The sequence below is a fragment of the Ambystoma mexicanum genome, chromosome 5q, assembly GCF_040938575.1.
Source record: "Ambystoma mexicanum isolate Mex_15411 chromosome 5q, UKY_AmexF1_1, whole genome shotgun sequence".
NCBI lineage: Eukaryota > Metazoa > Chordata > Amphibia > Caudata > Ambystomatidae > Ambystoma > Ambystoma mexicanum.
Window position 1 is genome coordinate 1,398,213,016 of NC_090933.1, and position 72,089 is coordinate 1,398,285,104.

A 72,089-nucleotide genomic window follows, 5' to 3' on the forward strand; every position below is an offset into this window, starting at 1 on the left:
TTGGACCGAAGACTGTCAGAGGGCCTTTGATGGCTTGAAAGAAAGTCTGTGTAGGGCACCTGTGTTGTGTGTGCCTGACTACAGCCGACCCTTTATCGTCCAGACGGATGCCTGCGACAGCGGAATTGGAGCTGTCTTGTCCCAGTTAGATGACAAAGGGAGAGAACATCCTATCATATTCATCAGTAGACAACTCCAGGGTAGAGAACTTAGATGGGCTACTGTTGAAAAGGAGTGTTTTAGCATAGTTTGGAGCCTTAGGCGTTTTAGGCCCTACCTTACGGGGTCTACCTTCAAGGTCCAAACAGATCATAAGCCCCTGAAGTGGCTTATGCAGATGAAGGGTGAGAATCCGAAATTGCTCAGGTGGTCCATTAGCCTGCAAGGGCTAGACTTCACCATAGAGCACAGACCAGGGAAGAGTCACGATAATGCAGATGGCCTTTCCAGAAGGTATGTTGACCGTCTGGATGAGGGTGTCTATCCCGTGGGAGATTAGACACCCTCCATCTCAGTCTGGGGGGGGCGACTGTGATGCTGTAAATGCATCAGAGGGACAGGGCCTCTGAATCCTTGTCCTTTACTGTTTTTTATCGTGTGTTCTGTTGTGTTTTCTGTCTAGGAGTCCATGTGGGACTCCTGGCAGTGCAGCTCTCTCTTTTGGTTTGGTGAACAGACCCATGGGATACCCTTATGGCACCCATGGGTAGGGGTACAACCCTGTGCCCCTAGTGTATGTTTTTGGGCACCTGTGGGTTGCCCACAGAGCAGGGTATGGGCTGGTGGCAGCTCCATGCTGAATTTGACAGGTGCTCTGGGTGTCCTCCATTTTGGGATACCCAGGCCCTGCCATTGGGATCAGTTGATTCCTGATAGGAAACAAGATGGCCCCTGTGGCCTCTTGCTTTCTATTACCTGTTACCTTGTTTTCCCAAAGTCCTGGGAAGCCCTGACTCTGTCCCTTCCCCCTGACTGGCTGTTGGGTGGAAGTTCCATATATGGTGTTGTTGTGAAGGCCCAGCTAGACTGACTGGAGCCTTCCCAGTTACTCTATGTTGTGGGTACCTACTGTGGGTGGGACCTGGGTGAATGGAGTGTGTGACCAATATACACTCCTTGTTGTGGTTGTCTGGTTTCTGGCATGAGAGACAAAGACTGAGACAGCCCTGCCCGAAACTGGCCTGAATACAGTGTGTAGTGTTGAATGGCTGGGTACTTGTCCCAATCCACATTCCTGGTTGTGAGTGTCTGAAAGGGAGGAGTGTGGCCTGAATGCACTGTGTGCCTGATTGGCTGATTGACTGCATGAATGCCCTTCTGTGTGATTGGCTGCTGAGTGTGTGCCAGCAGTGTGGATGAGAGACAGAATAGTATATCTGGGGACCTCTCACCACTGGAAATTGTTCAGAAGCGTTCAGAAGCTGAGTCTCCACTCTAAGAGTAACTGGAACTGCTGATCCTCGACGCCCAGCTGGAAGAAGAAGACTTGCTGTTGCACTTGCTTCGACCGATCTGAAAGCTGCCAAATTCGTCGAGGACTGACCCGAGAGAGGACCTGGTAAGGCGCCCTCTTCCCGTGCTCCGAGGGATCATCGAGCACCGCTACATCTTCGCCGAAGCGCCCTGGAAGTCAGACCCTCGAAAGGCTGCCGAACCGAGACGAACCGCCGAGGAGATCGAAGTGAAGCACCCGGACATCGCCGCCGTCGAAGTCCATTGCCGTCGACCAGGGTTCGCAGGTCTGTGTAACCGCTGGAGGCCCGTCGAAGTTGTGTTGCCCACCCGTGGGAACCACTTGACGCCGTGCCGCCGACGACCGGAGCCGTCCGCTCCTTGCCTAAGAACATTTGAATCGAAGGACTCCCTCGTCCGCACCGTCGACCGCTTTATCCTGCCGGAGAAAGTCGAGGACGGCCAACGTGCCGAGGAGAAACCTGCCGGTGGGTTTCCCGCCACCCGACGACCACAAAGACTCGAACAACTCGACGCCCTTGCTGGGCCCCCGTCTTCACAATCTTTGCGGTCCAGAACAATTGTCATCGAGGTGCCCCGCACGCCTCTGCCTTGCAGGACGCCAACGCTCCGTCGTCGACGAGCACCGCTTGAATCGAAGCTACCGCCTCATCGAAGCCGTTCTACCCTGTTTGTTGTCGGACGTTCGACGCCCCGTGTCTCCCGCTTGAAAGGGAAGGCATTCAAGAAGGGCCGTCGATTCCCCGACGCCGAACGCCGAGTTCCTCGACGCTTCTCGACGCCTCTCGACGATCCGTGACTCCCGCTTGAAAGGGGGTCGCTCAAGCAGGATCTGTCGACGCCTCTTCGAAGAACTCGACTCCACCAGGTACATTGGGGGGGTAAAAACATTATAGGAGGGAATAAGACTTGCAGAACAATACATGGACTGGGCTTGTGCTATCTCTTTATTTTACAGGTTGCCCAGGTGGGGGGATCTCCACACAGAACTGTGTCTAGTGGTAGGGGCCAGTGTTCTGCCTATTGTTCAACCATCTTATTTTCTCACCTCTCTCTATTGCTGGTTTCACTCTATTGATCTGTGTGACATGATTACAGTATTGTTGATGCACTTTTCATGAGATCTAATACAAAGGGTGGTACCACTTTAGAATTGTATATATTTGTGATTGTTGATTTTCCTAAATACAAAGTGAGTTATTATGATAAGTGTACAAAACCTTGAATATTGATTATATAAAGACTGTGTTCTAACCAATACAGTGTGTGGACATTCCTTTGTGGGGGCTTGGGGACTACACTGTACTTAAGAACCAGCCTGCATCACCTCCTGAGAAGCTAGGCCTTGATTGCTCGTCCATTGCTACCGTAATAGAGAATCTTGGCTGGGGTCTTCTGTGCCTCTCTTCTACCATATAGGGAGCAGAAGTACAGACACCCCCTACCAGTCTTTACACTCTGGTAAACACAACTTGCCCAAAGTGAACCCCGGCACATGGAGATACAAATGTGGGGTTAGGGAGCAGAAAGAAGCTGGATAACCACTTCTTGGATAAACACAATTTACCCTGGCATGGAGTGATACAGATGTGGGGTTAGGGATCAGAAAGAAGCTGGATAATCACAACTTGCCCAAAGTTAACCCCGGCATGGAGAGATACAGATGCCGGGTTAGGGAGCAGAAATAAAATGGGTAAACACAACTTGCCCAAGGTGACCCCCGGCATGGAGAGATAGAGATGTGGGGTTAGGGAGCAGAAAAAAGTTGTATAACCACAATTTGCCCAAAGTGAACCCCGGCATGGAGAGATACAGATGTGGGGTTAGGGATCAGAAAGAAGCTGGATAAACACAACTTGCCCAAAGTGAACCCTGGCATGGAGGGATACAGCTGTGGGGTTAGGGAGCAGAAAGACACTGGAAAAACCCAACTTGCCCAAAGTGAACCCGTCATGGAGCGATACAGATGTGGGGTTAGGGAGCAGAAAGAAGCTGGATAAACAAAACTTCCCAGAGTTAACCCCGGCACGGAGAGATACAGATGTGGGGTTAGGGAGCAGAAAGACGCCGGATAAACCCAACTTGCCCAAAATGTATCCCGGCATAGAGAGATACATATGTGGGGTTAGGGATCAGAAAGAAGCTGCATAACCACAACTTGCCCAAAGTTAACCCCGGCATGGAGAGACACAGATGTGGGGTTAGTGAACAGTAAGAAACTGGGTAAACACAACTTGCCTAAAGTGACCCCCGGCATGGAGAGATAGAGATGTGGGTTTAGGGAGCAGAAATTAATTGTATAACCACAATTTGCCCAAAGTGAACCCCGGCATGGAGAGATACAGATGTGGGGTTAGGGATCAGAAAGAAGCTGGATAAACACAACTTGGCCAAAGTGAACCCTGACATGGAGGGATACAGATGTGGGGTTAAGGAGCAGAAAGACCGTGGAAAAACCCAACTTGCCCAAAGTGAACCCTGACATGGAGGGATACAGATGTGGGGTTAAGGAGCAGAAAGACCGTGGAAAAACCCAACTTGCCCAAAGTGAACCCCAGCATCGAGAGATACAGATGTGGGGTTAGGGAGCAGAAAGACGCTGGATAAACAAAACTTGCCCAAAGTGAACCCTGACACGGAGCGATACAGATGTGGGGTTAGGGAGTAGAATGAAGTTGGATAAACACAACTTGCCTAAAGTGAACCCTGGCATGGAGTGATACAGATGTGGGTTTCTGAAGCAGAAAGACTCTGGATAAACACAACTTACCCAAAGTGAACCCCGGCACGTGGAGATACAAATGTGGGGTTAGGGAGCAGAAAGAAGCTAGACAGATGTGGGGTTAGGGAGCAGGAATGAAGCTGGATAACCACTTCCTGGATAAACACAATTTACCCTGGCATGGAGCAATACAGATGTGGGGTTAGGAAGCAGAAAGAAGCTGGATAACCACAACTTGCCGAATGTGAACGCTGGCATGGAGAGATACAGGTGTGGGGTTAGGGAGGAGAAAGAAGCTGGATAACCACAACTTTCCCAAAATGAACCCCGTCATGGAGAGATACAGATGTGGGGTTAGGGAGCAGAAAGACGCTGGATAAACCCAACTTGCTCAAAGTGAACCCTGGCATGGAGAGATACAGATGTGGGTTTAGGGAGCAGATATACACTGGACAAACCCAACTTCCCCAAAGAGAACCCCGGCATGGAGGGATACAGATGTGGGGGTAGGGAGCAGAAAGACGCTGGATATACACAACTTGCCCAAAGTGAACCCTGGCATGGAGAGATACAGATGTGGGGTTAGGCAGCAGAAAGACGCTGGATATACACAACTTGCCCAAAGTGAACCCTGGCATGGAGAGATACAGATGTGGGGTTAGGCAGCAGAAAGAAGCTGGATAACGACAACTTGCCCAAAGTTAAACCCAGCATGGAGAGATACAGATGTGGGATTAGGGAGCAGAAAGCCGATGGATAAATCCAACTTACCCAAGGTGAACCCCTGCACGGAGAGATACAGATGTGGGTTAGGGAGCAGAAAGAAGTTGGATAAACACAACTTGCCCAAAGTGAACCCCGGCATGGAGAGATACAGATGTGGGGTTAGGGAGCAGAACGAAGCTGGATAAACACAACTTTCCCAAAATGAACCCCGGCATGGAGGGATACAGATGTGGGGGTAGGGAGCAGAAAGACGCTGGATATACACAACTTGCCCAAAGTGAACCCTGGCATGGAGAGATACAGATGTGGGGTTAGGCAGCAGAAAGAAGCTGGATAACGACAACTTGTCCAAAGTGAACCCGGCATGGACAGATACAGATGTGGGGTTAGGGAGCAGAAAGAAACTGGGTAAGCACAACTTGCCCAAAGTGACCCCCGGCATGGAGCTATAGAGATGTGGGGTTAGGGAGATGAAAGACACTGGATAAACACAACTTGCCCAAAGTGAACCCCGGCATGGACAGATACAGAAGTGGGGTTAGGGAGCAGAAAGTCACTGGATAACCAAAACCTGCCCAAAGTGGACCCCGGCACGGAGAGATACAGATGTGGGGGTAGGGAGCACACAACCTGCCCAAAATGAACCCTGACACAGAGAGATACAGATGTGGGGTTAGGGAGTAGAATGAAGTTGGATAAACACAACTTGCCTAAAGTGAACCCCCGCATGGAGTGATACAGATGTGGGGTTCGGGAGCAGAAAGACTCTGGATAAACACAACTTACCCAAAGTGAACCCCGGCACGTGTAGATACAAATGTGGGGTTAGGGAGCACAAAGAAGCTGGACAGATGTGGGGTTAGGGAGCAGAAAAGAAGCTGGATAACCACTTCCTGGATAAACACAATTTACCATGGCATGGAGCAATACAGATGTGGGGATAGGGAGCAGAAAGATGCTGGATAACCACAACTTCCCCAAAGGGAACCCTAGCATGGAGAGATACAGATGTGGGGTTAGGCAGCAGAAAGAAGCTGGATAATGACAACTTGCCCCAAGTGAACCCCGGCATGGAGAGATACAGATGTGGGGTTAGGGAGCAGAAAGAAGCTGGATAACCACAACTTGCCCAAAGTTAAACCCAGCATTTAGAGATACAGATGTGGGGTTAGGGAGCAGAAAGCCGATGGATAAACCCAACTTGCCCAAGGTGAACCCCTGCATGGAGAGATACAGATGTGGGTTAGGGAGCAGAAAGAAGTTGGATAAACACAACTTGCCCAAAGTGAACCCCGGCATGGAGAGATACAGATGTGGGGTTAGGGAGCAGATATACGCTGGACAAACCCAACTTCCCCAAAGAGAACCCCGGCATGGAGAGATACAGATGTGGGGTTAGGCAGCAGAAAGAAGCTGGATAACGACAACTCGTCCAAAGTGAACCCGTCATGGAGAGATACAGATGTGGGGTTAGGGAGCAGAAAGAAACTGGGTAAGCACAACTTGCCCAAAGTGACCCCCGGCATGGAGCTATAGAGATGTGGGGTTAGGGAGCAGAAAGAAACTGGATAACCACAACTTGCCCAAAGTGAACCCCGGCATGGAGGGATACAGATGTCGGGTTAGGGAGCAGAAATACACTGGAAAAACCCAACTTGCCCAAAGTGAACCCCAGCATAGAGAGATATAGATGTGGGTTTAGGGAGATGAAAGACACTGGATAAACACAACTTGCCCAAAGTGAACCCCGGCATGGACAGATACAGAAGTGGGGTTAGGGAGCAGAAAGTCACTGGATAACTCAAACCTGCCCAAAGTGGACCCCGGCAGGGAGAGATACAGATGTGGGGGTAGGGAGCGCACAACCTGCCCAAAATGAACCCTGACACAGAGAGATACAGATGTGGAGTTAGGGAGTAGAATGAAGTTGGATAAACACAACTTGCCTAAAGTGACCCCGGCATGGAGTGATACAGATGTGGGGTTTGGGAGCAGAAAGACTCTGGAGAAACACAACTTGCCCAAAGTGAACCCCAGCACGTGGAGATACAAATGTGGGGTTAGGGAGCAGAAAGAAGCTCGACAGATGTGGGGTTAGGGAGCAGAAAAGAAGCTGGATAACCACTTCCTGGTTAAACACAATTTACCCTGGCATGGAGCAATACAGATTAGGGGATAGGGAGCAGAAAGAAGCTGGATAACCACAACTTGCCCAAAGTGAACCCTGGCATGGAGAGATACATATGTGGGGTTAGGCAGCAGAAAGAAGCTGGTTAATGACAACTTGCCCAAAGTGAACCCCGACATGAAGAGATACAGATGTGGGGTTAGGGAGCAGAAAGAAGCTGGATAACCACAACTTGCCCAAAGTTAAACCCAGCATGGAGAGATACAGATGTGGGGTTAGGGAGCAGAAAGACGATGGATAAACCCAACTTGCCCAAGGTGAACCCCAGCATGGAGAGATACAGATGTGGGTTAGGGAGCAGAAAGATGCTGGATAAACCCAACTTGCCCAAAGTGAACCCCGGCATGGAGAGATACAGATGTGGGGTTAGGGAGCAGAAAGACGCTGGATAAACACAACTTGCCTAAAGTGAACCCCGGCATGGAGAGATACAGATGTGGGGTTTGGGAGCAGAAAGACTCTGGTAAACACAACTTGCCCAAAGTGAACCCCGGCACGTAGAGATACAAATGTGGGGTTAGGTAGCAGAAAGGCAGATGGGGAGCAGGTGCAAGTGGATCTAGGTCACCTGGCCTTAGCCCCGCCCACCTGGTGCCTTCCTGCCTGCCTCTCTTTTTCACCACTTAGCAAGCCCCGCCCACCTGGTGCCTTCCTGAATCATGCTGTTCCCATCTTCATCTTGTATTCTGGCTTTCAACATTATGTGTTACTACTGACTTCTGCAATTGTATTCGCTCCCCACTCTTGCTTCTCCACTCTATTTGACTGCTTACTCTCTGTTCTCTCCTCCTTTCCCTTCTCCCTTTTCCTATCTCCTCCCCTTACTTTCTTCTATGCACTATCTCTATCAGAATTGTCCCTGGACATAGTATGATAGCAACCTCGTCTGTTTCCTCCACCTTCCCATTACTGTTATTTTCCTCCTCAGGACCCCTCCAGCACTATCTGAAATGTCGTCAGGCCTAGTATCATAGTCGCTTGTTTTGTTCCTCCCCTCCCTTTCTGCACCCCTCTCCCTCACCTTTTGTTTTTCTCCGGCTCTACCAGAAATGTCGTCAGGCCTAGAACGGTAGTCGCCTGTCTGTTTCCATTTCCTTCCCACTCTCTCCCTCCCTTCCCTATTTATGTCTTAGCTCTTGCACTATCTCAAATGTCGTCAGGCCGAGTATGATAGTTAATTTCACATCCTTACTGTATAAAGCTTGTAAGAATGTCATTGTATTTTCCCTTGTTCCCTCACTTGCCTTGAAGCGCTTTGAAACACATTGTGTATAGGCGCTATATAAAGAGCTATCATATATCATATCATAAAGAAGCTGGACATATGTGGGGTTAGGGAGCAGAAAGAAGATGGATAACCACAACCCACCCAAAGTGAACCCCAGCATGAAGAGATACAGATGTGGGGATAAGGAGCAGAAAGAAGCTGGATAATGACATCTTGCCCAAAGGGAACCCCAGCATGAAGAGATACAGATGTGGGGTTAGGCAGCAGAAAGAAGCTGGATAACGACAACTTGTCCAAAGTGAACCCGGCATGGAGAGATACAGATGTGGGGTTAGGGAGCAGAAGGAAACTGGGTAAGCACAACTTGCCCAAAGTGAACCCCGGCATGGAGATATACAGATGTGGGGTTAGGGAGCAGAAATATGCTGGAAAAACCCAACTTGCCCAAAGTGAACCCCAGCATAGAGAGATACAGATGTGGGGTTAGGGAGATGAAAGACACTGGATAAACACAACTTGCCCAAACTGAACCCGGGCATGGACAGATACAGAAGTGGGGTTAGGGAGCAGAAAGTCACTGGATAACCAAAACCTGCCCAAAGTTGACCCCGGCACGGAGAGATACAGATGTGGGGGTAGGGAGCACACAACCTGCCCAAAATGAACCCTGACACAGAGAGATACAGATGTGGGGTTAGGGAGTAGAATGAAGCTGGATAAACACAATTTGCCTAAAGTGAACCCCCGCATGGAATGATACAGATGTGGGGTTCGGGAGCAATAAGACTCTGGATAAACACAACTTACCCAAAGTGAACCCCGGCACGTGTAGATACAAATGTGGGGTTAGGGAGCACAAAGAAGCTGGACAGATGTGGGGTTAGGGAGCAGAAAAGAAGCTGGATAACCACTTCCTGGATAAACACAATTTACCCTGGCATGGAGCAATACAGATGTGGGGATAGGGAGCAGAAAGAAGCTGGATAACCACAACTTGCCCAAAGGGAACCCTGGCTTGGAGAGATACAGATGAGGGGTTAGGCAGCAGAAAGAAGCTGGATAATGACAACTTGCCCAAAGTGAACCCCGGCATGGAGAGATACAGATGTGGGGTTAGGGAGCAGAAAGAAGCTGGATAACCACAACTTGCCCAAAGTTAAACCCAGCATGGAGAGATACAGATGTGGGGTTAGGGAGCAGAAAGACGATGGATAAACCCAACTGCCCAAGGTGAACCCCAGCATGAAGAGATACAGATGTGGGTTAGGGAGCAGAAAGAGGTTGGATAAACACAACTTGCCCAAAGTGAACCCCGGCATGGATAGATAAAGATGTGGGGTTAGGGAGCAGAACGAAGCTGGATAAACATAACTTTCCCAAAGTGAACCCTGGCATGGAGAGATACAGATGTGGGGTTAGGGAGCAGAAAGACGCTGGACAAACCCAACTTCCCCAAAATGAACCCCGGCATGGAGAGATACATATGTGGGGTTAGGGAGCAGAAAGACGCTGGATAAACACAACTTGCCCAAAGTGAACCCCGACATGGAGAGATACAGATGTGGGGTTAGGGAGCAGAAAGACGATGGATAAACCCAACCTGCCCAAAATGTACCCCGTCATGAAGAGATACAAATGTGGGGTTAAGGAGCAGAAAGAAGCTGGATAACCACAACTTGCCCAAAGTGATCCCTACATGGAGAGATACAGATGTGGGGTTAGGGAGCAGAAAGACGCTGCATAACCACAACTTGCCCAAAGTGAACCCGGCATGGAGAGATACAGATGTGGGGTTAGGGAACAGAAAGAAGCTGGATAACCACAACTTGCCCAAAGTGAACCCGGCAAGGAGAGATACAGATGTGGGGTTAGGGAGCAGAAAGACGCTGGATAAACCCAACTTGCCCAAAAGTTACCCCGGCATGGAGAGATACATATGTGGGGTTAGGGAGCAGAAAGTAGCTGCATAACCACAAGTTGTCCAAAGTTAACCCCAGCATGGAGAGATACAGATGTGGGGTTAGTGAGCAGAAAGAAACTGGGTAAACACAACTTGCAGTAAAGTGACCCCTGGCATGGAGAGATATAGATGTGGGGTTAGGGAGCAGAAAGAAGCTGGATAAACACAACTTGCCCAAAGTCAACCCTGGCATGGAGGAATACAGATGTGGGGTTAGGAAGCAGAATGACGCTGGAAAACCCCAACTTGTCCAAAGTGAACCCCGGCATCGAGAGATGCAGATGTGGGGTTAGGGAGCAGAAAGACGCTGGATAAACACAACTTGCCTAAAGTAAACCCCAGCATGGAAAGATACAGAAGTGGGGTTAGGGAGCAGAAAGACACTGGATAACCAAAACTTGGCAAGAGTGAACCCTGACACAGAGAGATACAGATGTGGGGTTAGGGAGTAGAATGAAGTTGGATAAACACAACTTGCCTAAAGTGAATCCTGGAATGGAGTGATACAGATGTGGGGTTCGGGAGCAGAAAGCCTCTGGATAAACACAACTTGACCAAAGTAAACCCCGGCACGTGGAGATACAAATGTGGGGTTAGTGAGCAGAAACAAGCTGTACAGATGTGGGGTTAGGGAGCAGGAAAGAAGCTGGATAACCACTTCCTGGATACATACTATTTACCCTGGCATGGAGTGATACAGATATGGGGTTAGGGAGACGAAAGAAGCTGGAAAAACACAACTTGCCCAAGGTGAACCCTGGCATGGAGAGATACAGATGTGGGGTTAGGCAGCAGAAAGAAGCTGGATAACGACAACTTGCCCAAAGTGAACCCTGGCATGTAGAGATACAGATGTGGGGTTAGAGAGAAGAAAGAAGCTGGATAACCACAACTTGCCCAAAGTTAAACCCAGCATGGAGAGATACAGATGTGGGGTTTGTGAGCAGAAAGAGGATGGATAACCACAACTTGCCCAAAGTGAACCCGGCATGGAGAGATACAGATGTGGGGTTAGGGAGCAGAAAGACGATGGATATACCCAACTTGCCTAAGGTGTACCCCGGCATGAAGAGATACAGATGTGAGTTAGGGAGAAGTTGGATAAACACAACTTGCCCAAAGTGAACCCCTGATTGGAGAGATAAAGATGTGGGGTTAGGGAGTAGAAAGAAGCTGGATAAACACAACTTGTCCAAAGTGAACCCCGGCATGGAGAGATACAGATGTCGGGTTAGGGAGCAGAAAGACGCTGGATAAACCCAACTTGCCCAAAGTGAATCCCGTCATGGAGAGATACAGATGTGGGGTTCGGGAGCAGAACGACTCTGGAAAACACAACTTGCCCAAAGTGAACCCCGGCACATGGAGATACAAATGTGGGGTTAGGGAGCAGAAAGAAGCTGGACAAATGTGGGGTTAGGGAGCAGAAAGACGCTAAACAAACCCAAATTCCCCAAAGTGAACCCCGGCTTGGAGAGCTACAGATGTGGGTTCGGGATCAGAAAGACTCTGGTAAACACAACTTGCCCAAAGTGAACCCCGGCACATGGAGATACAAATGTGGGGTTAGGGAGCAGAAAGAAGCTGGACAGATGTGGGGTTAGGGAGCAGGAAAGAAGCTGGATATCCACTTCCTGGATAAACACAATTTACCCTGGCATGGAGTGATACAGATGTGGGGTTAGGGAGCAGAAAGAAGCTGGATAATCACAACTTGCCCACAGTGAACCCCCGGCATGGAGAGATACAAATGTGGGGTTAGGGAGCAGAAAGAAGCTGGATAACTGCAACTTGCCCAAAGTGAACCCGGCATGGAGAGATACAGATGTGGGGTTAGGGAGCAGAAAGACGCTGGATAAACCCAACTTGCCCAAAATGTACCCCAGCATGGAAAGATACATATATGGGGTTAGGGAGCAGAAAGAAGCTGCATAACCACAACTTGCCCAAAGTTAACCCCGGCATGGAGAGACACAGATGTGGGGTTAGGGAGCAGAAATAAAATGGGTAAACACGACTTGCCCAAAGTGACCCCCGGCATGGAGAGATAGAGATGTGGGGTTAGGGAGCAGAAAAAGTTGTATAACCACAATTTGCCCAAAGTGAACCCCGGCATGGAGAGATACAGATGTGGGGTTAGAGATCAGAAAGAAGCTGGATAAACACAACTTGCCCAAAGTGAACCCTGGCATGGAGGGATACAGATGTGGGGTTAGGGAGCAGAAAGACGCTGGAAAAACCCACTTGCCCAAAGTGAACCCGGCATGGAGAGATACAGATGTGGAATTAGGGAGCAGAAAGAAGCTGGATAAACAAAACTTCTCAGAGTTAACCCTGGCATGGAGGGATACAGATGTGGTGTTAGGGAGCAGAAAGACGCTGGATAAACCCAACTTGCCCAAAATGTACCCCGGCATGGAGAGATACATTTGTGGGGTTAGGGAGCAGAAAGAAGCTGGATAACCACAACTTGCCCAAAGTGAACCCGGCATGGAGAGATACAGATGTGGGTTAGGGAGTAGAAAGAAGCTGGATAACCACAACTTGCCCAAAGTGAACCCCGGCATGGAGGGATACAGATGTCGGGTTAGGGAGCAGAAAGAAGCTGGATAAACACAACTTGCCCAAAGTGAATCTCGTCATGGAGAGATACAGATGTGGGGTTAGGGAGCAGAAAGACGCTGGATAGACACAACTTCCCCAAAGTGAACCCCGGCATGGAGAGATACAGATGTGGGATTCGGGAGCAGAACTACTCTGGAAAACAGAACTTGCCCAAAGTGAACCCCGGCATGGACAGATACAGAAGTGGGGTTAGGGAGCAGAAAGAAGCTAGATAACCAAATCTTGCCCAAAGTCGACCTCGGCATGGAGAGATACAGATGTGGGGTTAGTGAGTAGAATGAAGTTGTTTAAACACAACTTGCCAAAGTGAACCCCGGCACATGGAGATACACATGTGGTGTTAGGGAGCAGAAAGAAGCTGGACAGATGTGGGGTTAGGGAGCAGGAAAGAAGCTGGATAACCACTTCCCAGATAAACACAATTTACCCTTGCATGGAGCAATACATTTGTGGGGTTAGGGAGCAGAAAGAAGCTGGATAACCACAACTTGCCCAAAGTGAACCCGGCATGGAGAGATACAGATGTGGGTTAGGGAGTAGAAAGAAGCTGGATAACCACAACTTGCCCAAAGTGAACCCCGGCATGGAGGGATACAGATGTCGGGTTAGGGAGCAGAAAGAAGCTGGACAGATGTGGGGTTAGGGAGCAGGAAAGAAGCTGGATAACCACTTCCCAGATAAACACAATTTACCCTTGCATGGAGCAATACAGATTTGGGATTAGGGAGCAGAAAGAAGCTGGATAACCACAACTTGCCAAAAGTGAACCCCAGCATGAAGAGATACAGATTTGGGGTTAAGGAGCTGAAACAAGCTGGATGACCACAACTTGCCCAAAGTGAAACCTGGCATGGAGAGATACAGATGTGGGGTTAGGCAGCAGAAAGAAGCTGGATAATGACAACTTGCCAAAAGTGAACCCCAATATGGAGAGATACAGATGTGGGGTTAGGGAGCAGAAAGAAGCTGGATAACCACAACTTGCCCAACGTTAAACCCAGCATGGAGAGATACAGATGTGGGGTTAGGGAGCAGAAAGACGATGGATATACCCAACTTGCCCAAGGTGAACCCCGGCATGGAGAGATACAGATGTGAGTTAGGGAGCAGAAAGTAGTTGGATAAACACAACTTGCCCAAAGTGAACCCCGGCATGGAGAGATACAGATGTGGGGTTAGGGAGCAGAACAAAGCTGGATAAACACAACTTGCCCAAAGTGAACCCCGGCATGGAGAGATACAGATGTGGGGTTTGGGAGCAGAAAGACGCTGGACAAACCCAACTTCACCAAAAAACCCCGGCATGGAGAGATACAGATGTGGGGTTAGGGAGCAGAAAAATGCTGGATAAACACAACTTGCCCAAAGTGAACCCCGGCATGGAGAGATACAGATGTGGGGTTCGGGAGCAGAAAGACTCTGGATAAACACAACTTGCCCAAAGTGAACCCCGGCACATGGGGATATAAATGTGGGGTTAGGGAGCGGAAAGAAGCTGGACAAATGTGGAGTTAGGGAGCAGAAAGACGCTGGACAAACCCAAATTCCCCAAAGTATACCCCGGTATGGAGAGATACAGATGTGGGGTTCGGGAGCAGAAAGACTCTGTGTGATGCTGGAAATGCATCAGAGGGACAGGGCCTCTGAATCCTTGTCCTTTACTGTTTTTTATCGTGTGTTCTGTCGTGTTTTCTGCCCAGGAGTCCAAGTGGGACTCCTGGCAGTGCAGCTCTCTCTTTTGGTTTGGTGAACAGACCCATGGGATACTCTTATGGCACCCATGGGTAGGGGTACAACCCTGTGCCTCTAGTGTATGTTTTTGGGCACCTGTGGGTTGCCCACAGAGTAGGGTATGGGCTGGTGGCAGCTCCATGCTGAATTTGACAGGTGCTCTGGGTGTCCTCCATTTTGGGATACCCATGCCCTGCCATTGGGATCAGTTGATTCCTGATAGGAAACAAGATGGCCCCTGTGGCCTCTTGCTTTCTATTACCTGTTACCTTGTTTTCCCAAAGTCCTGGGAAGCCCTGACTCTGTCCCTTCCCCCTGACTGGCTGTTGGGTGGAAGTTCCATATATGGTGTTGTTGTGAAGGCCCAGCTAGACTGACTGGAGCCTTCCCAGTGACTGTATGTTGTGGGTACCTCCTGTGGGTGGGCCCTGGGTGAATGGAGTGTGTGACCAATATACACTCCTTGTTGTGGTTGTCTGGTTTCTGGCATGAGAGACAAAGACTGAGACAGCCCTGCCCGAAACTGGCCTGAATGCAGTGTGTAGTGTTGAATGGCTGGGTACTTGTCCCAATCCACATTCCTGGTTGTGAGTGTCTGAAAGGGAGGAGTGTGGCCTGAATGCACTGTGTGCCTGATTGGCTGACTGACTGCATGAATGCCCTTCTGTGTGATTGGCTGCTGAGCGTGTGCCAGCAGTGTGGATGAGAGACAGAATAGTATATCTGGGGACCTCTCACCACTGGAAATTGTTCAGAAGCGTTCAGAAGCTGAGTCTCCACTCTAGGAGTAACTGGAACTGCTGATCCTCGACACCCAGCTGGAAGAAGACTTGCTGTTGCACTTCCTTCGACCGATCTGAAAGCTGCCGAATTCGTCGAGGACTGACCCGAGGGAGGACCTGGTAAGGCGCCCTCTTCCCGTGCTCCGAGGGATCATCGAGCACCGCTACATCTTCGCCGAAGCGCCCTGGAAGTCAGACCCTCGAAAGGCTGCCGACCCGAGACGGGAGCGCTGAGGAGATCGAAGTGAAGCACCCGGACATCGCCGCCGTCGAAGTCCATTGCCATCGACCAGGGTTCGCAGGTCTGTGTAACCGTTGGAGGCCCGTCGAAGGTGTGTTTCCCAGCTGTGGGAACCACTTGACGCCGTGCCGCCTACAACCGGAGCCGTCCGCTCCTTGCCTAAGAACATTTGAATCAAAGGACTCCCTCGTCCGCACCGTCGACTGCTTTATCCTGCCGGAGAAAGTCGAGGACGACCAACGCGCCGAGGAGAAACCTGCCGGTGGGTTTCCCGCCACCCGACGACCACAAAGACTCAAACGACTCGACGCCCTTGCTGGGCCCCCGTCTTCACAATCTTTGCGGTCCAGAACAATTGTCATCGAGGTGCCCCGCACGCCTCTGCCTTGCAGGACGCCAACGCTCCGTCGTCGACAAGCACCGCTTGGATCGAAGCTGCCGCCTCATCGACGCCGCTCTACCCTATTTGTTGTCGGACGTTCGACGCCCCGTGTCTCCCGCTTGAAAGGGAAGGCATTCAAGAAGGGCCGTCGATTCCCCGACGCCGAACGCCGAGTTCCTCGACGCTTCTCGACGCCTCTCGACGATCCGTGACTCCCGCTTGAAAGGGGGTCGCTCAAGAAGGATCTGTCGACGCCTCTTAGAAGAACTCGACTCCACCAGGTACATTGGGGGGGTAAAAACATTATAGGAGGGAATAAGACTTGCAGAACAATACATGGACTGGGCTTGTGCTATCTCTTTATTTTACAGGTTGCCCAGGTGGGGGGATCTCCACACAGACCTGTGTCTAGTGGTAGGGGCCAGTATTCTGCCTATTGTTCAACCATCTTATTTTCTCTCCTCTCTCTATTGCTGGTTTCACTCTATTGATCTGTGTGACATGATTACAGTATTGTTGATGCACTTTTCATGAGATCTAATACAAAGGGTGGTACCACTTTAGAATTGTATATATTTGCCATTGTTGATTTTCCTAAGTACAAAGTGAGTTATTATGATAAGGGTACATAACCTTGAATATTGATTATATAAAGACTGTGTTCTAACCAATACAGTGTGTGGACATTCCTTTGTGGGGGCTTGGGGACTACACTGTACTTAAGAACCAGCCTGCATCACCTCCTGAGAAGCTAGGCCTTGATTGCTCGTCCATTGCTACCGTAATAGAGAATCTTGGCTGGGGTCTTCTGTGCCTCTCTTCTACCATATAGGGAGCAGAAGTACAGACACCCCCTACCAGTCTTTACACTCTGGTAAACACAACTTGCCCAAAGTGAAACCCGGAACATGGAGATACAAATGTGGGATTAGGGAGCAGAAAGAATCTGGATAACCACTTCTTGGATAAACACAATTTACCCTGGCATGGAGTGATACAGATGTGGGGTTAGGGAGCAGAAAGAAGCTGGATAATCACAACTTGCCCAAAGTGAAACTGGCATGGAGGGATACAGATGTGGGATTAGGGAGCAGAAAGACGCTGGATAAACCCAATTTGCCCAAAATGTACCCCGGCATGGAGAGATACTTATATGGGTTTAGGGAGCAGAAAGAATCTGCATAACCACAACTTGCTCAAAGTGAACCCGGCATGAAAGAAGCTGGATAAGCACAACTTGCCCAAAGTTAACCCCGGCATGGAGAGATACAGATGCAGGGTTAGGGAGCAGAAATAAAATGGGTAAACACAACTTGCCCAAAGTGACCCCCGGCATGGAGAGATAGAGATGTGCGGTTAGGGATCAGAAAGAAGCTGGATAAACACAACTTGCCCAAAGTGAACCCTGGCATGGAGGGATACAGCTGTGGGGTTAGGGAGCAGAAAGACACTGGAAAAACCCAACTTGCCCAAAGTGAACCCGGCATGGAGAGATACAGATGTGGGGTTAGGGAGCAGAAAGAAGCTGGATAAACAAAACTTCCCAGAGTTAACCCCGGCATGGAGGGATACAGATGTGGGGTTAGGGAGCAGAAAGACGCCGGATAAACCCAACTTGTCCAAAATGTATCCCGGCATGGAGAGATACATATGTGGGGTTAGGGATCAGAAAGAAGCTGCATAACCACAAGTTGCCCAAGTTAACCCCGGCATGGAGAGACACAGATGTGGGGTTAGTGAACAGAAAGAAACTGGGTAAACACAACTTGCCCAAAGTGACACCCGGCATGGAGAGATAGAGATGTGGGTTTAGGGAGCAGAAATTAATTGTATAACCACAATTTGCCCAAAGTGAACCCCGGCATGGAGAGATACAGATGTGGGGTTAGGGAGCAGAAAGAAGCTGGATAATCACAACTTGCCCAAAGTGAACCCGGCATGGAGGGATACAGATGTGGGATTAGGGAGCAGAAAGACGCTGGATAAACCCAACTTGCCCAAAATGTACCCCGGCATGGAGAGATACTTATATGGGTTTAGGGAGCAGAAAGAATCTGCATAACCACAACTTGCTCAAAGTGAACCCGGCATGAAAGAAGCTGGATAAGCACAACTTGCCCAAAGTTAACCCCGGCATGGAGAGATACAGATGCAGGGTTAGGGAGCAGAAATAAAATGGGTAAACACAACTTGCCCAAAGTGACCCCCGGCATGGAGAGATAGAGATGTGTGGTTAGGGATCAGAAAGAAGCTGGATAAACACAACTTGCCCAAAGTGAACCCTGGCATGGAGGGATACAGCTGTGGGGTTAGGGAGCAGAAAGACACTGGAAAAACCCAACTTGCCCAAAGTGAACCCGGCATGGAGAGATACAGATGTGGGGTTAGGGAGCAGAAAGAAGCTGGATAAACAAAACTTCCCAGAGTTAACCCCGGCATGGAGGGATACAGATGTGGGGTTAGGGAGCAGAAAGACGCCGGATAAACCCAACTTGTCCAAAATGTATCCCGGCATGGAGAGATACATATGTGGGGTTAGGGATCAGAAAGAAGCTGCATAACCACAAGTTGCCCAAAGTTAACCCCAGCATGGAGAGACACAGATGTGGGGTTAGTGAACAGAAAGAAACTGGGTAAACACAACTTGCCCAAAGTGACACCCGGCATGGAGAGATAGAGATGTGGGGTTAGGGAGCAGAAAGAAACTGGAAAACCACAACTTGCCCAAAGTGAACCCCGGCATGGAGGGATACAGATGTCGGGTTAGGGAGCAGAAATACACTGGAAAAACCCAACTTGCCCAAAGTGAACCCCAGCATAGAGAGATACAGATGTGGGGTTAGGGAGATGAAAGACACTGGATAAACACAACTTGCCCAAAGTGAACCCCGGCATGGACAGATACAGAAGTGGGGTTAGGGAGCAGAAAGTCACTGGATAACCAAAACCTGCCCAAAGTGGACCCTGGCACGGAGAGATACAGATATGGGGGTAGGGAGCACACAACCTGCCCAAAATGAACCCTGACACAGAGAGATACAGATGTGGTGTTAGGGAGTAGAATGAAGTTGGATAAACACAACTTGCCTAAAGTGAACCCCCGCATGGAGTGATACAGATGTGGGGTTCGGGAGCAGAAAGACTCTGGATAAACACAACTTACCCAAAGTGAACCCCGGCACGTGTAGATACAAATGTGGGGTTAGGGAGCACAAAGAAGCTGGACAGATGTGGGGTTAGGGAGCAGAAAAGAAGCTGGATAACCACTTCCTGGATAAACACAATTTACCCTGGCATGGGGCAATACAGATGTGGGGATAGGGAGCAGAAAGATGCTGGATAACCACAACTTGCCCAAATGGAACCCTGGCATGGATGAGATACAGATGTGGGGTTAGGCAGCAGAAAGAAGCTGGATAATGACAACTTGCCCAAAGTGAACCCCGGCATGGAGAGATACAGATGTGGGGTTAGGGAGCAGAAAGAAGCTTGATAACCACAACTTGCCCAAAGTTAAACCCAGCATGGAGAGATACAGATGTGGGGTTAGGGAGCAGAAAGCCGATGTATAAACCCAACTTGCCCAAGGTGAACCCCTGCATGGAGAGATACAGATGTGGGTTAGGGAGCAGAAAGAAGTTGGATAAACACAACTTTCCCAAAATGAACCCCGGCATGGAGAGATACAGATGTGGGGTTAGGGAGCAGAAAGACGCTGGATAAACCCAACTTGCTCAAAGTGAACCCTGGCATGGAGAGATACAGATGTGGGGTTAGGGAGCAGATATACGCTGGACAAACCCAACTTCCCCAAAGAGAACCCCGGCATGGAGAGAAACAGATGTGGGGGTAGGGAACAGAAAGACGCTGGATATACACAACTTGCCCAAAGTGAACCCCGGCATGGAGAGATACAGATGTGGGGTTAAGGAGCAGAAAGAAGATGAATAACCACAACTTGCCCAAAGTGAACCCTGGCATGGAGAGATACAGATGTGGGGTTATCAGCAGAAAGAAGCTGGATAACGACAACTTGTCCAAAGTGAACCCGGCATGGAGAGATACAGATGTGGGGTTAGGGAGCAAAAAGAAACTGGGTAAGCACAACTTGCCCAAAGTGACCCCCGGCATGGAGCTATAGAGATGTGGGGTTAGGGAGCAGAAAAAAACTGGATAACCACAACTTGCCCAAAGTGAACCCCGGCATGGAGGGATACAGATGTGGCGTTCGGGAGCAGAAAGACTCTGGAGCAACACAACTTGGCCAAAGTGAACCCCAGCACGTGGAGATACAAATGTGGAGTTAGGGAGCAGAAAGAAGCTGGACAGATGTGGGGTTAGGGAGCAGAAAAGAAGCTGGATAACCACTTCCTGGATAAACACAATTTACCCTGGCATGGAGCAATACAGATGTGGGGATAGGGAGCAGAAAGAAGCTGGATAACCACAACTTGCCCAAAGTGAACCCTGGCATGGAGAGATACATATGTGGGGTTAGGCAGCAAAAAGAAGCTGGATAATGACAACTTGCCCAAAGTGAACCCAGGCATGGAGAGATACAGATGTGGGGTTAGGGAGCAGAAAGAAGCTGGATAACCACAACTTGCCCAAAGTTAAACCCAGCATGGAGAGATACAGATGTGGGGTTAGGCAGCAGAAAGAAGCTGGATAATGACAACTTGCCCAAAGTGAACCCCAGCATGAAGAGATACTGATGGGGGGTTAAGGAGCAGAAAAAAGATGGATAACCCAAAGTGAACCCTGGCATGGAGAGATACAGATGTGGGGTTAGGCAGCAGAAAGAAGCTGGATAACGACAACTTGTCCAAAGTGAACCCGGCATGGAGAGATACAGATGTGGGGTTAGGAAGCAGAAGGAAACTGGGTAAGCACAACTTGCCCAAAGTGAACCCGGGCATCGAGATATAGAGATGTGGGGTTAGGGAGCAGAAAAAAGTTGTATAACCACAACTTGCCCAAAGTGAACCCCGGCATGGAGGGATACAGATGTGGGGTTAGGGGGCAGAAATATGCTGGAAAAGCCCAACTTGCCCAAAGTGAACCCCAGCATAGAGAGATACAGATGTGGGGTTAGGGAGATGAAAGACACTGGATAAACACAACTTGCCCAAAGTGAACCCAGGCATGGACAGATACAGAAGTGGGGTTAGGGAGCAGAAAGTCACTGGATAACCAAAACCTGCCCAAAGTGGACCCCGGCACGGAGAGATACAGATGTGGGAGTAGGGAGCACACAACGTGCCCAAAATGAACCCTGACACAGAGAGATACAGATGTGGGGTTAGGGAGTAGAATGAAGTTGGATAAACACAACTTGCCTAAAGTGAACCCCCGCATGGAGTGATACAGATGTGGGGTTCGGGAGCAGAAAGACTCTGGATAAACACAACTTACCCAAAGTGAACCCCCGGCACATGTAGATACAAATGTGGGGTTAGGGAGCACAAAGAAGCTGGACAGATGTGGGGTTAGGGAGCAGAAAAGAAGCTGTATAACCACTTCCTGGATAAACACAATTTACCCTGGCATGGAGCAATACAGATGTGGGGATAGGCAGCAGAAAGATGGTGGATAACCACAACTTGCCCAAAGGGAACCCTGGCATGGAGAGATACAGATGTGGGGTTAGGCAGCAGAAAGAAGTTGGATAATGACAACTTGCCCAAAGTGAACCCTGGCATGGAGAGATACAGATGTGGGGTTAGGGAGCAGAAAGAAGCTGGATAACCACAACTTGTCCAAAGTTAAACCCAGCATGGAGAGATACAGATGTGGGGTTAGGGAGCAGAAAGCCGATGGATAAACCCAACTTGCCCAAGGTGAACCCCTGCATGGAGAGATACAGATGTGGGTTAGGGAGCAGAAAGAAGTTGGATAAACACAACTTTCCCAAAATGAACCCCGGCATGGAGAGATACAGATGTGGGATTAGGGAGCAGAAAGACGCTGGATAAACCCAACTTGCTCAAAGTGAACCCTGGCATGGAGAGATACAGATGTGGGGTTAGGGAGCAGATATACGCTGGACAAACCCAACTTCCCCAAAGAGAACCCCGGCATGGAGAGATACAGATGTGGGGGTAGGGAACAGAAAGACGCTGGATATACACAACTTGCCCAAAGTGAACCCCGGCATGGAGAGATACAGATGTGGGGTTAAGGAGCAGAAAGAAGCTGGATAACGACAACTTGTCCAAAGTGAACCCGGCATGGAGAGATACAGATGTGGGGTTAGGGAGCAGAAAGAAACTGGGTAAGCACAACTTGCCCAAAGTGACCCCCGGCATGGAGCTATAGAGATGTGGGGTTAGGGAGCAGAAAGCCGATGGATAAACCCAACTTGCCCAAGGTGAACCCCTGCATGGAGAGATACAGATGTGGGTTAGGGAGCAGAAAGAAGTTGGATAAACACAACTTTCCCAAAATGAACCCCGGCATGGAGAGATACAGATGTGGGGTTAGGGAGCAGAAAGACGCTGGATAAACCCAACTTGCTCAAAGTGAACCCTGGCATGGAGAGATACAGATGTGGGGTTAGGGAGCAGATATACGCTGGACAAACCCAACTTCCCCAAAGAGAACCCCGGCATGGAGAGAAACAGATGTGGGGGTAGGGAACAGAAAGACGCTGGATATACACAACTTGCCCAAAGTGAACCCCGGCATGGAGAGATACAGATGTGGGGTTAAGGAGCAGAAAGAAGATGGATAACCACAACTTGCCCAAAGTGAACCCTGGCATGGAGAGATACAGATGTGGGGTTAGGCAGCAGAAAGAAGCTGGATAACGACAACTTGTCCAAAGTGAACCCGGCATGGAGAGATACAGATGTGGGGTTAGGGAGCAGAAAGAAACTGGGTAAGCACAACTTGCCCAAAGTGACCCCCGGCATGGAGTTATAGAGATGTGGGGTTAGGGAGCAGAAAGAAATTGCCCAAAGTGAACCCCGGCATGGAGGGATACAGATGTCGGGTTAGGGAGCAGAAATACACTTGAAAAACCCAACTTGCCCAAAGTGAACCCCAGCATAGAGAGATACAGATGTGGGGTTAGGGAGATGAAAGACACTGGATAAACACAACTTGCCCAAAGTGAACCCCGGCATGGACAGATACAGAAGTGGGGTTAGGGAGCAGAAAGTCACTGGATAACTAAAACCTGCCCAAAGTGGACCCCGGCACGGAGAGATACAGATGTGGGGGTAGGGAGCGCACAACCTGCCCAAAATGAACCCTGACACAGAGAGATACAGATGTGGGGTTAGGGAGTAGAATGAAGTTGGATAAACACAACTTGCCTAAAGTGAACCCCGGCATGGAGTGATACAGATGTGGGGTTCGGGAGCAGAAAGACTCTGGAGCAACACAACTTGGCCAAAGTGAACCCCAGCACGTGGAGATACAAATGTGGAGTTAGGGAGCAGAAAGAAGCTGGACAGATGTGGGGTTAGGGAGCAGAAAAGAAGCTGGATAACCACTTCCTGGATAAACACAATTTACCCTGGCATGGAGCAATACAGATGTGGGGATAGGGAGCAGAAAGAAGCTGGATAACCACAACTTGCCCAAAGTGAACCCTGGCATGGAGAGATACAGATGTGGGGTTAGGCAGCAGAAAGAAGCTGGATAATGACAACTTGCCCAAAGTGAACCCCGGCATGGAGAGATACAGATGTGGGGTTAGGGAGCAGAAAGAAGCTGGATAACCACAACTTGCCCAAAGTTAAACCCAGCATGGAGAGATACAGATGTGGGGTTAGGCAGCAGAAAGAAGCTGGATAATGACAACCTGCCCAAAGTGAACCCCAGCATGAAGAGATACTGATGGGGGGGTTAAGGAGCAGAAAAAAGATGGATAACCCAAAGTGAACCCTGGCATGGAGAGATACAGATGTGGGGTTAGGCAGCAGAAAGAAGCTGGATAACGACAACTTGTCCAAAGTGAACCCGGCATGGAGAGATACAGATGTGGGGTTAGGGAGCAGAAGGAAACTGGGTAAGCACAACTTGCCCAAAGTGAACCCGGGCACCGAGATATAGAGATGTGGGGTTAGGGAGCAGAAAAAAGTTGTATAACCACAACTTGCCCAAAGTGAACCCCGTCATGGAGGGATACAGATGTGGGGTTAGGGAGCAGAAATATGCTGGAAAAGCCCAACTTGCCCAAAGTGAACCCCAGCATAGAGAGATACAGATGTGGGGTTAGGGAGATGAAAGACACTGGATGAACACAACTTGCCCAAAGTGAACCCCGGCATGGACAGATACAGAAGTGGGGTTAGGGAGCAGAAAGTCACTGGATAACCAAAACCTGCCCAAAGTGGACCCCGGCACGGAGAGATACAGATGTGGGGGTAGGGAGCACACAACCTGCCCAAAATGAACCCTGACACAGAGAGATACAGATGTGGGGTTAGGGAGTAGAATGAAGTTGGATAAACACAACTTGCCTAAAGTGAACCCCGGCATGGAGTGATACAGATGTGGGGTTCGAGAGCAGAAAGACTCTGGATGAACACAACTTACCCAAAGTGAACCCCGGCACGTGTAGATACAAATGTGGGGTTAGGGAGCACAAAGAAGCTGGACAGATGTGGGGTTAGGGAGCAGAAAAGAAGCTGGATAACCACTTCCTGGATAAACACAATTTACCCTGGCATGGAGCAATACAGATGTGGGGATAGGGAGCAGAAAGATGCTGGATAACCACAACTTGCCCAAAGGGAACCCTGGCATGGAGAGATACAGATGTGGGGTTAGGCAGCAGAAAGAAGCTGGATAATGACAACTTGCCCAAAGTGAACCCCGGCATGGAGAGATACAGATGTGGGGTTAGTGAGCAGAAAGAAGCTGGATATCCACAACTTGCCCAAAGTTAAACCCAGCATGGAGAGATACAGATGTGGGGTTAGGGAGCAGAAAGCCGATGGATAAACACAACTTGCCCAAGGTGAACCCCTGCATGGAGAGATACAGATGTGGGTTAGGGAGCAGAAAGAAGTTGGATAAACACAACTTGCCCAAAGTGAACCCCGGCATGGAGAGATGCAATTGTATTCGCTCCCCACTCTTGCTTCTCCACTCTTTTTGACTGCTTACTCTCTGTTCTCTCCTCCTTTCCCTTCTCCCTTTTCGTATCTCCTCCCCTTACTTTCTTCTATGCACTTACTCTATCAGAATTGTCCCTGGACCTAGTATGATAGCAACCTCGTCTGTTTCCTCCATCTTCCCATTACTGTTTTTTTCCTCCCCAGGACCCCTCCAGCACTATCTGAAATGTCGTCAGGCCTAGTATCATAGTCGCTTGTTTTGTTCCTCCCCTCCCTTTCTGCACCCCTCTCCCTCACCTTTTGTTTTTCTCCGGCTCTACCAGAAATGTCGTCAGGCCTAGAACGGTATTCGCCTGTCTGTTTCCATTTCCTTCCCACTCTCTCCCTCCCTTCCCTATTTATGTCTTAGCTCTTGGACTAAAATGTCATCATGCCGAGTACGATAGTTAATATCACATCCTTACTGTATAAAGCTTGTAAGAATGTCATTGTATTTTCCCTTGTTCTCTCACTTGCCTTGAAGCACTTTGAAACACATTGTGTATAGGCGCTATATAAAAAAGCTATCATATCATATCATATCCTAAAGAAGCTGGAAATATGTGGGGTTAGGGAGCAGAAAGAAGATGGATAACCACAACTTGCCCAAAGTGAACCCCAGCATGAAGAGATACAGATGTGGGGTTAAGGAGCAGAAAGAAGATGGATAACCACAACTTGCCCAAAGTGAACCCTGGCATGGAGAGATACAGATGTGGGGTTAGGCAGCAGAAAGAAGCTGGATAATGACAACTTGCCCAAAGTGAACCCCAGCATGAAGAGATACTGATGGGGGGGGTTAAGGCGCAGAAAAAAGATGGATAACGACAACTTGTCCAAAGTGTACCCGGCATGGAGAGATACAGATGTGGGGTTAGGGAGCAGAAGGAAATTGGGTAAGCACAACTTGCCCAAAGTGAACCCCGGCATGGAGATATAGAGATGTGGGGTTAGGGAGCAGAAAAAAGTTGTATAACCACAACTTGCCCAAAGTGAACCCCGGCATGGAGGGATACTGATGTGGGGTTAGGGAGCAGAAATATGCTGGAAAAACCCAACTTGCCCAAAGTGAACCCCAGCATAGAGAGATACAGATGTGGGGTTAGGGAGATGAAAGACACTGGATAAACACAACTTGCCCAAAGTGAACCCTGGCATGGACAGATACAGAAGTGGGGTTAGGGAGCAGAAAGTCACTGGATAACCAAAACCTGCCCAAAGTGGACCCCGGCACAGAGAGATACAGATGTGGGGGTAGGGAGCACACAACCTGCCCAAAATGAACCCTGACACAGAGAGATACAGATGTGGGGTTAGGGAGTAGAATGAAGCTGGATAAACACAACTTGCCTAAAGTGAACCCCTGCATGGAATGATACAGATGTTGGGTTCGGGAGCAATAAGACTCTGGATAAACACAACTTGCCCAAAGTGAACCCCGGCATGGAGAGATACAGATGTGGGGTTAGGGAGCAGAAAGACACTGGATAAACCCAACCTGCCCAAAGTGAACTCCAGCATGGAGAGATACATATGTGGGGTTAGGGAGCAGAAAGACGCTGGATAAACACAACTTGCCCAAAGTGAACTCCAGCATGGAGAGATACATATGTGGGGTTAGGGAGCAGAAAGACGCTGGATAAACACAACTTGCCCAAAGTGAACCCCGGCATGGAGAGATACAGATGTGGGGTTAGGGAGCAGAAAGACACTGGATAAACCCAACCTGCCCAAAATGTACCCCGTCATGAAGAGATACATATGTGGGGTTAAGGAGCAGAAAGATGCTGGATAACCTCAACTTGCCCAAAGTGAACCCTACATGGAGAGATACAGATGTGGGGTTAGGGAGCACACAACCTGCCCAAAATGAACCCTGACACAGAGAGATACAGATGTGGGGTTAGGGAGTAGAATGAAGCTGGATAAACACAACTTGCCTAAAGTGAACCCCTGCATGGAATGATACAGATGTTGGGTTCGGGAGCAATAAGACTCTGGATAAACACAACTTGCCCAAAGTGAACCCCGGCATGGAGAGATACAGATGTGGGGTTAGGGAGCAGAAAGACACTGGATAAACCCAACCTGCCCAAAGTGAACTCCAGCATGGAGAGATACATATGTGGGGTTAGGGAGCAGAAAGACGCTGGATAAACACAACTTGCCCAAAGTGAACTCCAGCATGGAGAGATACATATGTGGGGTTAGGGAGCAGAAAGACGCTGGATAAACACAACTTGCCCAAAGTGAACCCCGGCATGGAGAGATACAGATGTGGGGTTAGGGAGCAGAAAGACACTGGATAAACCCAACCTGCCCAAAATGTACCCCGTCATGAAGAGATACATATGTGGGGTTAAGGAGCAGAAAGATGCTGGATAACCTCAACTTGCCCAAAGTGAACCCTACATGGAGAGATACAGATGTGGGGTTAGGGAGCAGAAAGACGCTGCATAACCACAACTTGCCCAAAGTGAACCCGGCATGGAGAGATACAGATGTGGGGTTAGGGAGCAGAAAGAAGCTGGATAACCACAACTTGCCCAAAGTGAACCCGGCAAGGAGAGATACAGATGTGGTGTTAGGGAGCAGAAAGACGCTGGATAAACCCAACTTGCCCAAAAGTTACCCCGGCATGGAGAGATACATATGTGGGTTTAGGGAGCAGAAAGTAGCTGCATAACCACAACTTGCCCAAAGTTAACCGCAGCATGGAGAGATACAGATGTGGGGTTAGTGAGCAGAAAGAAACTGGGTAAACACAACTTGCAGTAAAGTGACCCCCGGCATGGAGAGATATAGATGTGGGGTTAGGGAGCAGAAAGAAGCTGGATAAACACAACTTGCCCAAAGTCAACCCTGGCATGGAGGGATACAGAAGTGGGGTTAGGGAGCAGAAAGACACTGGATAACCAAAACTTGGCAAGAGTGAACCCTGACACGGAGAGATACAGATGTGGGGTTAGGGAGTAGAATGAAGTTGGATAAACACAACTTGCCTAAAGTGAATCCTGGCATGGAGTGATACAGATGTGGGGTTCGGGAGCAGAAAGCCTCTGGATAAACACAACTTGGCCAAAGTAAACCCCGGCACGTGGAGATACAAATGTGGGGTTAGTGAGCAGAAAGAAGCTGTACAGATGTGGGGTTAGGGAGCAGGAAAGAAGCTGGATAACCACTTCCTGGATAAACACTATTTACCCTGGCATGGAGTGATACAGATATGGGGTTAGGGAGAAGAAAGAAGCTGGAGAAACACAACTTGCCCAAGGTGAACCCTGGCATGGAGAGATACAGATGTGGGGTTAGGCAGCAGAAAGAAGCTGGATAACGACAACTTGCCCAAAGTGAACCCTGGCATGTAGAGATACAGATGTGGGTTAGAGAGAAGAAAGAAGCTGGATAACCACAACTTGCCCAAAGTTAAACCCAGCATGGAGAGATACAGATGTGGGGTTAGGGAGCAGAAAGAGGATGGATAACCACAACTTGCCCAAAGTGAACCCGGCATGGAGAGATACAGATGTGGGGTTAGGGAGCAGAAAGACGATGGATATACCCAACTTGCCCAAGGTGAACCCCGGCATGTGTGATGCTGGAAATGCATCGGAGGGACAGGGCCTCCGTATCCTTGTCCTTTTTCTGTTCTTATCGTGTGTTCTGTCGTGTTTTCCGCGCAGAAGTCCATGCGGGACTCCTGGCGGTGCAGCTCTCTTTTTGGTTTGGTGAACAGACCCATGGGATACCCTTATGGCACCCGTGGGCAGGGGTACAACCTTGTGCCCCTAGTGTATGTTTTTGGGCACCCGTGGGTGACCCACAGATCAGGGTATGGGCTGGTGGCAGCTACATGCTGAATTCGACAGGTGCGCTGGGTATCCGCCATTTTGGGGTACCCCGGCCCTGCCATTGGAATCAGTTGATTCCGGATAGGGAAACAAGATGGCCCCGGTGGCCTCTTGCTTTCTATCGCCTGATACCTTGTTTTCCCAAAGTCCTGGGAAGCCCTGACTCTGTCCCTTCCCCCTGACTGGCTGTTGGGTGGAAGTTCCGTATATGGTGTTGTTGTGAAGGCCCAGCTAGACTTGCTGGAGCCTTCCCGCTGACTGTATGTTGTGGGTACCTCCTGTGGGTGGGACCTGGGTGAATAGGGAGTGTGACCAATATACACTCCGTGTTGTGGCTGTCTGGTTTCTGCCATGAGAGACAAAGACTGAGACAGCCCTGCCCGAAACCGGACTGAATGCAGTGTGTAGAGCTGAATGGCTGAGTGCTTGTCTCAATCCACATTCCGTGTTGTGAGTGTCTGAGCGGGAGAAGAGTGGCCTGAATGCCCTGCGTGCCTGATTGGCTGACCGACTGCATGAATGGCCTGCTGTACGATTGGCTGCTGAGTGTGTGCCAGCAGTGTGGATGAGAGACCGAATAGTATATCTGGGGACCTCTCACCACTGGAAATTGTTCAGAAGCTGAAGTCCACTACGACGAGTAACTGGAGTAACTGACGCTTGACCTTGAGGCCCTGCTGGAAGAGAAGGTTTGCCGTGGCGCTCCTTCACGATCTAAAGGCTGCCGTGTCTCCAAGGACTGACCCAGAGAGGACCTGGTAAGGCGCCCTCTTCCCGAGCTACGAGGGACCATCGTGCACAGCTGACCTTTGCCAACGCTCCCTGGTAGACAGACCTACGACAGGCTGCCGACCCGATACGGGGACTGCGGAGGAATCCCAAAGTGAAGCGCCCGGACTGTTGTCCGCCACTGTCGACGACTGCTGTCGCCGACCGGAGCCGCCGTGCTCCCGTTGCCTAAGAACTTTCAATTGATCAACGGACGCTCTCGTCTGCATCGCCGTGTCATCTCCTGTGGGAGAAGGCCTGACTGTCGCCGCACCGAGGAGTATCCACCGGTGGGTTTCCCGCCACCCAAAGACCGCAGAGACGCCGACGACTCGACGCCCTTGCTGGGCCACAGTTCTTCTTCATCTCTTTGCGGTCCAGAACTATCGTCACCGAGGTGCCCCGCACGCCTCATCCTTGCAGGACACCAACGCTCTGTCGTCGATGAGCACCGCTCGGATCAAAGCCTGCTGCCTCATCGACGTCGTTCTACCCGGTTCACGGTCGGACGTTCGGCGCCCCGTGTCTCCCGCCTGAAAGGGGCGACATTCAAGAAGGGCCGCCGATTCCCCGACACCGAACCACGAGTCCGCGACGCCTCTCGACGATCCGTGGCTCCTGCCTTAAAGGGAGTCACTCCAGAAGGATCGGTCGACGCCTCGCCGACGAACTCTACTCCACCAGGTACATTGGGGGGGTAAAACATTGTGGGAGAGAACGAGACTCTGGAACAATATATGGACTGGGCTTGTTTTATATATCATTATTTTACAGGTTGCCCAGGTGGGGGGATCTCCACTCAGAACCGTGTCCAGCGGTAGGGACCGGTATTCTGCCTATTGTTTCATCCGTCTGCTTTCTCTCCTCTCTCTATTGCTGGTCTCATTTCAATCGAATATTAGTGGTACCACTCTAGAACTGTAAATATTTATCATTGTTGATTCTCCGGAGCACAAAGTGCGTTATTGTGATAAGTGTACATAACCTTGAATATTAATTATATAAAGACTGTGTTTTCGTTAATACAGTGTGTGGACATTCCTTTGTGGGGGCTTGGGGATACACTGTACTTAAGAACCAGCCTGCATCACCTCCTGAGAAGCTAGGCCTTGATTGCTCGTCCAACGTTACCAATTTGAGAATCTTGGCAGGGGTCTTCTGTGCCTTTCCTCTACCATATAGAGAGCGAAAGTACAGACCCCCCCACCTCGTCTTGACAGCTTGGTGGCAGCGGTGGGATGCTTATGGTTTTAAGAATCAGTGTATAACCGTGCCACTTACAAAATATCTGCACTTTATTGAATTAAGGTTTAGGTGTGTACCAAATAACTGCATTACAAGCAATGGAGACCATTGCGAATGGTAAATTGACTCGGATGAGCTTAGAGGCTCTCCAGAGTGCTTGTGAAGCCAGGGAGTTAGACTTTGTGGATAAGTCTAGGGCCGAGCTGATAGCTGCCCTGGTGGACTACCAGACTGATGGTGAAACTCTTGATGAAGGGGGGGATGCAACCAGTGAGGACTCTGCCCCCGGGGTTGTCGCTGAATCTGTTTCTGGGAATGCCGCCATTCCTGCTGCCTCTGTTCCGAACCCCAGCAATTCCATGGAACTTGAGTTATTAAGGATGAAGTTAGCCTTTGAATATCGCAAGTTGGAAATAGATGCTGAACTTAAGAAAGAGGAGTTGGCTCAACAAGTGGAGCTCAAGAATCGAGATCTTGAACTCAAAAATAAGGATCTTGCACTCAAAGATAAGGACACTGAATGTCAGAGAATCCAGTTAGAGAAAGCTCGAGTGGAGACTTCAGCTAAACCAATTGAGAGTGGCAGGTCCCCAGCCACCAAGTTTATGAAGGATTTGGTTGGTGTGTTTTTGGAGGGTTCGGATATCCTCCAATGGATTGAAGCGTTTGAAATGGCTTGTGCGATTCATGATGTTGATAAAAGAGATTGGGCAAAGTGTTTGTTAAGTAGAGTACCTCAAACTGGATATGACTGTATTCTGAAGCTGAGTGTGGAAGAAAGGGGTCAGTATGAGTGTATGAAGTCTGCTTTAATTGCCAAGTTTGGCAAGACACCTACCCAATACCTTAAAAGGTTCAGGGATTTTAAGAAACGAGAGAATGTGTCTTGGGTTGACTGGGTGAGTGCTGCGCACATGAACATGATGGGATGGATTGATGGGTACAAGGTGAAAACTTTTGCTGAATTATCCCACCTGTTGTTTTTTGAGCATTTTTCTGAAGCCTGTTCGCCAGAGCTGCGTCAGTATGTTGCTGACCAGAACATTTTGGACCCCTTTAAGCTGGCTAGGTTGGCTGACAAGTGGGTCTCCCACCGGGTGTCCCCTAAGGACTCCAGTGGGAAGGACAAGGATAAAGAGAAGGGGGCCTCTCAGAAAGCTGAGGAGTCCCCCAAGCAGTCACAGTCGAGTAACACAAAACCTTCCTCTCCTAAGAACCAAAAATCTAGTGGGGATAAATCCTCTGTGGGTGGGAATAAGAGTAGTGGTCCACCTGCTGCAAAGCAGGCTCCCAGTGGTTCCAGTACCGTACCTCGCACTCCTAGCGCTTGTTGGGATTGTGGGGCTCTGGATCACCGAAGGGGTGACTCCAAGTGTAAAGGTAAGGCACTTGGAGTACAGGCTGTCAGCCTGACCTACCCTTACCCCGTGTCTGAGGTGGAGGCCACCGTCCTACCCTCCTCTACCGGAATCACATTTGGTGCTCCAGTAGAGATTTCCTTAGTGTTCCTTGGGGCCTGGGACCAGTACGCAGAAGTACTGGCGACTATCCCGCAGAACACCCGTAGGTTTTTGAGAAGTGTCCTCCTGAATGGCCAGCCTTCTACTGGTTTGAGAGACACTGGGGCAAGCATGACAGTGGTGGACAGGACCCTGCTCAAGCCAGAGGACTATGTAAGTGCTCCTCTGAGAACCACCAGGTTAGCTGGTGGGCCTCCCAAATTATCGCCTGTAGCCTTAGTCACACTCATAATTGGAGACAAGACAGCAAAGCTTCCTGTCCTGGTTCAGGACAATGTCCCTGCTAACATTCTGTTAGGAAATGATCTAGTAGAGTTGGGGTTGATCTCGGATGGTCTTCCCATGACTGCTGCTGCGGTCACTAGGTCACAGGTGACACCGGGTCTGGCTGTGAGTCAGGTACCCGGGCCAAAGGCGAGGCCTAAGGCACGAAGAAGGAAGACCAAGAAGGCCACCTCTGTGGGAGGAACACCTTCTCTTCCTGCTGTTCCGACAGCACCCATTGGGATCCATGCTCCGGACGGGCTGGGTCCAGTGGAAAACCCGGACTCAACTCCTGTGGGAGAAGAGGCAGAAGACTCTCCTGTGGGAGAGGTTCTTAACCCGGAGGATCATCCCGACCTTCAATGCTTGTTAGCTGAAGGGGGACCCTCCCGGGCGGACTTCTGTAAAGGGCAGAGAGAGTGTCCCTCTCTCGAGGGTCTGCGGACGCAGGCCCTGTCCCAGGCACAAGGTGAAGTGCCTAGGACATTCAAGATTTATTGGGAGGGTAAGCTCCTTGTTAGTGAGCCCACTAAGCCTGAACCTGGTGCCCTCAAGAGGTTGGTGGTACCCCAGGTTTTCAGGCCCTTCCTGCTGCAGTTGGCGCATGAGGTGCCCTTGGCTGGTCATCTTGGTACCAAGAAGACTAAGCAGAGGCTCTCTGCCCACTTCTACTGGCCCCGGATGGGAGTAGAAGTGGAGTCCCACTGCAGGACCTGCCCAACTTGTCAGTTGTCTGGCAAGACTGGAGGCAGAGTCATTGCCCCACTGCAGCCATTGCCAGTGGTTGGCACACCATTTGAGAGGGTGGGCATCGACATCGTCGGTCCCCTGGACCCTCCCACTTCAGGTGGACATCGGTTCATCCTGGTTTTGGTTGATCATGCCACCAGGTACCCTGAGGCTATACCCCTTCGGACTGTTACTGCCAAGGTGGTTGCCAGGGCTCTCCTGGGCATTTTTACCCGTGTTGGATTCCCCAAGGAAGTTGTTTCCGACCGAGGATCCAACTTCATGTCGAGTTACATGAAGACCATGTGGAAAGAGTGCGGGGTAACATACAAGTTCTCCACCTCTTACCACCCCCAGACCAATGGTCTGGTTGAGAGATTTAACAAAACTCTCAAGGGCATGCTAGGTGCTTTGGAAGAGCCCCTACGGAGGAAATGGGATCTCCTCCTGCCATGCCTGCTGTTTGCTTACAGAAAGGTACCTCAAGAGGGTGTTGGTTTCAGCCCCTTTGAGTTACTCTTTGGACATCCCGTGAGGGGGCCCCTCGCCTTGATCCGAGAAGGCTTGGAAGCCACCCCTCCAGGTCCCGCCAAGCAAGTGGGGGACTATGTGTTAGGCCTCAGACGGAGGATGACACAGATGATGGGTCAGGCAACAGCAAATCTCAAGGCCAGCCAAGAATTGAATAAGTATTGGCATGACCTTAAAGCTTCGCAAGTCGATTGGACTCCGGGACAGGAAGTCCTCGTGATGGAGCCTACCAAGCCGAGAGCTTTGGCAGACAAATGGACGGGACCCTTCAGGATAATCTCCAAGATGGGCGAAGTCAATTATCTGGTTGACCTGGGTGCCTCCGGGGTAGCCCCTCAGGTATTCCATGTCAACAGGCTCAAGCCTTTCCACCGGCGAGCAGAAGTCTCATGTCTCTTGCTAGCTTCAGGGCAAGAAGAGGATGAGAGTGAGCCCCTTCCTGATTTGCTGCATAGCAACCCTCAGGACGGCTCAGTGGAGGGAGTACAGCTCTCTCCTGATTTGACAACAGAGCAGCAGAGGGCCTGCCGGGCTTTGCTCCAGCAGTATGCCTCTCTGTTTTCGCTGACGCCAGGCCTTACACCGTGGTGTAGGCATGAAATTGACACTGGTGACAGCGTGCCTGTCAAGAGCAGGTGCTACCGTATGTCAGATACCGTTAAGAACCACATCCAGGCTGAGGTCGCCAAGATGTTGGATCTGGGTGTAATTGAACCCTCAACCAGTCCCTGGTCCAGTCCAGTGGTCCTTGTCCCCAAGGCAAGTTCCCAGGCAGGTACCAAGGATTGGAGGTTCTGTGTGGACTACCGAGGAGTCAATGCCGTCACCAAAACTGACGCGCACCCATTGCCCAGGGCTGATGAGCTCGTGGACACCATAGGTGCTGCCAAGTTTGTGAGCACCTTTGACCTCACCTCAGGCTATTGGCAAATAGCTCTGACGGACCATGCCAAGGAAAAGACGGCATTCTCCACACCAGAGGGACTCTACCAGTTTAGAGTCATGCCTTTTGGTTTAAAGAATGCCCCTGCCACTTTCCAGAGGTTGGTCAATCATGCGCTCAGTGGGCTGGAGGCCTTTTGTGTGGCCTACCTAGACGACATTGCCGTCTACAGTTCCACCTGGGAAGCGCATTTGACTCACCTGGATAAAGTGTTGCAGGCCTTGAAAAGGGCTAACCTCACTATCAAGGCTACCAAGTGCCAGATAGCTCAGGGGAAAGTTACCTATCTTGGTCATGAGGTAGGAGGGGGTCAAATCCAGCCTCTTTCCAGTAAGGTACAGGACGTACAGAACTGGGAGACTCCCACTACTCAAACCCAGGTGAGAGCCTTTTTGGGCCTCACTGGGTATTATCGCAATTTCATGGCGGACTATGGGACCATAGCCGCACCACTGACAGCTCTGACTTCACCCAAACAGCCTAGGAAGGTTAATTGGACTGAAGACTGTCAGAGGGCCTTTGAGGGCTTGAAAGAAAGTCTGTGTAGGGCACCCGTGTTGTGTGCGCCTGACTACAGCCGACCCTTTATCGTCCAGACGGATGCCTGCGACACCGGAATTGGAGCTGTCTTGTCCCAGTTAGATGACAAAGGGAGAGAACACCCTATCATATTCATCAGTAGACAACTCAAGGGTAGAGAACTTAGGTGGGCTACTGTTGAAAAGGAATGTTTTAGTATAGTTTGGAGCCTTAGGCGTTTTAGGCCCTACCTTACGGGGTCTACCTTCAAGGTCCAAACAGATCATAAGCCCCTGAAGTGGCTTATGCAGATGAAGGGTGAAAATCCGAAATTGCTCCGGTGGTCCATTAGCCTGCAAGGGCTAGACTTCACCATAGAGCACAGACCAGGGAAGAGTCACGATAATGCAGATGGCCTTTCCAGAAGGTATGTTGACCGTCTGGATGAGGGTGTCTATCCCGTGGGAGATTAGGCACCCTAACCTCAGTCTGGGGGGGGCGACTGTGATGCTGGAAATGCATCGGAGGGACAGGGCCTCCGTATCCTTGTCCTTTTTCTGTTCTTATCGTGTGTTCTGTCGTGTTTTCCGCGCAGAAGTCCATGCGGGACTCCTGGCGGTGCAGCTCTCTTTTTGGTTTGGTGAACAGACCCATGGGATACCCTTATGGCACCCGTGGGCAGGGGTACAACCTTGTGCCCCTAGTGTATGTTTTTGGGCACCCGTGGGTGACCCACAGATCAGGGTATGGGCTGGTGGCAGCTACATGCTGAATTCGACAGGTGCGCTGGGTATCCGCCATTTTGGGGTACCCCGGCCCTGCCATTGGAATCAGTTGATTCCGGATAGGGAAACAAGATGGCCCCGGTGGCCTCTTGCTTTCTATCGCCTGATACCTTGTTTTCCCAAAGTCCTGGGAAGCCCTGACTCTGTCCCTTCCCCCTGACTGGCTGTTGGGTGGAAGTTCCGTATATGGTGTTGTTGTGAAGGCCCAGCTAGACTTGCTGGAGCCTTCCCGCTGACTGTATGTTGTGGGTACCTCCTGTGGGTGGGACCTGGGTGAATAGGGAGTGTGACCAATATACACTCCGTGTTGTGGCTGTCTGGTTTCTGCCATGAGAGACAAAGACTGAGACAGCCCTGCCCGAAACCGGACTGAATGCAGTGTGTAGAGCTGAATGGCTGAGTACTTGTCTCAATCCACATTCCGTGTTGTGAGTGTCTGAGCGGGAGAAGAGTGGCCTGAATGCCCTGCGTGCCTGATTGGCTGACCGACTGCATGAATGGCCTGCTGTACGATTGGCTGCTGAGTGTGTGCCAGCAGTGTGGATGAGAGACCGAATAGTATATCTGGGGACCTCTCACCACTGGAAATTGTTCAGAAGCTGAAGTCCACTACGACGAGTAACTGGAGTAACTGACGTTTGACCTTGAGGCCCTGCTGGAAGAGAAGGTTTGCCGTGGCTCTCCTTCACGATCTAAAGGCTGCCGTGTCTCCAAGGACTGACCCAGAGAGGACCTGGTAAGGCGCCCTCTTCCCGAGCTACGAGGGACCATCGTGCACAGCTGACCTTTGCCAACGCTCCCTGGTAGACAGACCTACGACAGGCTGCCGACCCAATACGGGGACTGCGGAGGAATCCCAAAGTGAAGCGCCCGGACTGTTGTCCGCCACTGTCGACGACTGCTGTCGCCGACCGGAGCCGCCGTGCTCCCGTTGCCTAAGAACTTTCAATTGATCAACGGACGCTCTCGTCTGCATCGCCGTGTCATCTCCTGTGGGAGAAGGCCTGACCGTCGCCGCACCGAGGAGTATCCACCGGTGGGTTTCCCGCCACCCAAAGACCGCAGAGACGCCGACGACTCGACGCCCTTGCTGGGCCACAGTTCTTCTTCATCTCTTTGCGGTCCAGAACTATCGTCACCGAGGTGCCCCGCACGCCTCATCCTTGCAGGACGCCAACGCTCTGTCGTCGACGAGCACCGCTCGGATCAAAGCCTGCTGCCTCATCGACGTCGTTCTACCCGGTTCACGGTCGGACGTTCGGCGCCCCGTGTCTCCCGCCTGAAAGGGGCGACATTCAAGAAGGGCCGCCGATTCCCCGACACCGAACCACGAGTCCGCGACGCCTCTCGACGATCCGTGGCTCCTGCCTTAAAGGGAGTCACTCCAGAAGGATCGGTCGACGCCTCGCCGACGAACTCTACTCCACCAGGTACATTGGGGGGGTAAAACATTGTGGGAGAGAACGAGACTCTGGAACAATATATGGACTGGGCTTGTTTTATATATCATTATTTTACAGGTTGCCCAGGTGGGGGGATCTCCACTCAGAACCGTGTCCAGCGGTAGGGACCGGTATTCTGCCTATTGTTTCATCCGTCTGCTTTTTCTCCTCTCTCTATTGCTGGTCTCATTTCAATCGAATATTAGTGGTACCACTCTAGAACTGTAAATATTTATCATTGTTGATTCTCCGGAGCACAAAGTGCGTTATTGTGATAAGTGTACATAACCTTGAATATTAATTATATAAAGACTGTGTTTTCGTTAATACAGTGTGTGGACATTCCTTTGTGGGGGCTTGGGGATACACTGTACTTAAGAACCAGCCTGCATCACCTCCTGAGAAGCTAGGCCTTGATTGCTCGTCCAACGTTACCAATTTGAGAATCTTGGCAGGGGTCTTCTGTGCCTTTCCTCTACCATATAGAGAGCGAAAGTACAGACCCCCCCACCTCGTCTTGACAGCATGGAGAGATACAGATGTGAGTTAGGGAGAAGTTGGATAAACACAACTTGCCCAAAGTGAACCCCTGATTGGAGAGATACAGATGTGGGGTTAGGGAGTAGAAAGAAGCTGGATAAACACAACTTGTCCAAAGTGAACCCCGGCATGGAGAGATACAGATGTGGGGTTCAGGAGCAGAACGACTCTGGAAAACACAACTTGCCCAAAGTGAACCCCGGCACATGGAGATACAAATGTGGGGTTAGGGAGCGGAAAGAAGCTGTACAAATGGGGGGTTAGGGAGCAGAAAGACACTGGACAAACCCAAATTCCCCAAAGTGAACCCCGGCATGGAGAGATACAGATGTGGGTTCGGGAGCAGAAAGACTCTGGTAAACACAACTTGCCCAAAGTGAACCCCGGCACATGGAGATACAAATGTGGGGTTAGGGAGCAGAAAGAAGCTGGGCAGATGTGGGGTTAGGGAGCAGGAAAGAAGCTGGATATCCACTTCCTGGATAAACACAATTTACCCTGGCATGGAGTGATACAGATGTGGGGTTAGGGAGCAGAAAGAAGCTGGATAATCACAACTTGCCCAAAGTGAACCCCCGCCATGGAGAGATACAGATGTGGGGTTAGGGAGCAGAAAGAAGCTGGATAACCACAACTTGCCCAAAGTGAACCCGGCATGGAGAGATACAGATGTGGGGTTAGGGAGCAGAAAGACACTGGATAAACCCAACTTGCCCAAAATGTACCCCGGCATGGAGAGATACATATATGTGGTTAGGGAGCAGAAAGAAGCTGCATAACCACAACTTGCCCAAAGTTAACCCGGGCATGGAGTGATACAGATGTGGGGTTAGGGAGCAGAAATAAAATGGGTAAACACAACTTGCCCAAAGTGACCCCCGGCATGGAGAGATAGAGATGTGGGGTTAGGGAGCAGAAAAAAGTTGCATAACCACAATTTGCCCAAACTGAACCCCGGCATGGAGAGATACAGATGTGGGGTTAGAGATCAGAAAGAAGCTGGATAAACACAACTTGCTCAAAGTGAACCCTGGCATGGAGGGATACAGATGTGGGGTTAGAGAGCAGAAAGACGCTGGAAAAACCCAACTTGCCCAAAGTGAACCCGGCATGGAGAGATACAGATGTGGAATTAGGGAGCAGAAAGAAGCTGGATAAACAAAACTTCCCAGAGTTAACCCTGGCATGGAGGGATACAGATGTGGTGTTAGGGAGCAGAAAGACGCTGGATAACCCAACTTGCCCAAAATGTACCCCGGCATGGAGAGATACATTTGTGGGGTTAGGGAGCAGAAAGAAGCTGGATAACCACAACTTGCCCAAAGTGAATCCCGTCATGGAGAGATACAGATGTGGGGTTAGGGAGCAGAAAGACGCTGGATAAACACAACTTCCCCAAAGTGAACCCCGGCATGGAGAGATACAGATGTGGGGTTTGGGAGCAGAACTACTCTGGAAAACAGAACTTGCCCAAAGTGAACCCTGGCATGGACAGATACAGAAGTGGGGTTAGGGGGCAGAAAGACGCTGGATAACCAAATCTTGCCCAAAGTCGACCCCGGCATGGAGAGATACAGATGTGGGGATAGGGAGCAGAAAGAAGCTGGATAAACACAACTTGCCCAAAGTGAACCCTGACACGGACAGATACAGATGTGGGGTTAGTGAGTAGAATGAAGTTGTTTAAACACAACTTGCCAAAGTGAACCCCGGCACATGGAGATACAAATGTGGGGTTAGGGAGCAGAAAGAAACTGGACAGATGTGGGGTTAGGGAGCAGGAAAGAAGCTGGATAACCACTTCCCAGATAAACACAATTTACCCTTGCATGGAGCAATACAGATTTGGGATTAGGGAGCAGAAAGAAGCTGGATAACCAGAACTTGCCAAAAGTGAACCCCAGCATGAAGAGATACAGATTTGGGGTAAAGGAGCAGAAACAAGCTGGATAACCACAACTTGTCCAAAGTGAAACCTGGCATGGAGAGATACAGATGTGGGGTTAGGCAGCAGAAAGAAGCTGGATAATGACAACTTGCCAAAAGTGAACCCCAATATGGAGAGATACAGATGTGGGGTTAGGGAGCAGAAAGAAGCTGGATAACCACAACTTGCCCAACGTTAAACCCAGCATGGAGAGATACAGATGTGGGGTTAGGGAGCAGCAAGACGATGGATATACCCAACTTGCCCAAGGTGAACCCCGGCATGGAGAGATACAGATGTGAGTTAGGGAGCAGAAAGAAGTTGGATAAAAACAACTTGCCCAAAGTGAACCCCGGCATGGAGAGATACAGATGTGGGGTTAGGGAGCAGAACAAAGCTGGATAAACACAACTTGCCCAAAGTGAACCCCGGCATGGAGAGATACAGATGTGGGGTTTGGGAGCAGAAAGACGCTGGACAAACCCAACTTCCCCAAAGTGAACCCCGGCATGGAGAGATACAGATGTGGGGTTAGGGAGCAGAAAAATGCTGGATAAATACAACTTGCCCAAAGTGAACCCCGGCATGGAGAGATACAGATGTGGGGTTAGGGAGCAGAAAGACGCTAGATGAACCCAACTTGCCCAAAGTGAATCCCGTCATGGAGAGATACAGTTGTGGGGTTTGGGAGCAGAATGACGCTGGATAAACCCAACTTGCCCAAAGTGAGCCCCGGCATGGAGAGATACAGATGTGGGGTTCGGGAGCAGAAAGACTCTGGATAAACACAACTTGCCCAAAGTGAACCCCGGCACATGGGGATACAAATGTGGGGTTAGGGAGCGGAAAGAAGCTAGACAAATGTGGAGTTAGGGAACAGAAAGACGCTGGACAAACCCAAATTCCCCAAAGTGAACCCCGGCATGGAGAGATACAGATGTGGGGTTCGGGAGCAGAAAGACTCTGGTAAACACAACTTGCCCAAAGTGAACCCCGGCACATGGAGATACGAATGTGGGTTTAGGGAGCAGAAAGAAGCTGGATAACCACTTCTTGGATAAACACAATTTACCCTGGCATGGAGTGATACAGATGTGGGGTTAGGGAGCAGAAAGAAGCTGGATAATCACAACTTGCGCAAAGTGAACCGGCATGGAGAGATACAGATGTGGGGTTGGGGAGCAGAAAGACGCTGGATAAACCCAACTTGCCCAAAATGTACCCCGGCATGGAGAGATACTTATATGGGTTTAGGGAGCAGAAAGAAGCTGCATACCCACAACTTGCTCAAAGTGAACCCGGCATGAAAGAAGCTGGATAAACACAACTTGCCCAAAGTTAACCCCGGCATGGAGAGATACAGATGCGGGGTTAGGGAGCAGAAATAAAATGGGTAAACACAACTTGCCCAAGGTGACCCCCGTCATGGAGAGATAGAGATGTGGGGTTACGGAGCAGAAAAAAGTTGTATAACCACAATTTGCCCAAAGTGAACCCCGGCATGGAGAGATACAGATGTGGGGTTCGGGAGCAGAACTACTCTGGAAAACAGAACTTGCCCAAAGTGAACCCCGGCATGGACAGATACAGAAGTGGGGTTAGGCGGCAGAAAGACGCTGGATAACCAAATCTTGCCCAAAGTCGACCCCGGCATGGAGAGATACAGATGTGGGGATAGGGAGCAGAAAGAAGCTGGATAAACACAACTTGCCCAAAGTGAACCCTGACACGGACAGATACAGATGTGGGGTTAGTGAGTAGAATGAAGTTGTTTAAACACAACTTGCCAAAGTGAACCCCGGCACATGGAGATACAAATGTGGGGTTAGGGAGCAGAAAGAAACTGGACAGATGTGGGGTTAGGGAGCAGGAAAGATGCTGGATAACCACTTCCCAGATAAACACAATTTACCCTTGCATGGAGCAATACAGATTTGGGATTAGGGAGCAGAAAGAAGCTGGATAACCACAACTTGCCAAAAGTGAACCCCAGCATGAAGAGATACAGATTTGGGGTTAAGGAGCAGAAACAAGCTGGATAACCACAACTTGTCCAAAGTGAAACCTGGCATGGAGAGATACAGATGTGGGGTTAGGCAGCAGAAAGAAGCTGGATAATGACAACTTGCCAAAAGTGAACCCCAATATGGAGAGATACAGATGTGGGGTTAGGGAGCAGAAAGAAGCTGGATAACCACAACTTGCCCAACGTAAACCCAGCATGGAGAGATACAGATGTGGGGTTAAGGAGCAGAAAGACGATGGATATACCCAACTTGCCCAAGGTGAACCCCGGCATGGAGAGATACAGATGTGAGTTAGGGAGCAGAAAGAAGTTGGATAAACACAACTTGCCCAAAGTGAACCCCGGCATGGAGAGATACAGATGTGGGGTTAGGGAGCAGAACAAAGCTGGATAAACACAACTTGCCCAAAGTGAACCCCGGCATGGAGAGATACAGATGTGGGGTTTAGGAGCAGAAAGACGCTGGACAAACCCAACTTCCCCAAAGTGAACCCCGGCATGGAGAGATACAGATGTGGGGTTAGGGAGCAGAAAAATGCTGGATAAACACAACTTGCCCAAAGTGAACCCCGGCATGGAGAGATACAGATGTGGGGTTAGGGAACAGAAAGACGCTAGATGAACCCAACTTGCCCAAAGTGAATCCCGTCATGGAGAGATACAGTTGTGGGGTTTGGGAGCAGAATGACGCTGGATAAACCCAACTTGCCCAAAGTGAGCCCCGGCATGGAGAGATACAGATGTGGGGTTCGGGAGCAGAAAGACTCTGGATAAACACAACTTGCCCAAAGTGAACCCCGGCACATGGGTATACAAATGTGGGGTTAGGGAGCGGAAAGAAGCTGGACAAATGTGGAGGTAGGGAGCAGAAAGACGCTGGACAAACCCAAATTCCCCAAAGTGAACCCCGGAATGGAGAGATACAGATGTGGGGTTCGGGAGCAGAAAGACTCTGGTAAACACAACTTGCCCAAAGTGAACCCAGGCACATGGAGATACGAATGTGGGTTTAGGGAGCAGAAAGAAGCTGGATAACCACTTCTTGGATAAACACAATTTACCCTGGCATGGAGTGATACAGATGTGGGGTTGGCGGGCAGAAAGAAGCTGGATAATCACAACTTGCCCAAAGTGAACCGGCATGGAGAGATACAGATGTGGGGTTAGGGAGCAGAAAGACGCTGGATAAACCCAACTTGCCCAAAATGTACCCCGGCATGGAGAGATACTTATATGGGTTTAGGGAGCAGAAAGAAGCTGCATACCCACAACTTGCTCAAAGTGAACCCGGCATGGAGAGATACAGATGCGGGGTTAGGGAGCAGAAATAAAATGGGTAAACACAACTTGCCCAAGGTGACCCCCGTCATGGAGAGATAGAGATGTGGGGTTACGGAGCAAAAAAAAGTTGTATAACCACAATTTGCCCAAAGTGAACCCCGGCATGGAGAGATACAGATGTGGGGTTAGGGATCAGAAAGAAGCTGGATAAACACAACTTGCCCAAAGTGAACCCTGGCATGGAGGGATCAGCTGTGGGGTTAGGGAGCAGAAAGACACTGGAAAAACCCAACTTGCCCAAAGTGAACCCGGCATGGAGAGATACAGATGTGGGGTTAGGGAGCAGAAAGAAGCTGGATAAACAAAACTTCCCAGAGTTAACCCGGCATGGAGGGATACAGATGTGGGGTTAGGGAGCAGAAAGACGCCGGATAAACCCAACTTGCCCAAAATGTATCCCGGCATGGAGAGATACATATGTGGGGTTAGGGATCAGAAAGAAGCTGCATAACCACAACTTGCCCAAAGTTAACCCCGGCATGGAGAGACACAGATGTGGGGTTAGTGAACAGAAAGAAACTGGGTAAACACAACTTGCCCAAAGTGACCCCCGGCATGGAGAGATAGAGATGTGGGTTTAGGGAGCAGAAATTAATTGTATAACCACAATTTGCCCAAAGTGAACCCCGGCATGGAGAGATACAGATGTGGGGTTAGGGATCAGAAAGAAGCTGGATAAACACAACTTGGCCAAAGTGAACCCTGACATGGATGGATACAGATGTGGGGTTAAGGAGCAGAAAGACGCTGGAAAAACCCAACTTGCCCAAAGTGAACCCCAGCTTCGAGAGATACAGATTTGGGGTTAGGGAGCAGAAAGACGCTGGATAACACAACTTGCCCAAAGTGAACCCCGGATGGACAGATACAGAAGTGGGGTTAGGGAGCAGAAAGACGCTGGATAACCAAAACTTGCCCAAAGTGAACCCTGACACGGAGTGATACAGATGTGGGGTTAGGGAGTAGAATGAAGTTGGATAAACACAACTTGCCTAAAGTGAATCCTGTCATGGAGTGATAAAGATGTGGGGTTCGGGAGCAGAAAGCCTCTGGATAAACACAACTGGCCAAAGTAAACCCCGGCACGTGGAGATACAAATGTGGGGTTAGTGAGCAGAAAGAAGCCTTACAGATGTGGGGTTAGGGAGCAGGAAAGAAGCTGGATAACCACTTCCTGGATAAACACTATTTACCCTGGCATGGAGTGATACAGATATGGGGTTAGGGAGAAGAAAGAAGCTGGAGAAACACAACTTGCCCAAGGTGAACCCTGGCATGGAGAGATACAGATGTGGGGTTAGGCAGCAGAAAGAAGCTGGATAACGACAACTTGCCCAAAGTGAACCCTGGCATGTAGAGATACAGATGTGGGGTTAGAGAGAAGAAAGAAGCTGGATAACCACAACTTGCCCAAAGTTAAACCCAACATGGAGAGATACAGATGTGGGGTTAGGGAGCAGAAAGAGGATGGATAACCACAACTTGCCCAAAGTGAACCCGGCATGGAGAGATACAGATGTGGGGTTAGGGAGCAGAAAGACGATGGATATACCCAACTTGCCCAAGGTGAACCCCGGCATGGAGAGATACAGATGTGAGTTAGGGAGAAGTTGGATAAACACAGCTTGCCCAAAGCGAACCCCTGATTGGAGAGATACAGATGTGGGGTTAGGGAGTAGAAAGAAGCTGGATAAACACAACTTGTCCAAAGTGAACCCCGGCATGGAGAGATACAGATGTCGGGTTAGGGAGCAGAAAGACGCTGGAAAAACCCAACTTGCCCAAAGTGAATCCCGCCATGGAGAGATACAGATGTGGGGTTCGGGAGCAGAACGACTCTGGAAAACACAACTTGCCCAAAGTGAACCCCGGCACATGGAGATACATATGTGGGGTTAGGGAGCGGAAAGAAGCTGGACAAATGTGGGGTTAGGGAGCATAAAGACGCTGGACAAACCCAAATTCCCCAAAGTGAACCCCGGCATGGAGAGATACAGATGTGGGTTCGGGAGCAGAAAGACTCTGGTAAACACAACTTGCCCAAAGTGAACCCCGGCACATGGAGATACAAATGTGGGGTTAGGGAGCAGAAAGAAGCTGGACAGATGTGGGGTTAGGGAGCAGGAAAGAAGCTGGATATCCACTTCCTGGATAAACACAATTTACCCTGGCATGGAGTGATACAGATGTGGGGTTAGGGAGCAGAAAGAAGCTGGATAATCACAACTTGCCCAAAGTGAACCCCCGGCACGGAGAGATACAGATGTGGGGTTAGGGAGCAGAAAGAAGCTGGATAACCACAACTTGCCCAAAGTGAACCCGGCATGGAGAGATACAGATGTGGGGTTAGGGAGCAGAAAGACACTGGATAAACCCAACTTGCCCAAAATGTACCCCGGCATGTAGAGATACATATATGGGGTTAGGGAGCAGAAAGAAGCTGCATAACCACAACTTGCCCAAAGTTAACCCCGGCATGGAGAGACACAGATGTGGGGTTAGTGAACAGAAAGAAACTGGGTAAACACAACTTGCCCAAAGTGACCCCCGGCATGGAGAGATAGAGATGTGGGTTTAGGGAGCAGAAATTAATTGTATAACCACAATTTGCCCAAAGTGAACCCCGGCATGGAGAGATACAGATGTGGGGTTAGGGATCAGAAAGAAGCTGGATAAACACAACTTGGCCAAAGTGAACCCTGACATGGAGGGATACAGATGTGGGGTTAAGGAGCAGAAAGACGCTGGAAAAACCCATCTTGCCCAAAGTGAACCCCAGCTTCGAGAGATACAGATGTGGGGTTAGGGAGCAGAAAGACGCTGGATAAACACAACTTGCCCAAAGTGAACCCCGGCATGGACAGATACAGAAGTGGGGTTAGGGAGCAGAAAGACACTGGATAACCAAAACTTGCCCAAAGTGAACCCTGACACGGAGTGATACAGATGTGGGGTTAGGGAGTAGAATGAAGTTGGATAAACACAACTTGCCTAAAGTGAATCCTGTCATGGAGTGATACAGATGTGGGGTTCGGGAGCAGAAAGCCTCTGGATAAACACAACTTGGCCAAAGTAAACCCCGGCACGTGGAGATACAAATGTGGGGTTAGTGAGCAGAAAGAAGCCTTACAGATGTGGGGTTAGGGAGCAGGAAAGAAGCTGGATAACCACTTCCTGGATAAACACTATTTACCCTGGCATGGAGTGATACAGATATGGGGTTAGGGAGAAGAAAGAAGCTGGAGAAACACAACTTGCCCAAGGTGAACCCTGGCATGGAGAGATACAGATGTGGGGTTAGGCAGCAGAAAGAAGCTGGATAACGACAACTTGCCCAAAGTGAACCCTGGCATGTAGAGATACAGATGTGGGGTTAGAGAGAAGAAAGAAGCTGGATAATCACAACTTGCGCAAAGTGAACCGGCATGGAGAGATACAGATGTGGGGTTGGGGAGCAGAAAGACGCTGGATAAACCCAACTTGCCCAAAATGTACCCCGGCATGGAGAGATACTTATATGGGTTTAGGGAGCAGAAAGAAGCTGCATACCCACAACTTGCTCAAAGTGAACCCGGCATGAAAGAAGCTGGATAAACACAACTTGCCCAAAGTTAACCCCGGCATGGAGAGATACAGATGCGGGGTTAGGGAGCAGAAATAAAATGGGTAAACACAACTTGCCCAAGGTGACCCCCGTCATGGAGAGATAGAGATGTGGGGTTACGGAGCAGAAAAAAGTTGTATAACCACAATTTGCCCAAAGTGAACCCCGGCATGGAGAGATACAGATGTGGGGTTCGGGAGCAGAACTACTCTGGAAAACAGAACTTGCCCAAAGTGAACCCCGGCATGGACAGATACAGAAGTGGGGTTAGGCGGCAGAAAGACGCTGGATAACCAAATCTTGCCCAAAGTCGACCCCGGCATGGAGAGATACAGATGTGGGGATAGGGAGCAGAAAGAAGCTGGATAAACACAACTTGCCCAAAGTGAACCCTGACACGGACAGATACAGATGTGGGGTTAGTGAGTAGAATGAAGTTGTTTAAACACAACTTGCCAAAGTGAACCCCGGCACATGGAGATACAAATGTGGGGTTAGGGAGCAGAAAGAAACTGGACAGATGTGGGGTTAGGGAGCAGGAAAGATGCTGGATAACCACTTCCCAGATAAACACAATTTACCCTTGCATGGAGCAATACAGATTTGGGATTAGGGAGCAGAAAGAAGCTGGATAACCACAACTTGCCAAAAGTGAACCCCAGCATGAAGAGATACAGATTTGGGGTTAAGGAGCAGAAACAAGCTGGATAACCACAACTTGTCCAAAGTGAAACCTGGCATGGAGAGATACAGATGTGGGGTTAGGCAGCAGAAAGAAGCTGGATAATGACAACTTGCCAAAAGTGAACCCCAATATGGAGAGATACAGATGTGGGGTTAGGGAGCAGAAAGAAGCTGGATAACCACAACTTGCCCAACGTAAACCCAGCATGGAGAGATACAGATGTGGGGTTAAGGAGCAGAAAGACGATGGATATACCCAACTTGCCCAAGGTGAACCCCGGCATGGAGAGATACAGATGTGAGTTAGGGAGCAGAAAGAAGTTGGATAAACACAACTTGCCCAAAGTGAACCCCGGCATGGAGAGATACAGATGTGGGGTTAGGGAGCAGAACAAAGCTGGATAAACACAACTTGCCCAAAGTGAACCCCGGCATGGAGAGATACAGATGTGGGGTTTAGGAGCAGAAAGACGCTGGACAAACCCAACTTCCCCAAAGTGAACCCCGGCATGGAGAGATACAGATGTGGGGTTAGGGAGCAGAAAAATGCTGGATAAACACAACTTGCCCAAAGTGAACCCCGGCATGGAGAGATACAGATGTGGGGTTAGGGAACAGAAAGACGCTAGATGAACCCAACTTGCCCAAAGTGAATCCCGTCATGGAGAGATACAGTTGTGGGGTTTGGGAGCAGAATGACGCTGGATAAACCCAACTTGCCCAAAGTGAGCCCCGGCATGGAGAGATACAGATGTGGGGTTCGGGAGCAGAAAGACTCTGGATAAACACAACTTGCCCAAAGTGAACCCCGGCACATGGGGATACAAATGTGGGGTTAGGGAGCGGAAAGAAGCTGGACAAATGTGGAGGTAGGGAGCAGAAAGACGCTGGACAAACCCAAATTCCCCAAAGTGAACCCCGGAATGGAGAGATACAGATGTGGGGTTCGGGAGCAGAAAGACTCTGGTAAACACAACTTGCCCAAAGTGAACCCAGGCACATGGAGATACGAATGTGGGTTTAGGGAGCAGAAAGAAGCTGGATAACCACTTCTTGGATAAACACAATTTACCCTGGCATGGAGTGATACAGATGTGGGGTTGGGGGGCAGAAAGAAGCTGGATAATCACAACTTGCCCAAAGTGAACCGGCATGGAGAGATACAGATGTGGGGTTAGGGAGCAGAAAGACGCTGGATAAACCCAACTTGCCCAAAATGTACCCCGGCATGGAGAGATACTTATATGGGTTTAGGGAGCAGAAAGAAGCTGCATACCCACAACTTGCTCAAAGTGAACCCGGCATGGAGAGATACAGATGCGCGGTTAGGGAGCAGAAATAAAATGGGTAAACACAACTTGCCCAAGGTGACCCCCGTCATGGAGAGATAGAGATGTGGGGTTACGGAGCAAAAAAAAGTTGTATAACCACAATTTGCCCAAAGTGAACCCCGGCATGGAGAGATACAGATGTGGGGTTAGGGATCAGAAAGAAGCTGGATAAACACAACTTGCCCAAAGTGAACCCTGGCATGGAGGGATCAGCTGTGGGGTTAGGGAGCAGAAAGACACTGGAAAAACCCAACTTGCCCAAAGTGAACCCGGCATGGAGAGATACAGATGTGGGGTTAGGGAGCAGAAAGAAGCTGGATAAACAAAACTTCCCAGAGTTAACCCGGCATGGAGGGATACAGATGTGGGGTTAGGGAGCAGAAAGACGCCGGATAAACCCAACTTGCCCAAAATGTATCCCGGCATGGAGAGATACATATGTGGGGTTAGGGATCAGAAAGAAGCTGCATAACCACAACTTGCCCAAAGTTAACCCCGGCATGGAGAGACACAGATGTGGGGTTAGTGAACAGAAAGAAACTGGGTAAACAAAACTTGCCCAAAGTGACCCCCGGCATGGAGAGATAGAGATGTGGGTTTAGGGAGCAGAAATTAATTGTATAACCACAATTTGCCCAAAGTGAACCCCGGCATGGAGAGATACAGATGTGGGGTTAGGGATCAGAAAGAAGCTGGATAAACACAACTTGGCCAAAGTGAACCCTGACATGGATGGATACAGATGTGGGGTTAAGGAGCAGAAAGACGCTGGAAAAACCCAACTTGCCCAAAGTGAACCCCAGCTTCGAGAGATACAGATTTGGGGTTAGGGAGCAGAAAGACGCTGGATAACACAACTTGCCCAAAGTGAACCCCGGATGGACAGATACAGAAGTGGGGTTAGGGAGCAGAAAGACGCTGGATAACCAAAACTTGCCCAAAGTGAACCCTGACACGGAGTGATACAGATGTGGGGTTAGGGAGTAGAATGAAGTTGGATAAACACAACTTGCCTAAAGTGAATCCTGTCATGGAGTGATAAAGATGTGGGGTTCGGGAGCAGAAAGCCTCTGGATAAACACAACTTGGCCAAAGTAAACCCCGGCACGTGGAGATACAAATGTGGGGTTAGTGAGCAGAAAGAAGCCTTACAGATGTGGGGTTAGGGAGCAGGAAAGAAGCTGGATAACCACTTCCTGGATAAACACTATTTACCCTGGCATGGAGTGATACAGATATGGGGTTAGGGAGAAGAAAGAAGCTGGAGAAACACAACTTGCCCAAGGTGAACCCTGGCATGGAGAGATACAGATGTGGGGTTAGGCAGCAGAAAGAAGCTGGATAACGACAACTTGCCCAAAGTGAACCCTGGCATGTAGAGATACAGATGTGGGGTTAGAGAGAAGAAAGAAGCTGGATAACCACAACTTGCCCAAAGTTAAACCCAACATGGAGAGATACAGATGTGGGGTTAGGGAGCAGAAAGAGGATGGATAACCACAACTTGCCCAAAGTGAACCCGGCATGGAGAGATACAGATGTGGGGTTAGGGAGCAGAAAGACGATGGATATACCCAACTTGCCCAAGGTGAACCCCGGCATGGAGAGATACAGATGTGAGTTAGGGAGAAGTTGGATAAACACAGCTTGCCCAAAGCGAACCCCTGATTGGAGAGATACAGATGTGGGGTTAGGGAGTAGAAAGAAGCTGGATAAACACAACTTGTCCAAAGTGAACCCCGGCATGGAGAGATACAGATGTCGGGTTAGGGAGCAGAAAGACGCTGGAAAAACCCAACTTGCCCAAAGTGAATCCCGCCATGGAGAGATACAGATGTGGGGTTCGGGAGCAGAACGACTCTGGAAAACACAACTTGCCCAAAGTGAACCCCGGCACATGGAGATACATATGTGGGGTTAGGGAGCGGAAAGAAGCTGGACAAATGTGGGGTTAGGGAGCATAAAGACGCTGGACAAACCCAAATTCCCCAAAGTGAACCCCGGCATGGAGAGATACAGATGTGGGTTCGGGAGCAGAAAGACTCTGGTAAACACAACTTGCCCAAAGTGAACCCCGGCACATGGAGATACAAATGTGGGGTTAGGGAGCAGAAAGAAGCTGGACAGATGTGGGGTTAGGGAGCAGGAAAGAAGCTGGATATCCACTTCCTGGATAAACACAATTTACCCTGGCATGGAGTGATACAGATGTGGGGTTAGGGAGCAGAAAGAAGCTGGATAATCACAACTTGCCCAAAGTGAACCCCCGGCACGGAGAGATACAGATGTGGGGTTAGGGAGCAGAAAGAAGCTGGATAACCACAACTTGCCCAAAGTGAACCCGGCATGGAGAGATACAGATGTGGGGTTAGGGAGCAGAAAGACACTGGATAAACCCAACTTGCCCAAAATGTACCCCGGCATGTAGAGATACATATATGGGGTTAGGGAGCAGAAAGAAGCTGCATAACCACAACTTGCCCAAAGTTAACCCCGGCATGGAGAGACACAGATGTGGGGTTAGTGAACAGAAAGAAACTGGGTAAACACAACTTGCCCAAAGTGACCCCCGGCATGGAGAGATAGAGATGTGGGTTTAGGGAGCAGAAATTAATTGTATAACCACAATTTGCCCAAAGTGAACCCCGGCATGGAGAGATACAGATGTGGGGTTAGGGATCAGAAAGAAGCTGGATAAACACAACTTGGCCAAAGTGAACCCTGACATGGAGGGATACAGATGTGGGGTTAAGGAGCAGAAAGACGCTGGAAAAACCCATCTTGCCCAAAGTGAACCCCAGCTTCGAGAGATACAGATGTGGGGTTAGGGAGCAGAAAGACGCTGGATAAACACAACTTGCCCAAAGTGAACCCCGGCATGGACAGATACAGAAGTGGGGTTAGGGAGCAGAAAGACACTGGATAACCAAAACTTGCCCAAAGTGAACCCTGACACGGAGTGATACAGATGTGGGGTTAGGGAGTAGAATGAAGTTGGATAAACACAACTTGCCTAAAGTGAATCCTGTCATGGAGTGATACAGATGTGGGGTTCGGGAGCAGAAAGCCTCTGGATAAACACAACTTGGCCAAAGTAAACCCCGGCACGTGGAGATACAAATGTGGGGTTAGTGAGCAGAAAGAAGCCTTACAGATGTGGGGTTAGGGAGCAGGAAAGAAGCTGGATAACCACTTCCTGGATAAACACTATTTACCCTGGCATGGAGTGATACAGATATGGGGTTAGGGAGAAGAAAGAAGCTGGAGAAACACAACTTGCCCAAGGTGAACCCTGGCATGGAGAGATACAGATGTGGGGTTAGGCAGCAGAAAGAAGCTGGATAACGACAACTTGCCCAAAGTGAACCCTGGCATGTAGAGATACAGATGTGGGGTTAGAGAGAAGAAAGAAGCTGGATAACCACAACTTGCCCAAAGTTAAACCCAACATGGAGAGATACAGATGTGGGGTTAGGGAGCAGAAAGAGGATGGATAACCACAACTTGCCCAAAGTGAACCCGGCATGGAGAGATACAGATGTGGGGTTAGGGAGCAGAAAGACGATGGATATACCCAACTTGCCCAAGGTGAACCCCGGCATGGAGAGATACAGATGTGGGGTTAGGGAGCAGAAAGACGCTGGATAAACACAACTTCCTCAAAGTGAACCCCGGCATGGAGAGATACAGATGTGGGGTTCGGGAGCAGAACTACTCTGGAAAACAGAACTTGCCCAAAGTGAACCCCGGCATGGACAGATACAGAAGTGGGGTTAGGCGGCAGAAAGACGCTGGATAACCAAATCTTGCCCAAAGTCGACCCCGGCATGGAGAGATACAGATGTGGGGATAGGGAGCAGAAAGAAGCTGGATAAACACAACTTGCCCAAAGTGAACCCTGACACGGACAGATACAGATGTGGGGTTAGTGAGTAGAATGAAGTTGTTTAAACACAACTTGCCAAAGTGAACCCCGGCACATGGACATACAAATGTGGGGTTAGGGAGCAGAAAGAAACTGGACAGATGTGGGGTTAGGGAGCAGGAAAGAAGCTGGATAACCACTTCCCAGATAAACACAATTTACCCTTGCATGGGGCAATACAGATTTGGGATTAGGGAGCAGAAAGAAGCTGGATAACCACAACTTGCCAAAAGTGAACCCCAGCATGAAGAGATACAGATTTGGGGTTAAGGAGCAGAAACAAGCTGGATAACCACAACTTGTCCAAAGTGAAACCTGGCATGGAGAGATACAGATGTGGGGTTAGGCAGCAGAAAGAAGCTGGATAATGACAACTTGCCAAAAGTGAACCCCAATATGGAGAGATACAGATGTGGGGTTAGGGAGCAGAAAGAAGCTGGATAACCACAACTTGCCCAACGTTAAACCCAGCATGGAGAGATACAGATGTGGGGTTAAGGAGCAGAAAGACGATGGATATACCCAACTTGCCCAAGGTGAACCCCGGCATGGAGAGATACAGATGTGAGTTAGGGAGCAGAAAGAAGTTGGATAAACACAACTTGCCCAAAGTGAACCCCGGCATGGAGAGATACAGATGTGGGGTTAGGGAGCAGAACAAAGCTGGATAAACACAACTTGCCCAAAGTGAACCCCGGCATGGAGAGATACAGATGTGGGGTTTGGGAGCAGAAAGACGCTGGACAAACCCAACTTCCCCAAAGTGAACCCCGGCATGGAGAGATACAGATGTGGGGTTAGGGAGCAGAAAAATGCTGGATAAACACAACTTGCCCAAAGTGTACCCCGGCATGGAGAGATACAGATGTGGGGTTAGGGAACAGAAAGACGCTAGATGAACCCAACTTGCCCAAAGTGAATCCTGTCATGGAGAGATACAGTTGTGGGGTTTGGGAGCAGAATGACGCTGGATAAACCCAACTTGCCCAAAGTGAGCCCCGGCATGGAGAGATACAGATGTGGGGTTCGGGAGCAGAAAGACTCTGGATAAACACAACTTGCCCAAAGTGAACCCCGGCACATGGGGATACAAATGTGGGGTTAGGGAGCGGAAAGAAGCTGGACAAATGTGGAGGTAGGGAGCAGAAAGACGCTGGACAAACCCAAATTCCCAAAAGTGAACCCCGGAATGGAGAGATACAGAAGTGGGGTTCGGGAGCAGAAAGACTCTGGTAAACACAACTTGCCCAAAGTGAACCCCGGCACATGGAGATACGAATGTGGGTTTAGGGAGCAGAAAGAAGCTGGATAACCACTTCTTGGATAAACACAATTTACCCTGGCATGGAGTGATACAGATGTGGGGTTGGGGAGCAGAAAGAAGCTGGATAATCACAACTTGCCCAAAGTGAACCGGCATGGAGAGATACAGATGTGGGGTTAGGGAGCAGAAAGACGCTGGATAAACCCAACTTGCCCAAAATGTACCCCGGCATGGAGAGATACTTATATGGGTTTAGGGAGCAGAAAGAAGCTGCATACCCACAACTTGCTCAAAGTGAACCCGGCATGGAGAGATACAGATGTGGGGTTAGGGAGCAGAAAGAAGCTGGATAAACAAAACTTCCCAGAGTTAACCCGGCATGGAGGGATACAGATGTGGGGTTAGGGAGCAGAAAGACGCCGGATAAACCCAACTTGCCCAAAATGTATCCCGGCATGGAGAGATACATATGTGGGGTTAGGGAATCAGAAAGAAGCTGCATAACCACAACTTGCCCAAAGTTAACCCCGGCATGGAGAGACACAGATGTGGGGTTAGTGAACAGAAAGAAACTGGGTAAACACAACTTGCCCAAAGTGACCCCCGGCATGGAGAGATAGAGATGTGGGTTTAGGGAGCAGAAATTAATTGTATAACCACAATTTGCCCAAAGTGAACCCCGGCATGGAGAGATACAGATGTGGGGTTAGGGAGCAGAAAGAAGCTGGATAAACAAAACTTCCCAGAGTTAACCCGGCATGGAGGGATACAGATGTGGGGTTAGGGAGCAGAAAGACGCCGGATAAACCCAACTTGCCCAAAATGTATCCCGGCATGGAGAGATACATATGTGGGGTTAGGGATCAGAAAGAAGCTGCATAACCACAACTTGCCCAAAGTTAACCCCGGCATGGAGAGACACAGATGTGGGGTTAGTGAACAGAAAGAAACTGGGTAAACAAAACTTGCCCAAAGTGACCCCCGGCATGGAGAGATAGAGATGTGGGTTTAGGGAGCAGAAATTAATTGTATAACCACAATTTGCCCAAAGTGAACCCCGGCATGGAGAGATACAGATGTGGGGTTAGGGATCAGAAAGAAGCTGGATAAACACAACTTGGCCAAAGTGAACCCTGACATGGATGGATACAGATGTGGGGTTAAGGAGCAGAAAGACGCTGGAAAAACCCAACTTGCCCAAAGTGAACCCCAGCTTCGAGAGATACAGATTTGGGGTTAGGGAGCAGAAAGACGCTGGATAACACAACTTGCCCAAAGTGAACCCCGGATGGACAGATACAGAAGTGGGGTTAGGGAGCAGAAAGACGCTGGATAACCAAAACTTGCCCAAAGTGAACCCTGACACGGAGTGATACAGATGTGGGGTTAGGGAGTAGAATGAAGTTGGATAAACACAACTTGCCTAAAGTGAATCCTGTCATGGAGTGATAAAGATGTGGGGTTCGGGAGCAGAAAGCCTCTGGATAAACACAACTTGGCCAAAGTAAACCCCGGCACGTGGAGATACAAATGTGGGGTTAGTGAGCAGAAAGAAGCCTTACAGATGTGGGGTTAGGGAGCAGGAAAGAAGCTGGATAACCACTTCCTGGATAAACACTATTTACCCTGGCATGGAGTGATACAGATATGGGGTTAGGGAGAAGAAAGAAGCTGGAGAAACACAACTTGCCCAAGGTGAACCCTGGCATGGAGAGATACAGATGTGGGGTTAGGCAGCAGAAAGAAGCTGGATAACGACAACTTGCCCAAAGTGAACCCTGGCATGTAGAGATACAGATGTGGGGTTAGAGAGAAGAAAGAAGCTGGATAACCACAACTTGCCCAAAGTTAAACCCAACATGGAGAGATACAGATGTGGGGTTAGGGAGCAGAAAGAGGATGGATAACCACAACTTGCCCAAAGTGAACCCGGCATGGAGAGATACAGATGTGGGGTTAGGGAGCAGAAAGACGATGGATATACCCAACTTGCCCAAGGTGAACCCCGGCATGGAGAGATACAGATGTGAGTTAGGGAGAAGTTGGATAAACACAGCTTGCCCAAAGCGAACCCCTGATTGGAGAGATACAGATGTGGGGTTAGGGAGTAGAAAGAAGCTGGATAAACACAACTTGTCCAAAGTGAACCCCGGCATGGAGAGATACAGATGTCGGGTTAGGGAGCAGAAAGACGCTGGAAAAACCCAACTTGCCCAAAGTGAATCCCGCCATGGAGAGATACAGATGTGGGGTTCGGGAGCAGAACGACTCTGGAAAACACAACTTGCCCAAAGTGAACCCCGGCACATGGAGATACATATGTGGGGTTAGGGAGCGGAAAGAAGCTGGACAAATGTGGGGTTAGGGAGCATAAAGACGCTGGACAAACCCAAATTCCCCAAAGTGAACCCCGGCATGGAGAGATACAGATGTGGGTTCGGGAGCAGAAAGACTCTGGTAAACACAACTTGCCCAAAGTGAACCCCGGCACATGGAGATACAAATGTGGGGTTAGGGAGCAGAAAGAAGCTGGACAGATGTGGGGTTAGGGAGCAGGAAAGAAGCTGGATATCCACTTCCTGGATAAACACAATTTACCCTGGCATGGAGTGATACAGATGTGGGGTTAGGGAGCAGAAAGAAGCTGGATAATCACAACTTGCCCAAAGTGAACCCCCGGCACGGTGAGATACAGATGTGGGGTTAGGGAGCAGAAAGAAGCTGGATAACCACAACTTGCCCAAAGTGAACCCGGCATGGAGAGATACAGATGTGGGGTTAGGGAGCAGAAAGACACTGGATAAACCCAACTTGCCCAAAATGTACCCCGGCATGTAGAGATACATATATGGGGTTAGGGAGCAGAAAGAAGCTGCATAACCACAACTTGCCCAAAGTTAACCCCGGCATGGAGAGACACAGATGTGGGGTTAGTGAACAGAAAGAAACTGGGTAAACACAACTTGCCCAAAGTGACCCCCGGCATGGAGAGATAGAGATGTGGGTTTAGGGAGCAGAAATTAATTGTATAACCACAATTTGCCCAAAGTGAACCCCGGCATGGAGAGATACAGATGTGGGGTTAGGGATCAGAAAGAAGCTGGATAAACACAACTTGGCCAAAGTGAACCCTGACATGGAGGGATACAGATGTGGGGTTAAGGAGCAGAAAGACGCTGGAAAAACCCATCTTGCCCAAAGTGAACCCCAGCTTCGAGAGATACAGATGTGGGGTTAGGGAGCAGAAAGACGCTGGATAAACACAACTTGCCCAAAGTGAACCCCGGCATGGACAGATACAGAAGTGGGGTTAGGGAGCAGAAAGACACTGGATAACCAAAACTTGCCCAAAGTGAACCCTGACACGGAGTGATACAGATGTGGGGTTAGGCAGCAGAAAGAAGCTGGATAATGACAACTTGCCAAAAGTGAACCCCAATATGGAGAGATACAGATGTGGGGTTAGGGAGCAGAAAGAAGCTGGATAACCACAACTTGCCCAACGTTAAACCCAGCATGGAGAGATACAGATGTGGGGTTAAGGAGCAGAAAGACGATGGATATACCCAACTTGCCCAAGGTGAACCCCGGCATGGAGAGATACAGATGTGAGTTAGGGAGCAGAAAGAAGTTGGATAAACACAACTTGCCCAAAGTGAACCCCGGCATGGAGAGATACAGATGTGGGGTTAGGGAGCAGAACAAAGCTGGATAAACACAACTTGCCCAAAGTGAACCCCGGCATGGAGAGATACAGATGTGGGGTTTGGGAGCAGAAAGACGCTGGACAAACCCAACTTCCCCAAAGTGAACCCCGGCATGGAGAGATACAGATGTGGGGTTAGGGAGCAGAAAAATGCTGGATAAACACAACTTGCCCAAAGTGTACCCCGGCATGGAGAGATACAGATGTGGGGTTAGGGAACAGAAAGACGCTAGATGAACCCAACTTGCCCAAAGTGAATCCTGTCATGGAGAGATACAGTTGTGGGGTTTGGGAGCAGAATGACGCTGGATAAACCCAACTTGCCCAAAGTGAGCCCCGGCATGGAGAGATACAGATGTGGGGTTCGGGAGCAGAAAGACTCTGGATAAACACAACTTGCCCAAAGTGAACCCCGGCACATGGGGATACAAATGTGGGGTTAGGGAGCGGAAAGAAGCTGGACAAATGTGGAGGTAGGGAGCAGAAAGACGCTGGACAAACCCAAATTCCCAAAAGTGAACCCCGGAATGGAGAGATACAGAAGTGGGGTTCGGGAGCAGAAAGACTCTGGTAAACACAACTTGCCCAAAGTGAACCCCGGCACATGGAGATACGAATGTGGGTTTAGGGAGCAGAAAGAAGCTGGATAACCACTTCTTGGATAAACACAATTTACCCTGGCATGGAGTGATACAGATGTGGGGTTGGGGAGCAGAAAGAAGCTGGATAATCACAACTTGCCCAAAGTGAACCGGCATGGAGAGATACAGATGTGGGGTTAGGGAGCAGAAAGACGCTGGATAAACCCAACTTGCCCAAAATGTACCCCGGCATGGAGAGATACTTATATGGGTTTAGGGAGCAGAAAGAAGCTGCATACCCACAACTTGCTCAAAGTGAACCCGGCATGGAGAGATACAGATGTGGGGTTAGGGAGCAGAAAGAAGCTGGATAAACAAAACTTCCCAGAGTTAACCCGGCATGGAGGGATACAGATGTGGGGTTAGGGAGCAGAAAGACGCCGGATAAACCCAACTTGCCCAAAATGTATCCCGGCATGGAGAGATACATATGTGGGGTTAGGGAATCAGAAAGAAGCTGCATAACCACAACTTGCCCAAAGTTAACCCCGGCATGGAGAGACACAGATGTGGGGTTAGTGAACAGAAAGAAACTGGGTAAACACAACTTGCCCAAAGTGACCCCCGGCATGGAGAGATAGAGATGTGGGTTTAGGGAGCAGAAATTAATTGTATAACCACAATTTGCCCAAAGTGAACCCCGGCATGGAGAGATACAGATGTGGGGTTAGGGAGCAGAAAGAAGCTGGATAAACAAAACTTCCCAGAGTTAACCCGGCATGGAGGGATACAGATGTGGGGTTAGGGAGCAGAAAGACGCCGGATAAACCCAACTTGCCCAAAATGTATCCCGGCATGGAGAGATACATATGTGGGGTTAGGGATCAGAAAGAAGCTGCATAACCACAACTTGCCCAAAGTTAACCCCGGCATGGAGAGACACAGATGTGGGGTTAGTGAACAGAAAGAAACTGGGTAAACAAAACTTGCCCAAAGTGACCCCCGGCATGGAGAGATAGAGATGTGGGTTTAGGGAGCAGAAATTAATTGTATAACCACAATTTGCCCAAAGTGAACCCCGGCATGGAGAGATACAGATGTGGGGTTAGGGATCAGAAAGAAGCTGGATAAACACAACTTGGCCAAAGTGAACCCTGACATGGATGGATACAGATGTGGGGTTAAGGAGCAGAAAGACGCTGGAAAAACCCAACTTGCCCAAAGTGAACCCCAGCTTCGAGAGATACAGATTTGGGGTTAGGGAGCAGAAAGACGCTGGATAACACAACTTGCCCAAAGTGAACCCCGGATGGACAGATACAGAAGTGGGGTTAGGGAGCAGAAAGACGCTGGATAACCAAAACTTGCCCAAAGTGAACCCTGACACGGAGTGATACAGATGTGGGGTTAGGGAGTAGAATGAAGTTGGATAAACACAACTTGCCTAAAGTGAATCCTGTCATGGAGTGATAAAGATGTGGGGTTCGGGAGCAGAAAGCCTCTGGATAAACACAACTTGGCCAAAGTAAACCCCGGCACGTGGAGATACAAATGTGGGGTTAGTGAGCAGAAAGAAGCCTTACAGATGTGGGGTTAGGGAGCAGGAAAGAAGCTGGATAACCACTTCCTGGATAAACACTATTTACCCTGGCATGGAGTGATACAGATATGGGGTTAGGGAGAAGAAAGAAGCTGGAGAAACACAACTTGCCCAAGGTGAACCCTGGCATGGAGAGATACAGATGTGGGGTTAGGCAGCAGAAAGAAGCTGGATAACGACAACTTGCCCAAAGTGAACCCTGGCATGTAGAGATACAGATGTGGGGTTAGAGAGAAGAAAGAAGCTGGATAACCACAACTTGCCCAAAGTTAAACCCAACATGGAGAGATACAGATGTGGGGTTAGGGAGCAGAAAGAGGATGGATAACCACAACTTGCCCAAAGTGAACCCGGCATGGAGAGATACAGATGTGGGGTTAGGGAGCAGAAAGACGATGGATATACCCAACTTGCCCAAGGTGAACCCCGGCATGGAGAGATACAGATGTGAGTTAGGGAGAAGTTGGATAAACACAGCTTGCCCAAAGCGAACCCCTGATTGGAGAGATACAGATGTGGGGTTAGGGAGTAGAAAGAAGCTGGATAAACACAACTTGTCCAAAGTGAACCCCGGCATGGAGAGATACAGATGTCGGGTTAGGGAGCAGAAAGACGCTGGAAAAACCCAACTTGCCCAAAGTGAATCCCGCCATGGAGAGATACAGATGTGGGGTTCGGGAGCAGAACGACTCTGGAAAACACAACTTGCCCAAAGTGAACCCCGGCACATGGAGATACATATGTGGGGTTAGGGAGCGGAAAGAAGCTGGACAAATGTGGGGTTAGGGAGCATAAAGACGCTGGACAAACCCAAATTCCCCAAAGTGAACCCCGGCATGGAGAGATACAGATGTGGGTTCGGGAGCAGAAAGACTCTGGTAAACACAACTTGCCCAAAGTGAACCCCGGCACATGGAGATACAAATGTGGGGTTAGGGAGCAGAAAGAAGCTGGACAGATGTGGGGTTAGGGAGCAGGAAAGAAGCTGGATATCCACTTCCTGGATAAACACAATTTACCCTGGCATGGAGTGATACAGATGTGGGGTTAGGGAGCAGAAAGAAGCTGGATAATCACAACTTGCCCAAAGTGAACCCCCGGCACGGTGAGATACAGATGTGGGGTTAGGGAGCAGAAAGAAGCTGGATAACCACAACTTGCCCAAAGTGAACCCGGCATGGAGAGATACAGATGTGGGGTTAGGGAGCAGAAAGACACTGGATAAACCCAACTTGCCCAAAATGTACCCCGGCATGTAGAGATACATATATGGGGTTAGGGAGCAGAAAGAAGCTGCATAACCACAACTTGCCCAAAGTTAACCCCGGCATGGAGAGACACAGATGTGGGGTTAGTGAACAGAAAGAAACTGGGTAAACACAACTTGCCCAAAGTGACCCCCGGCATGGAGAGATAGAGATGTGGGTTTAGGGAGCAGAAATTAATTGTATAACCACAATTTGCCCAAAGTGAACCCCGGCATGGAGAGATACAGATGTGGGGTTAGGGATCAGAAAGAAGCTGGATAAACACAACTTGGCCAAAGTGAACCCTGACATGGAGGGATACAGATGTGGGGTTAAGGAGCAGAAAGACGCTGGAAAAACCCATCTTGCCCAAAGTGAACCCCAGCTTCGAGAGATACAGATGTGGGGTTAGGGAGCAGAAAGACGCTGGATAAACACAACTTGCCCAAAGTGAACCCCGGCATGGACAGATACAGAAGTGGGGTTAGGGAGCAGAAAGACACTGGATAACCAAAACTTGCCCAAAGTGAACCCTGACACGGAGTGATACAGATGTGGGGTTAGGGAGTAGAATGAAGTTGGATAAACACAACTTGCCTAAAGTGAATCCTGTCATGGAGTGATACAGATGTGGGGTTCGGGAGCAGAAAGCCTCTGGATAAACACAACTTGGCCAAAGTAAACCCCGGCACGTGGAGATACAAATGTGGGGTTAGTGAGCAGAAAGAAGCCTTACAGATGTGGGGTTAGGGAGCAGGAAAGAAGCTGGATAACCACTTCCTGGATAAACACTATTTACCCTGGCATGGAGTGATACAGATATGGGGTTAGGGAGAAGAAAGAAGCTGGAGAAACACAACTTGCCCAAGGTGAACCCTGGCATGGAGAGATACAGATGTGGGGTTAGGCAGCAGAAAGAAGCTGGATAACGACAACTTGCCCAAAGTGAACCCTGGCATGTAGAGATACAGATGTGGGGTTAGAGAGAAGAAAGAAGCTGGATAACCACAACTTGCCCAAAGTTAAACCCAACATGGAGAGATACAGATGTGGGGTTAGGGAGCAGAAAGAGGATGGATAACCACAACTTGCCCAAAGTGAACCCGGCATGGAGAGATACAGATGTGGGGTTAGGGAGCAGAAAGACGATGGATATACCCAACTTGCCCAAGGTGAACCCCGGCATGGAGAGATACAGATGTGGGGTTAGGGAGCAGAAAGACGCTGGATAAACACAACTTCCTCAAAGTGAACCCCGGCATGGAGAGATACAGATGTGGGGTTCGGGAGCAGAACTACTCTGGAAAACAGAACTTGCCCAAAGTGAACCCCGGCATGGACAGATACAGAAGTGGGGTTAGGCGGCAGAAAGACGCTGGATAACCAAATCTTGCCCAAAGTCGACCCCGGCATGGAGAGATACAGATGTGGGGATAGGGAGCAGAAAGAAGCTGGATAAACACAACTTGCCCAAAGTGAACCCTGACACTGACAGATACAGATGTGGGGTTAGTGAGTAGAATGAAGTTGTTTAAACACAACTTGCCAAAGTGAACCCCGGCACATGGACATACAAATGTGGGGTTAGGGAGCAGAAAGAAACTGGACAGATGTGGGGTTAGGGAGCAGGAAAGAAGCTGGATAACCACTTCCCAGATAAACACAATTTACCCTTGCATGGGGCAATACAGATTTGGGATTAGGGAGCAGAAAGAAGCTGGATAACCACAACTTGCCAAAAGTGAACCCCAGCATGAAGAGATACAGATTTGGGGTTAAGGAGCAGAAACAAGCTGGATAACCACAACTTGTCCAAAGTGAAACCTGGCATGGAGAGATACAGATGTGGGGTTAGGCAGCAGAAAGAAGCTGGATAATGACAACTTGCCAAAAGTGAACCCCAATATGGAGAGATACAGATGTGGGGTTAGGGAGCAGAAAGAAGCTGGATAACCACAACTTGCCCAACGTTAAACCCAGCATGGAGAGATACAGATGTGGGGTTAAGGAGCAGAAAGACGATGGATATACCCAACTTGCCCAAGGTGAACCCCGGCATGGAGAGATACAGATGTGAGTTAGGGAGCAGAAAGAAGTTGGATAAACACAACTTGCCCAAAGTGAACCCCGGCATGGAGAGATACAGATGTGGGGTTAGGGAGCAGAACAAAGCTGGATAAACACAACTTGCCCAAAGTGAACCCCGGCATGGAGAGATACAGATGTGGGGTTTGGGAGCAGAAAGACGCTGGACAAACCCAACTTCCCCAAAGTGAACCCCGGCATGGAGAGATACAGATGTGGGGTTAGGGAGCAGAAAAATGCTGGATAAACACAACTTGCCCAAAGTGTACCCCGGCATGGAGAGATACAGATGTGGGGTTAGGGAACAGAAAGACGCTAGATGAACCCAACTTGCCCAAAGTGAATCCTGTCATGGAGAGATACAGTTGTGGGGTTTGGGAGCAGAATGACGCTGGATAAACCCAACTTGCCCAAAGTGAGCCCCGGCATGGAGAGATACAGATGTGGGGTTCGGGAGCAGAAAGACTCTGGATAAACACAACTTGCCCAAAGTGAACCCCGGCACATGGGGATACAAATGTGGGGTTAGGGAGCGGAAAGAAGCTGGACAAATGTGGAGGTAGGGAGCAGAAAGACGCTGGACAAACCCAAATTCCCAAAAGTGAACCCCGGAATGGAGAGATACAGAAGTGGGGTTCGGGAGCAGAAAGACTCTGGTAAACACAACTTGCCCAAAGTGAACCCCGGCACATGGAGATACGAATGTGGGTTTAGGGAGCAGAAAGAAGCTGGATAACCACTTCTTGGATAAACACAATTTACCCTGGCATGGAGTGATACAGATGTGGGGTTGGGGAGCAGAAAGAAGCTGGATAATCACAACTTGCCCAAAGTGAACCGGCATGGAGAGATACAGATGTGGGGTTAGGGAGCAGAAAGACGCTGGATAAACCCAACTTGCCCAAAATGTACCCCGGCATGGAGAGATACTTATATGGGTTTAGGGAGCAGAAAGAAGCTGCATACCCACAACTTGCTCAAAGTGAACCCGGCATGGAGAGATACAGATGTGGGGTTAGGGAGCAGAAAGAAGCTGGATAAACAAAACTTCCCAGAGTTAACCCGGCATGGAGGGATACAGATGTGGGGTTAGGGAGCAGAAAGACGCCGGATAAACCCAACTTGCCCAAAATGTATCCCGGCATGGAGAGATACATATGTGGGGTTAGGGAATCAGAAAGAAGCTGCATAACCACAACTTGCCCAAAGTTAACCCCGGCATGGAGAGACACAGATGTGGGGTTAGTGAACAGAAAGAAACTGGGTAAACACAACTTGCCCAAAGTGACCCCCGGCATGGAGAGATAGAGATGTGGGTTTAGGGAGCAGAAATTAATTGTATAACCACAATTTGCCCAAAGTGAACCCCGGCATGGAGAGATACAGATGTGGGGTTAGGGATCAGAAAGAAGCTGGATAAACACAACTTGGCCAAAGTGAACCCTGACATGGATGGATACAGATGTGGGGTTAAGGAGCAGAAAGACGCTGGAAAAACCCAACTTGCCCAAAGTGAACCCCAGCTTCGAGAGATACAGATGTGGGGTTAGGGAGCAGAAAGACGCTGGATAACACAACTTGCCCAAAGTGAACCCCGGATGGACAGATACAGAAGTGGGGTTAGGGAGCAGAAAGACGCTGGATAACCAAAACTTGCCCAAAGTGAACCCTGACACGGAGTGATACAGATGTGGGGTTAGGGAGTAGAATGAAGTTGGATAAACACAACTTGCCTAAAGTGAATCCTGTCATGGAGTGATACAGATGTGGGGTTCGGGAGCAGAAAGCCTCTGGATAAACACAACTTGGCCAAAGTAAACCCCGGCACGTGGAGATACAAATGTGGGGTTAGTGAGCAGAAAGAAGCCTTACAGATGTGGGGTTAGGGAGCAGGAAAGAAGCTGGATAACCACTTCCTGGATAAACACTATTTACCCTGGCATGGAGTGATACAGATATGGGGTTAGGCAGAAGAAAGAAGCTGGAGAAACACAACTTGCCCAAGGTTAACCCTGGCATGGAGAGATACAGATGTGGGGTTAGGCAGCAGAAAGAAGCTGGATAACGACAACTTGCCCAAAATGAACCCTGGCATATAGAGATACAGATGTGGGGTTAGAGAGAAGAAAGAAGCTGGATAACCACAACTTGCCCAAAGTTAAACCCAACATGGAGAGATACAGATGTGGGGTTAGGGAGCAGAAAGAGGATGGATAACCACAACTTGCCCAAAGTGAACCCGGCATGGAGAGACACAGATGTGGGGTTAGGGAGCAAAAAGACGATGGATATACCCAACTTGCCCAAGGTGAACCCCGGCATGGAGAGATACAGATGTGAGTTAGGGAGAAGTTGGATAAACACAGCTTGCCCAAAGTGAACCCCTGATTGGAGAGATACAGATGTGGGGTTAGGGAGTAGAAAGAAGCTGGATAAACACAACTTGTCCAAAGTGAACCCCGGCATGGAGAGATACAGATGTCGGGTTAGGGAGCAGAAAGACGCTGGAAAAACCCAACTTGCCCAAAGTGAATCCCGCCATGGAGAGATACAGATGTGGGGTTCGGGAGCAGAACGACTCTGGAAAACACAACTTGCCCAAAGTGAACCCCGGCACATGGAGATACATATGTGGGGTTAGGGAGCGGAAAGAAGCTGGACAAATGTGGGGTTAGGGAGCATAAAGACGCTGGACAAACCCAAATTCCCCAAAGTGAACCCCGGCATGGAGAGATACAGATGTGGGTTCGGGAGCAGAAAGACTCTGGTAAACACAACTTGCCCAAAGTGAACCCCGGCACATGGAGATACAAATGTGGGGTTAGGGAGCAGAAAGAAGCTGGACAGATGTGGGGTTAGGGAGCAGGAAAGAAGCTGGATATCCACTTCCTGGATAAACACAATTTACCCTGGCATGGAGTGATACAGATGTGGGGTTAGGGAGCAGAAAGAAGCTGGATAATCACAACTTGCCCAAAGTGAACCCCCGGCATGGAGAGATACAGATGTGGGGTTAGGGAGCAGAAAGAAGCTGGATAACCACAACTTGCCCAAAGTGAACCCGGCATGGAGAGATACAGATGTGGGGTTAGGGAGCAGAAAGACACTGGATAAACCCAACTTGCCCAAAATGTACCCCGGCATGTAGAGATACATATATGGGGTTAGGGAGCAGAAAGAAGCTGCATAACCACAACTTGCCCAAAGTTAACCCCGGCATGGAGAGACACAGATGTGGGGTTAGTGAACAGAAAGAAACTGGGTAAACACAACTTGCCCAAAGTGACCCCCGGCATGGAGAGATAGAGATGTGGGTTTAGGGAGCAGAATTAATTGTATAACCACAATTTGCCCAAAGTGAACCCCGGCATGGAGAGATACAGATGTTAGGTTAGGGATCAGAAAGAAGCTGGATAAACACAACTTGGCCAAAGTGAACCCTGACATGGAGGGATACAGATGTGGGGTTAAGGAGCAGAAAGACGCTGGAAAAACCCATCTTGCCCAAAGTGAACCCCAGCTTCGAGAGATACAGATGTGGGGTTAGGGAGCAGAAAGACGCTGGATAAACACAACTTGCCCAAAGTGAACCCCGGCATGGACAGATACAGAAGTGGGGTTAGGGAGCAGAAAGACACTGGATAACCAAAACTTGCCCAAAGTGAACCCTGACACGGAGTGATACAGATGTGGGGTTAGGGAGTAGAATGAAGTTGGATAAACACAACTTGCCTAAAGTGAATCCTGTCATGGAGTGATACAGATGTGGGGTTCGGGAGCAGAAAGCCTCTGGATAAACACAACTTGGCCAAAGTAAACCTCGGCACGTGGAGATACAAATGTGGGGTTAGTGAGCAGAAAGAAGCCTTACAGATGTGGGGTTAGGGAGCAGGAAAGAAGCTGGATAACCACTTCCTGGATAAACACTATTTACCCTGGCATGGAGTGATACAGATATGGGGTTAGGGAGAAGAAAGAAGCTGGAGAAACACAACTTGCCCAAGGTGAACCCTGGCATGGAGAGATACAGATGTGGGGTTAGGCAGCAGAAAGAAGCTGGATAACGACAACTTGCCCAAAGTGAACCCTGGCATGTAGAGATACAGATGTGGGGTTAGAGAGAAGAAAGAAGCTGGATAACCACAACTTGCCCAAAGTTAAACCCAACATGGAGAGATACAGATGTGGGGTTAGGGAGCAGAAAGAGGATGGATAACCACAACTTGCCCAAAGTGAACCCGGCATGGAGAGATACAGATGTGGGGTTAGGGAGCAGAAAGACGATGGATACACCCAACTTGCCCAAGGTGAACCCCGGCATGGAGAGATACAGATGTGAGTTAGGGAGAAGTTGGATAAACACAACTTGCCCAAAATGAACCCCTGATTGGAGAGATACAGATGTGGGGTTAGGGAGTAGAAAGAAGCTGGATAAACACAACTTGTCCAAAGTGAACCCCGGCATGGAGAGATACAGATGTCGGGTTAGGGAGCAGAAAGACGCTGGAAAAACCCAACTTGCCCAAAGTGAATCCCGCCATGGAGATATACAGATGTGGGGTTCGGGAGCAGAACGACTCTGGAAAACACAACTTGCCCAAAGTGAACCCCGGCACATGGAGATACATATGTGGGGTTAGGGAGCGGAAAGAAGCTGGACAAATGTGGGGTTAGGGAGCATAAAGACGCTGGACAAACCCAAATTCCCCAAAGTGAACCCTGGCATGGAGAGATACAGATGTGGGTTCGGGAGCAGAAAGACTCTGGTAAACACAACTTGCCCAAAGTGAACCCCGGCACATGGAGATACAAATGTGGGGTTATGGAGCAGAAAGAAGCTGGACAGATGTGGGGTTAGGGAGCAGGAAAGAAGCTGGATATCCACTTCCTGGATAAACACAATTTACCCTGGCATGGAGTGATACAGATGTGGGGTTAGGGAGCAGAAAGAAGCTGGATAATCACAACTTGCCCAAAGTGAACCCCCGGCATGGAGAGATACAGATGTGGGGTTAGGGAGCAGAAAGAAGCTGGATAACCACAACTTGCCCAAAGTGAACCCGGCATGGAGAGATACAGATGTGGGGTTAGGGAGCAGAAAGACACTGGATAAACCCAACTTGCCCAAAATGTACCCCGGCATGTAGAGATACATATATGGGGTTAGGGAGCAGAAAGAAGCTGCATAACCACAACTTGCCCAAAGTTAACCCCGGAATGGAGAGATACAGATGTGGGGTTAGGGAGCAGAAATAAAATGGGTAAACACAACTTGCCCAAAGTGACCCCCGGCATGGAGAGATAGAGATGTTGGGGTTAGGGAGCAGAAAAAAGTTGTATAACCACAATTTGCCCAAAGTGAACCCCGGCATTGAGAGATACAGATGTGGGGTTAGAGATCAGAAAGAAGCTGGATAAACACAACTTGCCCAAAGTGAACCCTGGCATGGAGGGATACAGATGTGGGGTTAGAGAGCAGAAAGACGCTGGAAAAACCCAACTTGCCCAAAGTGAACCCGGCATGGAGAGATACAGATGTGGAATTAGGGAGCAGAAAGAAGCTGGATAATCAAAACTTCCCAGAGTTAACCCTGGCATGGAGGGATACAGATGTGGTGTTAGGGAGCAGAAAGACGCTGGATAACCCAACTTGCCCAAAATGTACCCCGGCATGGAGAGATACATTTGTGGGGTTAGGGAGCAGAAAGAAGCTGGATAACCACAACTTGCCCAAAGTGAACCCGGCATGGAGAGATACAGATGTGGGTTAGGGAGTAGAAAGAGATTGGATAACTACAACTTGCCCAAAGTGAACCCCGGCATGGAGGGATACAGATGTCGGGTTAGGGAGCAGAAAGAAGCTGGATAAACACAACTTTCCCAAAGTGAATCCCGTCATGGAGAGATACAGATGTGGGGTTAGGGAGCAGAAATAAAATGGGTAAACACAACTTGCCCAAAGTGACCCCCGGCATGGAGAGATAGAGATGTTGGGGTTAGGGAGCAGAAAAAAGTTGTATAACCACAATTTGCCCAAAGTGAACCCCGGCATTGAGAGATACAGATGTGGGGTTAGAGATCAGAAAGAAGCTGGATAAACACAACTTGCCCAAAGTGAACCCTGGCATGGAGGGATACAGATGTGGGGTTAGAGAGCAGAAAGACGCTGGAAAAACCCAACTTGCCCAAAGTGAACCCGGCATGGAGAGATACAGATGTGGAATTAGGGAGCAGAAAGAAGCTGGATAATCAAAACTTCCCAGAGTTAACCCTGGCATGGAGGGATACAGATGTGGTGTTAGGGAGCAGAAAGACGCTGGATAACCCAACTTGCCCAAAATGTACCCCGGCATGGAGAGATACATTTGTGGGGTTAGGGAGCAGAAAGAAGCTGGATAACCACAACTTGCCCAAAGTGAACCCAGCATGGAGAGATACAGATGTGGGTTAGGGAGTAGAAAGAAGCTGGATAACTACAACTTGCCCAAAGTGAACCCCGGCATGGAGGGATACAGATGTCGGGTTAGGGAGCAGAAAGAAGCTGGATAAACACAACTTTCCCAAAGTGAATCCCGTCATGGAGAGATACAGATGTGGGGTTAGGGAGCAGAAAGACGCTGGATAAACACAACTTCCCCAAAGTGAACCCCGGCATGGAGAGATACAGATGTGGGGTTCGGGAGCAGAACTACTCTGGAAAACAGAACTTGCCCAAAGTGAACCCCGGCATGGACAGATACAGAAGTGGGGTTAGGGGGCAGAAAGACGCTGGATAACCAAATCTTGCCCAAAGTCGACCCCGGCATGGAGAGATACAGATGTGGGGTTAGGCAGCAGAAAGAAGCTGGATAATGACAACTTGCCAAAAGTGAACCCCAATATGGAGAGATAAAGATGTGGGGTTAGTGAGCAGAAAGAAGCTGGATAACCACTTCTTGGATAAACACAATTTACCGTGGCATGGAGTGATACAGATGTGGGGTTAGGGGGCAGAAAGAAGCTGGATAATCACAACTTGCCCAAAGTGAACCGGCATGGAGAGATACAGATGTGGGGTTAGGGAGCAGAAAGACGCTGGATAAACCCAACTTGCCCAAAATGTACCCCGGCATGGAGAGACACTTATATGGGTTTCGGGAGCCGAAAGAAGCTGCATACCCACAACTTGCTCAAAGTGAACCCGGCATGAAAGAAGCTGGATAAACACAACTTGCCCAAAGTTAACCTCGGCATGGAGAGATACAGATGCGGGGTTAGGGAGCAGAAATAAAATGGGTAAACACAACTTGCCCAAGGTGACCCCCGTCATGGAGAGATAGAGATGTGGGGTTACGGAGCAGAAAAAAGTTGTATAACCACAATTTGCCCAAAGTGAACCCCGGCATGGAGAGATACAGATGTGGGGTTAGGGATCAGAAAGAAGCTGGATAAACACAACTTGCCCAAAGTGAACCCTGGCATGAAGGATACAGCTGTGGGGTTAGGGAGCAGAAAGACGCTGGACAAACCCAACTTCCCCAAAGTGAACCCCAGCATGGAGAGATACAGATGTTGGGTTAGGGAGCAGAAAAATGCTGGATAAACACAACTTGCCCAAAGTGAACCCTGGCATGGAGACATACAGATGTGGGGTTAGGGAGCAGAAAGACGCTAGATGAACCCAACTTGTCCAAAGTGAATCCCGTCATGGAGAGATAGAGTTGTGGGGTTTGGGAGCAGAATGACGCTGGATAAACCCAACTTGCCCAAAGTGAGCCCCGGCATGGAGAGATACAGATGTGGGGTTCGGGAGCAGAAAGACTCTGGATAAACACAACTTGCCCAAAGTGAACCCCGGCACATGGGGATACAAATGTGGGGTTAGGGAGCGGAAAGAAGCTGGACAAATGTGGAGGTAGGGAGCAGAAAGACGCTGGACAAACCCAAATTCCCCAAAGTGAACCCCGGCATGGAGAGATACAGATGTGGGGTTCGGGAGCAGAAAGACTCTGGTAAACACAACTTGCCCAAAGTGAACCCCGGCACATGGAGATACGAATGTGGGTTTAGGGAGCAGAAAGAAGCTGGATAACCACTTCTTGGATAAACACAATTTACCCTGGCATGGAGTGATACAGATGTGGGGTTAGGGGGCAGAAAGAAGCTGGATAATCACAACTTGCCCAAAGTGAACCGGCATGGAGAGATACAGATGTGGGGTTAGGGAGCAGAAAGACGCTGGATAAACCCAACTTGCCCAAAATGTACCCCGGCATGGAGAGATACTTATATGGGTTTAGGGAGCAGAAAGAAGCTGCATACCCACAACTTGCTCAAAGTTAACCCGGCATGAAAGAAGCTGGATAAACACAACTTGCCCAAAGTTAACCTCGGCATGGAGAGATACAGATGCGGGGTTAGGGAGCAGAAATAAAATGGGTAAACACAACTTGCCCAAGGTGACCCCCGTCATGGAGAGATAGA